At 44.6% G+C, this 72,089-nt stretch overlaps 1 protein-coding gene across 2 annotated transcripts; it reads left to right on the top strand.

Moving 5' to 3' along the window:
• The first annotated feature begins 35,307 nt into the window (after window positions 1–35,307).
• Window positions 35,308–41,752, top strand: LOC123132660 (uncharacterized). Of its 2 annotated transcripts, none has more exons than XM_044552514.1 (3): window positions 35,308–35,532; window positions 36,459–36,513; window positions 38,202–41,752. In XM_044552514.1, the coding sequence occupies exon 3, from the start codon at window positions 38,451–38,453 to the stop codon at window positions 41,379–41,381; it is 2,931 nt and encodes a 976-aa protein (XP_044408449.1). In that variant the 5' UTR covers window positions 35,308–35,532; window positions 36,459–36,513; window positions 38,202–38,450; the 3' UTR covers window positions 41,382–41,752. The 2 variants fall into 2 exon arrangements, with proteins under 2 accessions (XP_044408449.1, XP_044408450.1); XM_044552515.1 differs by having other exon boundaries at window positions 35,346–35,532; window positions 36,459–36,520.
• Window positions 41,753–72,089: the final 30,337 nt, after the last annotated feature.

Genomic DNA, 72,089 nt, shown 5'->3' with positions numbered 1-72,089 from the left:
AGAATTATGTCCTTGATGCACCACTAGGTGACGGACCTATTGCAGGAGCAGATGCAGACGTTATGAACGTTTGGCTAGCTCAATATGATGACTACTTGATAGTTTAAGTGCACCATGCTTAACGGCTTAGAATCGGGACTTCAAAGATGTTTTGAACATCATGGACCATATGAGATGTTCCAGTAATTGAAGTTAATATTTCAAGCAAATACCCGAGTTGAGAGATATGAAGTCTCCAACAAGTTCTATAGCTAAAAGATGGAGGAGAATCGCTCAACTAGTGAGCATGTGCTCAGATTGTTTGGGTACTTCAATTGCTTGAATCAAGTGGGAGTTAATCTTCCAGATAAGATAGTGATTGACATAATTCTCTAGTCACCATCACTAAGTTACTGAACTTCATGATGAACTATAGTATGCAAGGGATGACGAAAACGATTCCTGAGCTCTTCGTGATATTGAAATCGACGAAGGTAGAAATCAAGAAAGAGCATCAAGTGTTGATGATTGACAAGACCACTAGTTTCAAGAAAAGGGCAAAGGGAAGAAGGGGAACTTCAAGAAGAACAGCAAGCAAGTTGCTGCTCAAGTGAAGAAGCCCAAGTCTGGTCCTAAGCCTGAGACTAAGTGCTTCTACTGCAAAGGGACTGGTCACTGGAAGCGGATCTACCCCAAGTGATTGGCGGAAAAGAAGGATGGCAAAGTGAACATAAGTATATTTGATATACATGTTATTGATGTGTACTTTACTAGTGTTTATAGCAACCCCTCAGTATTTGATACTAGTTCAGTTGCTAAGATTAGTAACTCAAAACGGGAGTTGCAGAATAAACAGAGACTAGTTAAGGGTGAAGTGACGATATATGTTGGAAGTGGTTCCAAGATTGATATGATCATCGTCGCACACTCCCTATACTTTCGGGATTAGTGTTGAACCTGAATAAGTGTTATTTGGTGTTGGCGTTGAGCATGAATATGATTTGATCATGTTTATTGTAATACGGTTATTCATTTAAGTAAGAGAATAAATTGTTGTTCTGTTTACATGAATGAAACCTTATATGGTTACACACCCAATGAAAATAGTTCGTTGGATCTCGATCATAGTGATACACATAATCATAATATTGAAACCAAAAAGTTAATAATGATAAGTGCAACTTGTTTGTAGCACTGCCGTTTAGGTCATATTGGTGTAAAGCGCATGAAGAAACTCCATACTGATGGGCTTTTGGAATCACTTGATTATGAATCAGTTGATGCTTGCGAACCATGCCTCATGGGCAAGATGACTAAGACTCTGTTCTTCGGAACTATGGAGCGAGCAATAGATTTGTTGAAAATCATACATACTGATGTATGTGGTCCGATGAATATTGAGGCTCGCGACAGGTATCATTATTTTCTGATCTTCACAGATGATTTGAGCAGATATGAGTATATCTACTTGATGAAACATAAGTCTGAAACATTTGAAAAGTTCAAAGAATTTCAGAGTGAAGTGAAAAACATCGTAACAAGAAAATAAAGTTTCTACGATCTGATCGTAGAGAAGAGTATTTGAGTTACGAGTTTGGCCTTCAGTTAAAAACAATGTGAAATAGTTTCACTACTCATGCCACCTAGAACACCACAATGTAATGGTGTGTCCGAACGTCATAACCGTACTTTATTAGATATGGTGCGATCTATGATGTGTCTTACCGATCTACCACTATCGTTTTGGGGTTATGCATTAGAGACAGCTGCATTCACGTTAAATAGGGCACCATCTAAATCCGTTGAGACGACACCGTGTGAACTATGGTTTGGCAAGAAACCTAAGCTGTCGTTTCTTAAATTTGGGGTTGCGATGCTTATATGAAAAAGTTTCATCCTGATAAGCTCAAACTCAAATCGGAGAAGTGCGTCTTCATAGGATATCCAAAGGAAACTATTGGATACACCTTCTATCACAAATCCGAAATGCAAGACTTTTTGTTGCTAAATTCGGAAACTTTCTGGAGAAGGAGTTTCTCTCGAAAGAAGTGAGTGGGAGGAAAGTAGAACTTGACGAGGTAACTGTACCTGCTCCCTTATTGGAAAGTAGTACATCACAGAAAACTGTTTCTGTGACACCTACACCAGTTAGTGAGGAAGCTAATGATGATGATCATGAAACTTCAGAACAAGATACTACTGAACCTCGTAGATCAACCAGAGTAAGATCCGCGCCAGAGTGGTACGATAATCCTTTTCTGGAAGTCATGCTACTAGATCATGATGAACCTACGAACTATGAAGAAGCGATGGTGAGCCCAGATTTCGCAAAGTGGCTTGAAGCCATGAAATCTGAGATGGGATCCATGTATGAGAACAAAGTTTGGACTTTGGTTGACTTGCCCGATGATCGGCAAGCAATTGAGAATAAATGGATCTTCAAGAGGAAGACGGACGCTGATAGTAGTGTTACTATCTACAAAGCTAGAATTGTCGCAAAAGGTTTTTCGACAAGTTCAAGGTGTTGACTACGATGAGAGCTTCTCACTCGTATCTATGCTTGAGTCTGTCTGAATCATGTTAGTAATTGCCGCATTTTATGAAATCTGGCAAATGGATAAACAAAACTGCATTTCTTAATGGATTTATTAAAGAAGAGTTGTATATGATGCAACAGAAGGTTTTGTCAATCCGAAAGGTACTAACAAAATGTGCAAGCTCCAGTGATCCATCTATGGACTGGTGCAAGAATCTCGGAGTTGGAATATACGCTTTGATGAGTTGATCAAAGCATATAGTTTTATACAGACTTGCGGTGAAGCCTGTATTTACAAGAAAGTGAGTGGGAGCACTACAGCATTTCTGATAAAGTATATGTGAATGACATATTGTTGATCGGAAATAATGTAGAATTATTCTGTAAAGCATAAAGGAGTGTTTGAAAGGAGTTTTTCAAATAAAGACTTCGGTAAAGCTGCTTACATATTGAGTATCAAGATTTATAGAGATAGATCAAGACGCTTGATAAGTTTTTTTCAATGAGTACATACCTTGACAAGATTTTGAAGTAGTTCAAAATGGAACAGTCAAAGAAAGAGTTCTTGCCTGTGTTACAAGGTGTGAAGTTGAGTAAGACTCAAAGCCCGACCACGGCAGAAAATAGAAAGAGAATGAAAGTCATTCCCTATGCCTCAGTCATAGGTTCTATAAAGTATGCCATGCTGTATACCAGATCTATTGTATGCCCTACCACTGAGTTTGGCAAGGAAGTACAATAGTGATCTAGGAGTAGATCACTGGACAGCGGTCAAAATTATCCTTAGTGAAATAAGGATATGTTTCTCGATTATGGAAGTGGAAAAAGGTTCGTCGTAAAGGGTTACGCCGATGCAAATTTGACACTAATCTAGATGAATCTAAGTCTCGGTCTAGATACATACTGAAAGTGGGAGCAATTAGCTAGAGTAGCTCCATGCAGAGCATTGTTGACATAGAAATTTGCAAAATACATGTGGATCTGAATGTGGCAGACCCGTTGACTAAGATTCTCTCACAAGCAAAACATGATCACACCTTAGTACTCCTTGGGTGTTAATTACATAGCGATGTGAACTAGATTACTGAATCTAGTAAACCCTTTGGGTGTTGGTCACATAGCGATGTGAACTATGGGTGTTAATCACATGATGATGTGAACTATCGATGTTAATCACATGGTGATGTGATCTAGATTATTGACTCTAGTGCAAGTGGGAGACTGAAGGAACTATGCCATAGAGGCAATAATAAAGTTATTATTTATTTCCTTATTTCATGATAAATGTTTATTATTCATGCTAGAATTGTATTAACCGGAAACATAATACATGTGTGAATACATAGACAAACAAAGTGTCACTAGTATGCCTCTACTTGACTAGCTCGTTAATCAAAGATGGTTATGTTTCCTAACCATGAACAATGAGTTGTTATTTGATTAACGAGGTCACATCATTAGTAGAATGATCTGATTGACATGACCCATTCCATTAGCTTAGCACCTGATCGTTTAGTATGTTGCTATTCCTTTCTTCATGACTTATACATGTTCCTATGACTATGAGATTATGCAACTCCCGTTTACCGGAGGAACACTTTGGGTACTACCAAACGTCACAACGTAACTGGGTGATTATAAAGGAGTACTACAGGTGTCTCCAATGGTCAATGTTGGGTTGGCGTATTTCGAGATTAGGATTTGTCACTTCGATTGTCGGAGAGGTATCTCTGGGCCCTCTCGGTAATACACATCACATAAGCCTTGCAAGCATTACAACTAATATGTTAGTTGTGAGATTATGTATTACGGAACGAGTAAAGAGACTTGCCGGTAACGAGATTGAACTAGGTATTGGATACCGACGATCGAATCTCGGGCAAGTAACATACCGATGACAAAGGGAACAACGTATGTTGTTATGCGGTCTGACCGATAAAGATCTTCGTAGAATATGTAGGAGCCAATATGGGCATCCAGGTCCCGCTATTGGTTATTGACCAGAGACGTGTCTCGGTCATGTCTACATTGTTCTCGAACCCGTAGGGTCCGCACGCTTAAGGTTACGATGACAGTTATATTATGAGTTTATGCATTTTGATGTACCGAAGGTTGTTCGGAGTCCCGGATGTGATCACGGACATGACGAGGAGTCTCGAAATGGTCGAGACGTAAAGATTGATATATTGGAAGCCTATATTTGGATATCGGAAGTGTTCCAGGTGAAATCGGGATTTTACCGGAATACCGAGAGGGTTACCGGAACCCCCCGGGAGCTATTTGGGCCATAGTGGGCCTTAGTGGAAAAGAGAAGGGGCTGGCCTAGATGGGCTGCGCGCCCCCCCCTTCCCCTAGTCCTATTAGGACTAGGAGAGGTGGCCGGCCCCCTCCTCCTCTTTTCCCCTCCGAGGAATCCTAGTTGGACTAGGATTGGAGGAGGAATCCTACTCCCAGAGGGAGTAGGACTCTCCTGCGCCTCCCTCTTTGGCCGGCCAGCCTCCCCTCCTCTCCTCCTTTATATACGGAGGCAGGGGCACCTCTAAACAGACAAGTTGACACAAGTTGATCCACGTGATCAATTCCTTAGCCGTGTGCGGTGCCCCCTGCCACCATATTCCTCGATAATACTGTAGCGGAGTTTAGGCGAAGCCCTGCTGCTGTAGTTCATCAAGATCGTCACCACGCCGTCGTGCTGACGGAACTCTTCCCCGACACTTTGCTGGATCGGAGTCCGGGGATCGTCATCGGGCTGAACGTGTGCTCGAACTCGGAGGTGCCGTAGTTTCGGTGCTTGATCGGTTGGATCGTGAAGACGTACGACTACTTCCTCTATGTCGTGTCATTGCTTCCGCAGTCGGTCTGCGTAGGGTACGTAGACAACACTCTCCTCTCGTTGCTATGCATCACATGATCCTGTGTGCGCGTAGGAAAATTTTTGAAATTACTACGAAACCCAACACCCTCTTCCTTCCCCTTTCCCCCTCCGTAAGAAAGGAAGGGGGGATGAATAGGACTTGGAGTCCTATTCGGTTTCCCCCCATGGCGCGCCCCCTAGGGCCGGCCACCTCCTCCCCTCCTCCTTTATATACGGGGGCAGGGGCACCCCAAGGCACAACGTTGTTCTCTTAGCCGTGTGCGGTGCCCCCCTCCATAGTTTACTCCTCCGGTCATAGCGTCGTAGTGCTTAGGCGAAGCCCTGCGCGTATCACATCACCATCACCGTCACCATGCCGTCATGCTGACGAAACCCTCCCTCGACCCTCTGCTAGATCAAGAGTTTGAGGGACGTCATCGAGTTGAACGTGTGCTGAACTCGGAGGTGTCGTACGTTCGGTCTTGATCGGTTGGATCGCGAAGAAGTTCGACTACATCAACCGCGTTAACCTAACACTTTCGCATTCGGTCTACGAGGGTACGTGGACACACTCTTCCCCTCTCGTTGCTATGCATCTCCTAGATAGATCTTGTGTGATCGTAGGAATTTTTTTGAAATTGCATGCTACGCTCCCCAACATATCTAGCATGGAAAGTGTTGGGAGCTCTAAGTCGTTTTCGTTGGTGGGAAAAGTATGCCTCTCAAAATGTTTTTATCTCTCAACTTTCGCTTTGAGATCTGGCACCTCTACAAATCCCTACTTCCCTCTGTGAAGGGTCTTTCTTTTACTTTATGCAATTTTTATTTTTATTTTGAGTCTCCATCTTCTCTTATAAAGCACTCACTATGGGGCACTATGATCGTACTTGAGCATTGGGTGTAGCTAATATGCGAGTGTGTTTCATGAATGGATCAATGATTAATATGAGATGACATGTTAGGCAGCATTCCACATCAAAAATTCTATTTTTTGTCATTTACCTACTCAAGGACGAGCATGAATTAAGCTTGGGGAAGCTGATACGTCTCCAACGTATCTATAATTTTTGGTTGTTCCATGTTGTTATATTATCATTCTTGGATGTTTTACAATCATTTTACAGTAATTTTATATCATTTTTTGGTACTAACCTATTGACATAGTGCCAAGTGCCAGTTGTTGTTTTCTGCATGTTTTTTACATCACGGGAAATCAATACCAAACGGAGTCCAAACGCAACGAAACTTTTTGTGGATTTTTTTGGACCAGAAGACATCTAGTGGGCCAGAGAAGCGCCTGGGGGTGCACTAAGGGGAGCACAACCCACCAGGGCGTGCCTGGAGGCCCAAGCGCGGCCTGGTGGGTTGTGGCCACCACGGATGCCCCCCTGAACCGACTCTTTGCTCTATAAATACCCGGATATTCCAGAAACCCTAGGGGAGTCAACGAAAATCAATTCCAGCCACCGCAGAGTCCAGAACCACCATATCCAATCTAGACACCATCACGGAGGGATGCATCATGTCCATTGGTGCCTCTCCAATGATGCGTGAGTAGTCTCTTGTAGACCTTCGGGTCCGTAGTTAGTAGCTAGATGGCTTCCTCTCTCTCTCGTTTGATTCTCAATACAATGGTCTCTTGGAGATCCATATGATGTAATTCTTTTTGTTGTGTGTTTGTTGGGATCGGATGAACTTTGAGTTTATGATCAGATCTATCTTTTTATCCATGAAAGTTATTTGAGTCTTCTTTGATCTCATATATGCATGATTGCTTATAGCCACATATTTCTTCTCCAATATTTGGGTTTTGTTTGGCCAACTTGATCTATTTATCTTGCAATGGGAAGAGGTGCTTTGTGATGGGTTCGATCTTACAGTGCTTGATCCCAGTGAGAGAAGGGGAACCGACACGTATGTATCGCTGCCATTAAGGATAACAAGATAGGGTCTATTTATACATAAATAGATCTTGTCTACATCATGTCATCATTCTTATTGCATTACTCCATTTCTCCATGAACTTAATACACTAGATGCATGCTGGATAGCGGTCAATGTGTGGAGTAATAGTAGTAGATGCAGGCAGGAGTCGGTCTACTAATCTTGGACATGATGCCTATATGATGATCATTGCCTGGATATCGTCATGATTATTTGAAGTTCTATCAATTGCCCAACAGTAATTTGTTTACCAACTGTTTGCTATTTTTCTCAAGAGAAGCCACTAGTGAAACCTATGCCCCCAGATCTCTTCTTTAATATATTTGCCTTTGCGATCTATTTTACTTTGCTTTTATTTTCATATCTATTAAACCAAAAATACAAAAATACCTTGCTGCACTTTATTTTATTTTGCGTTCGATCTATCCGTTACTACAACTCTCTCATGTCCGTTTGCCAATTTCTGGCGCCGCTACCGAAAAGGGATTGACAACCCCTTTAACACGTTGGGTTGCGAGTATTTGTTATTGTGCACGGATGTTATTTACGTAGTGTTGCTTGGTTCTCCTACTGCTTTGATAACCTTGGTCTCATCACTGAGGGAAATACCTACCGTCGCTGTGCTGCACCATCCCTTCCTCTTTGGGGAAATACCGATGTTGTCTAGCAGACATCAATAGTCGATTGCAATCTGGGTTTGTGTTCATTCTGAACAGAGGAGCAGTGAGCTGGAGGAGCTCCAAGCAAGATATGGTAGCTGATTTTTCAACAGAGACCGAGTACATTGCGGCTTCTGAAGCTGCAAAGAAGGTGTTTGGGTGAAGAATTTCATTTCTGATCTTGGTGTGGTTGAGGGCGCGTCCAAGCCATTAGACCTCTATTGTGATAATAGTGGTGCCATTGCGCAAGTCAAGGAACCACAGAACCATCATAAAACCCAACACATACTCAGGCATTTCAACCTTATTCATGACATTGTTGAAAGAGGTGATGTAAACATATGCAAGGTACACATGGATGCAAATGTTGCTGATCCATTGACGAAGCCTCTCCCACAGCCGAAGCATGAGGCGCACATGAGCTTCATGGGCATATGATGCCTAAATGATTGACTCTAGTGCAAGTGGAAGACTATTGGAGATATGCCCTAGAGGCAATCATGTGATGATGATATTCCCATATTTCCATATGTTACTCATATACACGCATTCAAGTAGGAGGGATGTCACCTCGGATTGAATGGTACATGCACGAGCTCTAGTCATGGGTCCACTTGGTGCTTGGTGAGACAATGGTAGGTCCAGGGGGTGACCTTGGGATGCTCCACATCAGGAGGTTGCGTGTGGTGGCGGTCGAGTAAAATCAATGTGAATGGGTGTATATGAAGAAGGTGTTTCCTCCAACCAACCAATACAAGTTCGATCTACTCCCCCCCATCAAGACATGTTGGCCAAACCACAACGGCCAGACCCATTAGACATAAACGAACACGGGACAAGCCACACATGATGATGAAAACAAACGCCCAATCCAGCCACAACGCAGCCTCACTCTTTTTTAAGGGAAATGTCGCCGCTTTTATTTAACTAAGTGTAGCTCGGAATGTCATCCGAAATTACATCCAAAATGCAGTCTGGGGAACCCCCAAACAAACCTTACACAATTCATCTCCTACCCCTACTTTCGCTAATTTATGCGTGGCAACATTAGCGGTGCGTCTCACCCACGTCACTTTGAAGTCATTCTTCAACGCCATCATCTGTTTTATTTCCTGAATCCATGGCCCAACTCCCGAATAATTGATGCCCTTCTGGTTGATCATTTGCACCACCGGCAAAAAGTCCAACTCCAAATGGACATTCTGTACATTGATCTCCTCCGCTACCTGTAGAGCTCTTTTGCACGCCAAGATCGCTGTTGCTTCTGGCTCCACAATGTGCGGAAAATAATGGCTCACTCCGGCCAGAAAAGCCCCATTGTGGTCCTGAATTACCGCTCCACCACCCGCCTTATTCCCTCCTTTGTGAACAACACCATCAAAATTGATCTTAACCCATCCATCTTCAGGTGCTTCCCATTTTTGTGGCTGATCCGTCGTTGCTTGCCTCAGCTTTGGTTGATGCAAGTTGCTCCATCCCGCCATATGAGAGCACATAGACTCCATTATTTCATGTGGTTGGTCAATCCTCTTTCCAGCCACAACGCGGCCTCACTCGCAAAGTAGAGGTGATGATGTGGCACACAAGAGGGGCGCCCAGAAAGTGGTTCTTAATGGGTTAAATACTATGATGTCCTATTGGCTCATGTGGGCATAGGAGATCTCTTATTCAAATGGCAAGTGATACGTCTCCAACGTATCTACTTTTCATAACGCCTTTCCTCTTGTTTTCGACTCTAATTTACATGATTTGAATGAAACTAACCCCAGACTGGCGATGTTTTCAGCAGAACTACCATGGTGTTATTTTTGTGTAGAAATAAAAGTTTTCAGAATGGAACGAAACTTTGTGAGGAATTTTTATATCAATAATAAGAATTTCTGGAGCCAAAACCTGCCGGAGAGGGGCACCTGGGTGGGCACAACCCACCAGGGCGTGCCCCCTCTCCTGGTGCGCCCAGGTGGGTTGTCCCCACATGGTGGCCCCGCTGACCCTAAAACCAACACTATAAAATCATATTTTGAGAGAAAAAAATCAGGGAGAAAGAATTATCACGATCCACGAGACGGAGCCGCCGCCAAGTCCTGTTCTTCCTCGGGAGGGCAAACCTGGAGTCCGTTTGGGGCTCCGGAGAGGGGGGTCTTTGTTCTTCGTCATCACCAACCCTTCTCCATCGCCAATTCCATGATCCTCCCCACGGGGAGTGAGTAATTCCTTCGTAAGCTCGCTGGTCGGTGAGGAGTTGGATGAGATTCATCATGTAATCGAGTTAGTTTTGTTAGGGCTTGATCCCTAGTATCCACGATGTTGTTAGATTGATGCTGCTATGACTTTGCCATGCTTAATACTTTCACTTTAGGATCGGGTGCCATGATTTCAGATCTGAACCGTTTATGTTATCACCATTATATCCATGTTCTAGATCCGATCTTGCAAGTTATAGTCACCTACTACGTGTTATGATCCGATAACCCCGGAGTGACAATAACCGGGACTTCTTCCGTTGATTACCGTAGTTTGAGGAGTTCATGTATTCACGATGTGTTAATGCTTTATTCTGGTTCTCTATTAAAAGGAGGCTTTAATATCCCTTAGTTTTCAATATGGACCCCGCTGTCACGGGAGGGTAGGACAAAAGATGCCATGCAAGTTTTTTTAATAAAGCACGTATGACTATTTACGGAATACATGCCTACATTATATCGATGAACTGGAGCTAGTGCCGAATAGCCCTAGGTTATAACTGTCACATGATGAATATCATCCAACAAGTCACCGATCCAATGTCTACGAATTTATCTTATATTATTTCTGCTAAGTTACTACTGCTATCATCACTGTTACACTTGCTACAAAATTACTGCTATCACTGTTACTGTTACTATTGCTGTTGTCACTATTATCAAAACTATCAAACTACTTTTCTACTGATCACTTTGCTGCAGATAATTAATCTCCGGGTGTGGTTGAATTGAAAACTCAGCTGCTAATACCTTCAAATATTCTTTTAGCTCCCCTTGTGTTGAATCTATAAATTTGGGTTGAATACTCTACCCTCGAAAACTGTTACGATCCCCTATACTTGTGGGTTATCAGCAATCAATCAATATCGGGTTTACATTCTCCTTTCTATTTTGGCGACACAAGGAAAATCCATGTTCATGGCCGAGATCCAAGATCGTTTCCCCCTATGCTAATTAGGATGGGGGTCACATGCGGAAGTAACTGTTGAGTATCGTGATTATTAGGAAAGCTAGGATAGTGTAGGATATTATTCTACCTTGCCTTGCACTCCAAGATGATCATGTACTCCTGCCCATGAGGCTCAAGCAATACAACAACAACTATTCCATCAATCCTCTCTCTCCCTTCTAACATGGTATCAGAGCTCGGGTTCTAAACCCTAGCCGTCGCCGCTTCTAGACCCGCGCGTCGCCCCCGGGACGGTCGGCCTCCATGACCACCGCCGGGGGCCGCGCCGCCCGTACCTAGGGTTCGTCCGCCGCTCGTGTTGACCGGCTTCCTTATAGTCTTTTTCCCGAGCCCTTGCTCCGAGTTTTTCGCTCTCTCGTCGGTCGTTTTGGTCGGTGTTTTTCTTTTTGGTTTCCCGATCTACACTTGATCGGTTTGCGTCGCCCCTTGCCGCCGTTGACCATCGTGCACCTCTACTCTGAGTCTCCGACACCGGCGCGACTTGCCGGCCTCTTCACCGACCCGGCGGCCTCACGCGACAGACGGCCCCTCACATCCGTCATCCGCGCGTCGGCCCGCTCGTCGATCTACGCTGGCCATCACCGCCCTGTCCCCGAGTTCAGCGCGCCCCTCCGTCGATCGAGCAACAGGCTTCTGCTGTGTCGCCCCGTCAGGCTGCAGCGCCGCCGTCCCATGGTTCTTCCCGTGGCTGCACCAATCCGCGCCACCGCTGCGTCGCCCCTTCGGGCTGTAGTGCCGCGACACGTGATCCCCGTCGCTGCCCTGAGGCCGTTCCCGTGGTTGCACCACCTCACGCGCTGCCGCTGCGTCGCCCCTTCGAGCCGTAGTGCCGCGGCCCGCGGTAAACCGCCGCACCGAGGCCCTCTGCTCCAGGCCATCCCCGAGGCTACACCGACCCTCCCGCTGCCGCTGCGTCGCCCCGTCGGGTCGTAGCGAGTGTGGCACGCGATCCCTGCAACCGCCCTGAGGTCTTCCCCACCGTCGCCTCGACCTGCCCGCCACCATTGTGTCACCCCTTCGGGCCGTAACGCTCGGCCCACGGTCCACCATCGTCCACGCACGTTGACTTCCACATGATATGCGCCGAGCCACCTCCCTTGGCGCGGGAACATCACCGTTCGCGCCGGTCTTCGTCACGCTGTCGGGTTCATTATCGCCTACTTCGAGCACCACCGTCGTGCTCCTTCTCTAGCCGCCGCTGCCTCCTTAGGCCGCCGTCGCTGCTCTTCTTCCGCGGGTCCACGGTGACTACCTCGACACCGGCGACCCTCGACTCGACACCGAGCACAGCGTTCTTCGCATGGCTACCTCGACTACGGCTACACCACCTATGCTCTCAGCTACCTCTACAAACGGCACAAAGGTCTACCGCCTTGCTTGAGAAACCTCGTTGGTTTCCACTCCAGCCATGACTCCACGATGCATCGACCGTTAAGACTATGTGGGGGGGTGTCCGTTGGCTTACCTTCGGATTATTCTCCAGTCTCACCGTCTGCGTCGCTACCGTTGTGACTGCGGGGGGTTGTTGAGTATCATGATTATTAGGAAAGCTAGGATAGCGTAGGATATTATTCTACCTACCTTGTACTCCAAGATGATCATGTACTCCTATATATATACCCATAAGGCTCAAGCAATACAACAACAACTATTCCACCAATCCTCTCTCTCCCTTCTAACAGTAATACTGTTGGAAATATGCCCTAGAGGCAATAATAAATTGGTTATTATTATATTTCCTTGTTCATGATAATCGTTTATTATCCATGCTAGAATTGTATTGATAGGAAACTCAGATACATGTGTGGATACATAGACAACACCATGTCCCTAGTAAGCCTCTAGTTGACTAGCTCGTTGATCAATAGATGGTTACGGTTTCCTGACCATGGACATTGGATGTCATTGATAACGGGATCACATCATTAGGAGAATGATGTGATGGACAAAGACCCAATCCTGAGCCTAGCACAAGATCATGTAGTTCGTATGCTAAAGCTTTTCTAATGTCAAGTATCATTTCCTTAGACCATGAGATTGTGCAACTCCCGGATACCGTAGGAGTGCTTTGGGTGTGCCAAACGTCACAACGTAACTGGGTGGCTATAAAGGTACACTACAGGTATCTCCGAAAGTGTCTGTTGGGTTGGCACGAATCGAGACTGGGATTTGTCACTCCGTGTAAACGGAGAGGTATCTCTGGGCCCACTCGGTAGGACATCATCATAATGTGCACAATGTGATCAAGGAGTTGATCACGGGATGATGTGTTACGGAACGAGTAAAGAGACTTGCCGGTAACGAGATTGAACAAGGTATCGGGATACCGACGATCGAATCTCGGGCAAGTGTCGTACCGATAGACAAAGGGAATTGTATACGGGATTGATTAAGTCCTTGACATCGTGGTTCATCCGATGAGTTCATCGTGGAACATGTGGGAGCCAACATGGGTATCCAGATCCCGCTGTTGGTTATTGACCGGAGAGTCATCTCGGTCATGTTTGCATGTCTCCCGAACCCATAGGGTCTACACACTTAAGGTTCGGTGACGCTAGGGTTATAGAGATATTAGTATGCGGTAACCCGAAAGTTGTTCAGAGTCCCGGATGAGATCCCGGACGTCACGAGGAGTTCCAGAATGGTCAGGAGGTAAAGAATTATACATAGGAAGTGCTATTTCAGCCATCGGGACAAGTTTCGGGGTCACCGGTATTGTACTGGGACCACCGGAAGGGTCCCGGGGGTCCACCAGGTGGGGCCACCTACCCAGGGGGGCCACATGGGCTGTAGGGGGTGCGCCTTGGCCTATATGGGCCAAGGGCACCAGCCCCAAGAGGCCCATGCGCCAAGAGAAGAGGGAAAGGAAGAGTCCTAAAGGGGGAAGGCACCTCCGAGGTGCCTTGGGGAGGAGGGACTCCTCCCCTGGCCGCACCCTTCCTTGGAGGAAGGGGCAAGGCTGCGCCTCCCCCCTCTCCCTTGGCCCTATATATAGTGGGGGGAAGGGAGGGCAGCCCAACCCAAGCCCTGGCGCCTCCCTCTCCCTCCCATGACACATCTCCCTCCTCCCGCAGCGCTTGGCGAAGCCCTGTTGGAATCCCGCTACTTCCACCACCACGCCGTCTTGCTGCTGGATCTCCATCAACCTCTCCTTCCCCCTTGCTGGATCAAGAAGGAGGAGACATCGCTGCTCCGTACGTGTGTTGAACGCGGAGGTGCCGTCCGTTCGGCGCTAGGATCATCGGTGATTTGGATCACGACGAGTACGACTCCATCAACCACGTTCTCTTGAACGCTTCCGCGCGTGATCTACAAGGGTATGTAGATCCACTCCTCCCTCGTTGCTATATGACTCCATAGATAGATCTTGGTGACACGTAGGAAAATTTTGAATTTCTGCTACGTTCCCCAACAGTGGCATCATGAGCTAGGTCTATGCGTAGTTTCTATGCACGAGTAGAACACAAAGTAGTTGCGGGCATTGATTTTGTTCAATATGCTTGCCGTTACTAGTCTTATCTTGATTCGGCGGCATCGTGGGATGAAGCGGCCCGGACCGACCTTACACGTACTCTTACGTGAGATTGGTTCCACCGACTGACATGCACTAGTTGCATAAGGTGGCTAGCGGGTGTCTGTCTCTCCCACTTTAGTCGGATCGGATTCGATGAAAAGGGTCCTTATGAAGGGTAAATAGCAATTGGCATATCACGTTGTGGTTTTTGCGTAGGTAAGAAACGTTCTTGCTAGAAACCCATAGCAGCCACGTAAAACATGCAAACAACAATTAGAGGACGTCTAACTTGTTTTTGCAGGGTATGCTATGTGATGTGATATGGCCAAAAGGATGTGATGAATGATATATGTGATGTATGAGATTGATCATGTTCTTGTAATAGGAATCACGACTTGCATGTCGATGAGTATGACAACCGGCAGGAGCCATAGGAGTTGTCTTAATTTATTTATGACCTGCGTGTCAACATAAACGTCATGTAATTACTTTACTTTATTGCTAACCGTTAGCTGTAGTAGTAGAAGTAATAGTTGGCGAGACAACTTCATGAAGACACGATGATGGAGATCATGATGATGGAGATCATGGTGTCATGCCGGTGACGATGATGATCATGGAGCCCCGAAGATGGAGATCAAAAGGAGCAAAGTGATGATGGCCATATCATGTCACTATTTGATTGCATGTGATGTTTATCATGTTTATACATCTTATTTGCTTAGAACGACGGTAGTAAATAAGATGATCCCTCATTAAAAATTTCAAGAAAGTGTTCCCCCTAACTGTGCACCGTTGCGAAAGTTCGTCGTTTCGAAGCACCACGTGATGATCGGGTGTGATAGATTCTTACGTTCACATACAACGGGTGTAAGACAGATTTACACACGCGAAACACTTAGGTTGACTTGACGAGCCTAGCATGTATAGACATGGCCTCGGAACACAAGAGACCGAAAGGTCGAGCATGAGTCGTATGGTAGATACGATCAACATGAAGATGTTCACCGATGATGACTAGTCCGTCTCACGTGATGATCGGACACGGCCTAGTTGACTCGGATCATGTAATCACTTAGATGACTAGAGGGATGTCTATCTGAGTGGGAGTTCATAAGATGAACTTAATTATCCTGAACATAGTCAAAAGGTTTTCGCAAATTATGTCATAGCTCGCGCTTTAGTTCTACTGTTTAGTTATGTTCCTAGAGAAAATTTAGTTGAAAGTTGATAGTAGCAATTATGCGGACTAGGTCCGTAAACTGAGGATTGTCCTCATTGCTTCATAGAAGGCTTATGTCCTTAATGCACCGCTCAGTGTGCTGAACCTCGAACGTCGTCTGTGGATGTTGCGAACATCTGACATACACATTTTGATAACTACGTGATAGTTCAGTTAAACGGTTTAGAATTAAGGCACCGAAGACGGTTTTGAAACGTCGCGAAACATATGAGATGTTTCGAGGGCTGAAATTGGGATTTCAGGCTCGTGCCCACGTCAAGAGGTATAAGACCTCCGACGATTTTCTTAGCCTACAAACTAAGGAGAAAAGCTCAATTGTTGAGCTTGTGCTCAGATTGTCTGAGTACAACAATCATTTGAATCGAGTGGGAGTTGATCTTCCAGATGAGATAGTGATGTTTCTCCGAAGTCATTACCACCAAGCTGCTAGAGCTTCGTGATGAACTATAATATATCAGGGACATATATGATGATCCTTGAGATATTCGCGATGTTTGACACCACAAAAGTAGAAATCAAGAAGGAGCATCAATTGTTGATGGTTGGTGAAACCACTAGTTTCAAGAAGGGCAAGGGCAAGAAGGGATACTTCATGAAACGGCAAATCAGCTGCTGCTCTAGTGAAGAAACCCAAGGTTGAACCCAAACCCGAGACTAAGTGCTTCTGTAATAAGGGGAACAGCCACTGGAGCAGAATTACCCTAGATACTTGGTAGATGAGAAGGCTGGCAAGGTCGATAGAAGTATATTGGATATACATTGTGTTAATGTGTACTTTACTAGTACTCCTAGTAGCACCAGGGTATTAGATACCGGTTCGGTTGCTAAGTGTTAGTAACTCGAAATAAAAGCTACGGAATAAACGGAGACTAGCTAAAGGTGAGCTGACGATATGTGTTGGAAGTGTTTCCAAGGTTGATATGATCAAGCATCGCACGCTCCCTCTACCATCGAGATTGGTATTAAAACCTAAATAATTGTTATTTGGTGTTTGCGTTGAGCATAGACATGATTGGATTATGTCTATCGCGATACGGTTATTCATTTAAGGAGAATAATGGTTACTCTGTTTATTTGAATAATACCTTCAATGGTCTTACGCCTAAAATGAATGGTTTATTGAATCTCGATCGTAGTGATACACATGTTCATGCCAAAAGATATAGGATAGTAATGATAGTACCACCTACTTGTGGCACTGCCACTTAAGTCATATCGGTATAAAACGCATGAAGAAGCTCCATGTTGATGGATCTTTGGACTCACTCATTTTTGAAAGGATTGAGACATGCGAACCATGTTTTTGGTAGATATGCATGAAGAAACTCTATACAGATGGATCGTTTGGACTCACTTGATTTTGAATCACTTGAGACATGCAAATCATACCACATGGGCAAGATGACTGAAAGCCTCGTTTTTCAGTAAAATGAAACTAGAAAGCAACTTGTTGGAAGTAATACATTTTGATGTGTGCAGTCCAATGAGTGCTGAGGCGTGTAGTGGATATCGTTATGTTCTTACTTCACAGATGATTTGAGTAGATGTTGAGTATATTTACTTGATGAATCACGAGTCTGAATTATTGAAAGGTTCAAGTAATTTCAGGGTGAAGTTGAAAGATCGTCGTGACAAGAGGATAAAATATCTATGATATGATCATAGAGATGAATATCTGAATTACGAGTTTGGCACAGAATTAAGACATTGTGGAAATTGTTTCACAACTAATACAGCCTGGAACACCATAGTGTGATGGTGTGTCCGAACATCATAACTGCACCCTATTGGATATGATGCATACCATGATGTCTCTTATCGAATTACCACGATAGTTTATGGGTTAGGCATTAAAGACAACCACATTCACTTTAAATAGGGCACCACGTAATTCCGATGAGATGACACCGTATGAACTATGGTTTAGAGAAACCTAAGCTGTCATTTCTTAAAAGTTTGGGGCTGCGACGCTTATGTGAAAAAGTTTCAGGCTGATAAGCTCGAACCCAAAGCGGATAAATGCATCTTCATAGGACACCCAAAACAGTTGGGTATACCTCCTGTCTCAGATCCGAAAGCAATAAGGGATTGTTTCTAGAATCGGGTCCTTTCTCGAGGAAAAGTTTCTCTCGAAAGAATTGAGTGGGAGGATGGTGGAGACTTGATGAGGTTATTGAACCGTCTCTTCAACTAGTGTGTGGCAGGGCACAGGAAGTTGTTCCTGTGGCACCTACACCAATTGAAGTGGAAGCTTATGATAGTGATCATGAAACTTCAGATCAAGTCACTACCAAACCTCGTGGGATGACAAGGATGCGTACTACTTCAGAGTGGTACGTAATCCTGTCTTGGAAGTCATGTTGCTAGACAACAATGAACCTACGAGCTATGGAGAAGCGATGGTGGGCCCGGATTCCGATAAATGGCTCGAGGCCATAAATCCGAGAGAGGATCCATGTATGAAAACAAAGTGTAGACTTTGGAAGAACTACTTGATGGTCGTAAGGCTGTTAGGTACATATGGATTTTAAAAGGAAGACGGACAATGATGGTAAGTATCACCATTAAGAAAGCTCGACTTGTCGTTAAGATGTTTTCCGACAAGTTCAAGGAGTTGACTACGATGAGACTTTCTCACTCGTAGCGATGCTAAGAGTCTGTTGGAATTATATTAGCGATTACTGCATTATTTATGAAATCTTGCAGATAGGATGTCAAAACATTGTTTCCTCGACGATTTTCTTGAGGAAAGGTTGTATGTGATACAACCGGAAGGTTTTGTCAATCCTGAAAGATGCTAATAAGTATGCAAAGCTCCAGCAATCCTTCTAGGGACTGGAGTAAGCATCTCGGAGTTGGAATGTATGCTTTGATGAGATGATCAAAGATTTTGGGTTTATACAAAGTTTATGAGAAACTTGTATTTCCAAAGAAGTGAGTGGGAGCACTATAGAATTTCTGATAATATATGTTGTTGACATATTGTTGATCAGAAATGACGTAGAATTTCTGGAAAGCATATAGGGTTATTTGGAAAGTGTTTTTCAATGGAAAGCCTGGATTAAGCTACTTGAACATTGAGCATCAAGATCTATAAGGATAGATCAAAACGCTTAATGGTACTTTCAAATGAGCACATACCTTGACATGATCTTGAAGGTGTTCAAGATGGATCAGTCAAAGAAGGAGTTCTTGCCTGAGTTGTAAGGTATGAAGTTAAGACTTAAAGCTCGACCACGGCAAGAATAGAGAGAAAGGACGAAGGTCGTCCCCTATGCTTAAGACATAGGCTCTACAGTATGCTATGCTGTGTACCGCACCTGAAATGTGCCTTGCCATGAGTCAGTCAAGGGGTACAAGAGTGATCCAAGAATGGATCACAGGACAGCGGTCAAAGTTATCCTTAGTAACTAGTGGACTAAGGAATTTTCTCGATTATGGAGGTGGTAAAAGAGTTCGTCGTAAAGGGTTACGCCGATGCAAACTTTGACACTAATCCAGATTATTCTGAGTAGTAAACTGGATTCGTATAGTAGAACAGTTATTTGGAATAGCTCCAAATGTAGCGTAGTAGTTGCATCTACAAGATGACATAAGAAATTTGCGAAGTACATACGGATCTGAAAGATTCAGACCCGTTGACTATAACATCTCTCACAAGCATAACATGATCAAACCCAGAACTCATCGAGTGTTAATCACATGGTAATGTGAACTAGATTATTGACTCTAGTAAACTCTTTGGGTGTTAGTCACATGGGGATGTGACCTTGAGTGTTAGTCACATAGCGATGTGAACTGGATTATTGACTCTAGTGCAAGTGGGAGACTGTTGGAAATATGCCCTAGAGGCAATAATAAATTGGTTATTATTATATTTCCTTGTTCATGATAATCGTTTATTATCCATGCTAGAATTGTATTGATAGGAAACTCAGATACATGTGTGGATACATAGACAACACCATGTCCCTAGTAAGCCTCTAGTTGACTAGCTCGTTGATCAATAGATGGTTACGGTTTCCTGACCATGGACATTGGATGTCATTGATAACGGGATCACATCATTAGGAGAATGATGTGATGGACAAGACCCAATCCTAAGCCTAGCACAAGATCATGTAGTTCGTATGCTAAAGCTTTTCTAATGTCAAGTATCATTTCCTTAGACCATGAGATTGTGCAACTCCCGGATACCGTAGGAGTGCTTTGGGTGTGCCAAACGTCACAACGTAACTGGGTGGCTATAAAGGTACACTACAGGTATCTCCGAAAGTGTCTGTTGGGTTGGCACGAATCGAGACTGGGATTTGTCACTCCGTGTAAACGGAGAGGTATCTCTGGGCCCACTCGGTAGGACATCATCATAATGTGCACAATGTGATCAAGGAGTTGATCACGGGATGATGTGTTACGGAACGAGTAAAGAGACTTGCCGGTAACGAGATTGAACAAGGTATCGGGATACCGACGATCGAATCTCGGGCAAGTGTCGTACCGATAGACAAAGGGAATTGTATACGGGATTGATTAAGTCCTTGACATCGTGGTTCATCCGATGAGATCATCGTGGAACATGTGGGAGCCAACATGGGTATCCAGATCCCGCTGTTGGTTATTGACCGGAGAGTCATCTCGGTCATGTCTGCATGTCTCCCGAACCCGTAGGGTCTACACACTTAAGGTTCGGTGACGCTAGGGTTATAGAGATATTAGTATGCGGTAACCCGAAAGTTGTTCGGAGTCCCGGATGAGATCCCGGACGTCACGAGGAGTTCCGGAATGGTCCGGAGGTAAAGAATTATATATAGGAAGTGCTATTTCGGCCATCGGGACAAGTTTCGGGGTCACCGGTATTGTACCGGGACCACCGGAAGGGTCCCGGGGGTCCACCGGGTGGGGCCACCTGCCCCGGGGGCCACATGGGCTGTAGGGGGTGCGCCTTGGCCTATATGGGCCAAGGGCACCAGCCCCAAGAGGCCCATGCGCCAAGAGAAGAGGGAAAGGAAGAGTCCTAAAGGGGGAAGGCACCTCCGAGGTGCCTTGGGGAGGAGGGACTCCTCCCCTGGCCGCACCCTTCCTTGGAGGAAGGGCCAAGGCTGCGCCTCCCCCTCTCCCTTGGCCCTATATATAGTGGGGGGAAGGGAGGGCAGCCAACCTAAGCCCTGGCGCCTCCCTCTCCCTCCCATGACACATCTCCCTCCTCCCGCAGCGCTTGGCGAAGCCCTGTTGGAATCCCGCTACTTCCACCACCACGCCGTCGTGCTGCTGGATCTCCATCAACCTCTCCTTCCCCCTTGCTGGATCAAGAAGGAGGAGACGTCGCTGCTCCGTACGTGTGTTGAACACGGAGGTGCCGTCCGTTCGGCGCTAGGATCATCGGTGATTTGGATCACGACGAGTACGACTCCATCAACCCCGTTCTCTTGAACGCTTCTGCGTGCGATCTACAAGGGTATGTAGATCCACTCCTCCCTCGTTGCTAGATGACTCCATAGATAGATCTTGGTGACACGTAGGAAAATTTTGAATTTCTGCTACGTTCCCCAACAAATACATATGTCGTGCCAGAATAATCGGGTCTTAGCTATTTAAGTATGTCGAGGTGGAGTTTTAATTTATTTTTGTGTGCGTGAGATATAATTAGGAATTATTGTGTTGACAACCTAGTGGGTAAGTTAGGAGGGTTGATTATTGCTATATAAAAATCAAGACCGTGCGTCATGCAAAATTTAGGTTATGTTTTATGAAATAGACACGATGCATTTTTTAGGGTTAACGTATCGAGTTTTGGGGCAAGTTATCCAAAAAAACCTAAGTTTTGGAACAAGCTTCGTGTACATTGCATGCGCGGGCGAGAGGTTATTACTACTACAGGGGAGTGTCGTGAAAGATCGGGCGCAACATCAGATCGAACCTTGCCTTGAGACTGGGTCATCATCATGTATGAATCCATTATGTTTACTTCGAGGTAAACAACAAGAACATCTAAAAATTGCACTATGGCATTGTCCAAACACTTGTCGAGAGTGATTTCCGCTATGGATGTCACCAATAGGGGTGGAGGGTACCTGGGCCGTGACCAGATTCAGGGGAGTATGGCAGCGGCAGTCGGCAAGGCCTGGGCAACATCAAGAGCGGGAGGGGGAGACGGTACGTTGTCGGTGTCGATCTCTAGGAGCAGAGGAGGATGACATGATTGAAAACATGACTTTAGATGAGGTTTTGTATAGGACGAGGATGTCAGAGTCCGAGGTGACACACATCCAGGCTCCCCCAAGCTTCCTCGATTTAGGACCGGCCTAGTGGTATTCAAACGTCCAGACCGGTTTAGCCTAATTAGCTAAGCCACGTTGGAGAGGGCTAAAAGTGTCTGGACCTAGAATCCAAACATTCAACAACGATTTGGTGAGTCTCCTAAACGATTTGATGCCCGATCTCTTGTATGGAAGGCAGATTTTTTTTCATTGTTGCAGTTAGGTGAATGCGAGATATGGACGTGGCTCGCGGGCGCACGGGCGCCCGATCGCAGCCCCGAGCGCTCTCCCAGAAAAGGAAGGAGCCGCTCGTGTGCGTGACCAGACAGCCAGAAACGGAAAGTAGCCCGGCGCGCGCGAAAAACCGACCAACCCAAGCCCGCGTGAATCACGGGTGGATCGCACGCGCCCCGATCACACCTGGTACACCCCTGGCCCCCGCTTCCTCGCACCCGTCGTCCCAGGCTTAGGTCCCCCACCCCCTCCCTGCACCCCGCCCACGCTTCCCCTTACGGACGCCTCACGCAACCCCCTCCTCCTTTTCCTTGAAGGACAAGCCCATACACGGGTCCCCTTCTTCCTCCTTGCTCCTGCCTTTCCTCCTCTAAACAAGATCTGCCCCATCTATGGCATCTTGAAGAACAAAGCCAACCAGGAACACCTCCTTCCTCCTCCTTGCTCCAAAAATCAGATCTGGAGAGAAAAAAACAGACCTACCTGCCCCTAAAAAGGTAAGCACCACCTCCACCCGACTCCTCTCTCTTCCCTACTCAACCACCCCTGCCCTTCCCTGCTTGAATATCAACTAGTCCAGTTTTCAGTTTGTTCTTTTGATCTGGTGAAAAAAGCAACTATAGTGGCGACACCAGTACACATCTTGAGCAACTATTATGATACAAAAAAGCAACACCATTACAAAAATAGAGCAACTCTAGTGGGAAAGAAAATGCAGGACCATTGCGTTTTGCAGGTGCATTGCAACACGAAAACATAATTTCTCTATATTGTATGCATTGAAACCTGCTTGGCTTTCTTTCCTATCCTATTGTAAGGTGCTTGGGGTTCATGAGCAACCCTGATCAGGAAAAGTAACCTGACAACTCGAACAATTAACTGAAGCAACTATGTTCATTTTTGAAGCAACTCTGGTAAAAAAGAGTTGTGCAACCATAGCTGTTCAGAAATTCTAGAGTTGCCTCTACCAGATGTGAGAACATGTCAACTCTAGTACTAAAACACATGCAACTTCCCTGTGCATTAAAGCATGAACTATCAAGAACATAAAAACTCAAGTTATAGACAGAGGTAGAAAGTATTAACTTGCATGTGTTAACACACAGCTTTTGCTATATCAGTATGGTTCTCGCTAAAAAGAAGACACAAACGACAAACGCACAAAACAAAGGTCGCGTAAAAATAGATTCGAACAATCCCACACTAAGATACTTTGCTACATTCCATATGGTCTCACTAAAAAAATAAAAAAGACATAAACTACACCAAATGATAGGCCTCCTGCTCCTGGTAAGCTCTCCATCAGATATGCACATTGGTTGTTTCTTTACCATCATCAAAAGTTGTAATCTGCTGCTGAAAAAGGCACAAATGAATCAACACATGTCGTGTAAAAACAAATCTTTGCTGCTGTATATGTGTGTCATACTGGTAGAAACATAACACATATAAGAAAACAAGAAGAAACAGGAAACTTTTGAGGAAAAAGAAGATATGAATTGCCTCTGTTTAACTTTATAGTTGCCCAAACAAGTGTTTATAGTTGCTCCTTTATATTCTACAACTAGTTTGTTCATAAAGGTCATGCATGCTTTTGTGGTGGGCTAACACACAATTTGTTGCAGGTTGATTGTTCATGATGATTGATCTGAATGAACCATCCCTTGACGTAGAGTCCATCAACATTTCAGTCGAGTTGGGCACCCTTCTTGCATGCAGGGGGTGAACAGGAACATCAACAATTGGAGGAGGAGGTTGGTGAGTCTCCTGACCCCAATGTTGGCTCTAACACTACTCATGTCCCGGACAATCGTGTTGCTGCTCCCCCACCTATGGTTGCTCCTGCTAATACTTTAGTTCATGAGGCACATGAGTTGGAAGATGAAGAAGCTGGATCATAGCCACAACAACCTTATGTTGGCATGCGCTTTGACACATTAGAGGATGCGAGGGAACACTACAATCGCTATGCTTTGATGGAGGGCTTTTCAATCAAGTCAAATACGTCTTACAGGTCGGCCTACACAAGTGTGGTGGAAAAATAGCAATTCTGCTGTAACAAGTTCCGCAAACCAGTAGAGAGGGTTGGGATCCCGGATGTTCCCTCGTCGAGCAAAAACACTACATGTCCAAGCTCACCTGAACAAGATGTTGAAGATGATGTCAAGGAACACACTTTCAAGAAGAAGAGGAAACAGGAAACTGTGAAGCAAAAAAATGCCGTGCTAAGATGGTGGTGAAGCTTAAAGATGACAGATGGGAGGTTATCACTTTTATTGCAGATCATAACCATCCACTGATTGAGAAGCCATTGATTTCGAAATACCTCCGTTCTCACCAAGGAATCCTGCCGGAACACAAAAAACTACTGACTGACCTAAATGACTGCAACTTGACAACAGGTACAAACTCACATTGCGTTAAGTCTTTTTACCACAGAACTGTTACTTATTCCTGCACCAAGTACCTTGACGTGAGCAAACTATGTTCTTTTTTTATGCAACTATGTTCATTTTTTGTGCAACTCTGGTAATTAAAAAAATCATGACCCAAAACAGAAACACCTTGGTGTTGCCTATTCCTACCTCCACTACTTGGGGTTGTTTCCTATCCTAGTATAAGTTGCTTAGGATTCATGGGCAACCCTGATCAGGGGGAAAAACTGGCAACTTGAATAGTAAACTGAGGCAACTATGTTCATTTTTCGTGCAACTCTGAAAATAAAATAAAAGACATCACCCATCAAAAAACAAAACTTGGTTGGATACAGGCTTGGTTCTTGTTCTGCTTATGCATAATTGTTACTTTATGTTATCTATAAAAAACATGTTGCTCGCTGCATTGTGGTTAGTTAGTCTTGAAAAAACAAGTTTCTGTTTTTTATGGCAGGAAAAATGATGATGATAATGTCATCATACTACGGCTCGGAGTTGATTGTTCCGTACACAGCTAAAGCCATCCATAACCACTGTTCGAAGCTCAACGCCCCAACTAAAGACATTGATATTGAAGAAACACTAAACTACTTTTGCAAGGTGATGGAAAATGACCCAGGATTTTTCTTTAAATGCAAGACAGATGCGGAAGGCAGGACAGAAAACTTGTTTTGGGTGGATGGTGCGGCACGGAAAGCATACGCGGAGGCTTATCATGATTGCGTGTCATTTGATGCAACTTATCTCACGAACATGTACAATATGTTGTTTGCCCCCTTCATTGGAATCAACAGACATGGGCAGTCAATAATGCTCGGGTGTGGATTTGTCCGGCAGGAACTAGCCTATGACTGGTCGTTTGATGCTTTCCTAGAAGCAATGGATGGTTTGGCTCCGGACAACATCATCACGGACCAAGATGTTGCTATGGCACAATCTATCGAGAGGAAGTTCCCGACAATGATTCACCGTTGCTGCCGTTGGCATATAATGAAGAAAGCACAATGGAAGCTTGGCCCTGTGTTGTCTAGGAACCCGGATTTGGTAAAAGACTTCAATGAATGCATTGACTTCAGTTTCACCCCGGCTGAGTTTGAAAGGAAATGGGCTGCACTTCAATTGAAATATGAAGGTCTTATGCATGGTCACTTTGAGAAACTCTATGAAGATCGGGCTACATGGGTGCCGTGTTACTTCAAATTCAGGTTCTTCCCTTTCCTTCAGTCAAGGCAACGCATCGAAGGGTTCAATGCTATGTTGAAGCGCTATGTGAACCCACACAAGTCAATTCTCAACTTCGTCAAGCAATATGAGAAGATTCAGGTACACATACTCGTGAGGAAGGGCGGGAACGACTACCGGACAGAGCATCTAGAGGCACAAAAATGGTCGTGTTTCCCCATTGAGAGACATGCCTACAAAGCATACACTAGAGACATCTATGTGAAGTTTAGAACTGAGTTTCAGATGATTGGCCAGTACGATGTGCGTCTCGCTGGAATCAACTTCTATTACCTTGAGCCCAATACAGAAGAAGTTCTAGGGTATGGCTTGAGGAAGTACCTAGTCACAGTGAGACCAGAGCCAGCTATCGACGATTGCGAATGTTGCAAGTGGCATAGGGACGACATGCTTTGTTGCCATGTCTTGAAAATCTTCACACACCTTGGCGTTAATGAGATACCTGAACACTACATCAAGCGCCGCTAGACGCAAGATGCAGTGCCAAGTGCACCACCGCCACCTAACGAGGGCCCTCCGCATGACTTGCCCGCTGAGTCAGAGAACCAAGTTCGGCAAGTGACTTTGATAATGGATTTTGCAAAGCTAGCCAAGAAGGCAATGACTAGTGATGAGGCAGCCGCTGCAGTTAGGAGGCACATGAAAGCAGCAGATACTGAGGTTACTAAGCTGAATAAACTAAGGAAGAAGAGGCTAAAGGCAGCCCGAGAAGCGGCTCACGCTAGGGAAGCATCAAACCCTAATGCCCCAAGTACTTCAAACCAACCTCCTGCCCCCTACTCCTATGGACCCACCTCGTTCAGTCACGAAAGGGCGCAGCCGCAACAAGCGCTTCAAATCAGCCCTAGAACTACACCCTAAGAAAAAGAACAAGCGCGACATTTGTGAATCAATCGATCACACTGCTGCGACGTGCCTAGGGAAGCTGATGTGATCGTTACCACATGAAGATAATGACCCCCTGGGCTTGCAAAACTAGCGGAAAGTAAGGAAAAAAAGAGCAAACAGTGTCCTGGTAGATGAAGCAATTGAGGTCTGGTTTCTGAGCAAATGTAGAAGGGAAATCAAGCAACTGCCAGCTTCAAGAAAAAAGCAACGATGAAATCATTTGCATGGACTTGTTTTAATTTGTGTGTTTTCCTAGCTTTAAATTCACAAATTGGAGACTGTGTGGAGGTAGATGCTTGACATTTGTGCTTATATTCCTTACTCGTAAAACATGCAAAATCCTATGGACGCTTGTGATTTATGCAAACATGTTATAGGTGGTTTGGGGCAAACTTTTGTGAGTTTTGTAATGGAACACATTAGTATTCGCATTTGATATTCTCTAATGGAACACATTGATCATGAAAAAAAAATTCCTTGATATTTGTTCACTTGTTGGCCGGTTTGAGGATCTCCTGCCATGGAATCTTGTTCAGGTCACACTTCAGCGTGGAGATGGTCATCTTCTTCCTAATGTTTGGTATGTCGCTTTGTCCGTAGTTCGGGAGCCACGTCCCATTCCACAATAACGCGTTCATCAATGCGAATATGCTACAGTCACCGCTGCAAAAAAATCAAATGTCAAGAAAGCACTTGCAAAAAAGCAAACACTACGTCTTATAACAACAATATGTATGTATGTGGGTTGGTCCTTACGATACAGTCTGCTTTGGTGCATCGATATCCACAAGCGGGAACTTGTCCATTGTCTTTGCTTGTTTTGGATAGTACTTGTCCCACAACACACGAACTGCAGCTACAATAGCCCTTGCAACATCATCCAGCCTCTTGCTTTTCTTTAACATCCTCCATGGGTCAAACACTTCGAACCTTTTGTCCCTCAGATTGATGTTGAGTACCCAGTAGTGGTGTGCACCATCGGCGTTCTCTGGGTCTAAATTTTCAAGCACAAGAATCATAACCTTGAAAAAAAACTATGTCAGCATACCAAAAAAGACATCAACTACTGATATTTTTGGGGCAACTCTATATGTTTGTATGAGCAACATCTCATATGATTTTTAGGCAACTCTATAGAATTTTAGGCAACTTCTGGCATAACTCTCAAAACACTAAAAAAACATCAAAAAACTTCTGACAATGTGTATGAAGCTCCTGCAAAATGGCTTATCAGGCAACTCAGTGGCTTTTTATGAGCAACTTATCATGTGATTTCAAGCAACTCCTATGATTTCCTGACATCAGCTTCTAGAAAAAAAATCTAAGAAAAAACAGAATATAGCCTTTTTATCATGTTTGACAACTAGTAAAACACATGGACCATACCATGTCTTGCTCATCCAAACGGTTTGATTTTTTGAACCTATCATGGAACTCCCTCACATCTAGATCGAGCCTTTGAAGCCAAGTCTGTGGAGAAATGTAGAATCAGATAATAAAGCAACAACTTCAGTGCCAAAAAACAAAAAAAAGGAAAAACTATGGGTTTTTATTTCTCTTGCCGAAAACCTAACAGGCATAATTATTTTCTTGGACCCCACCTGTCTGTTGTACATGATTGCTTCAATCCCTAACTCAAAGACATGTGTCTTCATCCATCCTGCCTCCCTCATTGATTGAGCAAGCTCCTTGATTGTGCAGAAGTAACCACGATAGTTTATGATTTTCGGCCTGTAGAACAAAAAGAAAGGCTCTGCTAAGAAAAATAACAATAGGAGAGATCATTGCATGCAAAAAAGAAAAAAGCAGGAAAAAAGTGGCTACTGGAACAAACACACATGTTGTATCATCACCCTGCGACGTCCTTCTCGTCCCTCCTCCTCCAAGCAACAAAATCAGTGCCTACACTCTGTTTGTCTCTGCATTGCATGTGAAATCCTTCCTCATCTCTACATTCACATATGGTGACCTCTGTGATGGTGGAGCTTTCTGTATCCTCCTCTCGTGCTTCTCAGGAACAGGTTCTTCCAAGCTGCTGGCTGCACCTTTGCTAGATGATTCCCCCTCAGCGGTAGTTTTTGCAACTTCGGTTGGCATGCTGAAACCGGAAGGTGACATGTACCCCGCACTCTGACCTACAACATTTTCACTGCCCCCTCGACAACTTCATCGAAGTCCATATTGCCCCAGTCAATTCCCCACTCAATGTCACCGGTGGCAACTGCGTTTGCAACCTCCTTATCCTCTGTTGCCTTGCCCTCCTCGCCTGTTATTCCTACTGGCTCATCTATCCCAAGATCGAAAGGTGGAGCCGGACAGTAATCATCCCACACAGCGCTCCCAGACTTTGATCTTTGCAGCAATCATGCTTCTTCACCTGAATCACATGCTCCTTTGTTTGCTGGTAGATTGATGGCAGCTGATGTCCGTATTACAGGTATGGTGCCAGCAGAATAACTCCTCGCGAGTGGTGGCGTCGAACCTGGGCTCACAAACTTCTCAAGGAGCTTGTTGATGTCCCTAACATCATCCAATGAGATTTCTTTCCCCTTTGCAGAACATGCTTGCTTGTTGGGGAGTACCGGAGGCTTGTCTGTTGAGTCCTGAGCAGTTACTTGCTCCTGCTCAGGGGTTGCTTCCTCAAGCACAGTAGTTGCCTCCATACTTTGCGTGCGAGGGGCTGCTGATTCCTGTGCAGTTGCTGCCTGCATGCTCACTCTGGTTGCTTGAGTTTTTTGCTGAGTTGCTTCAAAAGTAGCACCAGTTGCTCTGTTTTTAGTCTTTGTTGATTCAGCAGTTGCTCTATTTTCACTCTTTGCTGATTCAGCACTTGCTCTGTTTTCAGTCTTTGCTGATTCAGCAGTTGCTTGTTTTTTCTGTTCAGTTGCTTGCAGAATATGATCAGTTGTTGTGTTTTGCTTCTTTGCTGCTCTTTTCTGGTAAACCTTGCTTTTTGCTAGTGATGTTGCTTTCTGACTTGCTGCTTCATCTGTCGGTCTCTGAGTTGTCGGAGCTTGCTGGTTGGTTGTCGTAGTTGCAGCACTTTGAACAGCCGCATCCTCGCTTCCTTTTGGAGACATAACATAGGCCTTAGCTGTCTTATGGCTCACTTTCTTGACCTTCCTTGTGGCAGCCGCTCCAACTCCTCCTGCAAGCTTTCTTTCCTTCTCTTTTTGGCCAAAACTTGGTAGTTCCAACTCATCTACCATCGTCTCAAGGCACAAATCCATCACGGAGAATTTTTCCTCAGTTGGCATCACAGGCATCGGGAAAAGAGGGATATCATGGGTCTCGGGAATGACCTGTTTCTGTCTGTACTGGGTATCTCCAATCCTCACCACATCTGCAGCTGAAATGACAGGCCCACTCTGAACCTCAAATGGCTCCTTCCGCATGTCCATCTTATGAAGCTGCTCTGAAAAAAAAACCGCGAGCACTTTGGATGCTTCCTTGTGTGCTCTCGACGGACATCGTTTCCTCTGCCTCACTTCTTTCCTTGCCAGTGCGCTTGAGTCTCTCCATGATGGTACTTAGCGGCACCTCGTCATCGCAACTGCCCCCACGCCACCCCAGATTTCGTGCACCTCCCTCATCATCACCACCTCCCTTGCTGGGCTGGTCGGTGCTAGCGTTGCCGCCATTCCCGCCATCATCCTTATCTTCACCCCCTTCTTCCCACCCCCGCCATCTTGCTCCACATCATCATCTTCATCCTCTCTGTCTTCCTCCTCTTTTTCCTCTTCTTCACTCTTTTCATCATTCTATTTCTCCTCCGATTCCCCCTCTTTCTTATCTGGTTCATTCTCTTTATCATTGCCCCCTTCCACATTTCTCTCCTTCTCTTTGTCCTCTTCATCGTCCCGTTCCTCTTCATCCTCCTCCTCCCTGTCCTGCTCTTCATCTTCAACATCATCCTCATCGTCATCTTCCTCATCTCCACCGTCTTCTTCACCAGCAAGGGGCGGCTGTGAGTTGTCAGCGTCCATGTGCTGTGAATCATCATCGTCATATTCTATGGCTGCTGGAGGGTTGCTGTATGATGGAGCATCATCGTCATAGTCATCATCGTCGTCGTCATCGTCATTGCTGTCCCCGTCATTATCCGAACTGTCCTCTTCAGGACTGTCCTCATCTTTCCCTTCATCATCTTCTTCTTCTTCTGAAGATTCAAATTCTTGGTCGTCGGATTCCTCCTCCTCGTCATCGGACGCCAAAAGTGTCTCGTTGCATTGACTGGTACTGCCCCTTGTATTCTTTTGCTTTGCAACCTTCTGCTGTTTTGGACTTCCCGCTGCCTTTTTCTGCCGTGATGATTGACGTATGCTTGCGACCCTAGAAACACTTGTGCCTGCTGGTTCAACCTCCTCCTCTTCCAACTTGCCCACCCCTTGAACAAACCTCCCAATTTGGACTGATATTTCAGAGCACATATCATGGACCAGCATTGACAACCTCCTTTGTTTCTGCAAAAATACAAAAATACAAAACTCGAAAAGATGAGCAGTCTATACAACAACAACGATAAACGAAAAAAGCACTTCGTTTCTTATGAAAAGGGCAAAACCATGGTGACAAAAGAAAATACATTGTTGTTGTAGTTTTGAGGAAGCCTCGCAGCAACAAACTTCTGGATGTGATCCATGCTCCAAAAAACACTATCTTCTGCGCATCTCGAGAACTCGGCTTTGAGCTGTTTGTTGTGAAAAAAATGTACACGATAAACTCAGTTAGCAAAAAAGATCAAACAAAGTTCAAAAAAGAGGAAATGAATGAGCAACTGCCTCCCTAACTTAGGGCAAATACAAGCACTATTGATGGTAACCGTAGTTATGGACATCACAAAAACCTACAGCACCTCCAACAACCCCCCGATAAAAATTGAGCAACTACAGAAACGATAAATTATTGGCAACTGTTGCTTAAAAATACTAATGTAACTGGACATGTATGACTACTTGGAGACAAAATGATGAAGATTACCATGTGAAATTCCATGTAAAAAAACTATCATGAAACTAGCTTCAGAAAAGCAACTAGCTTCCTAAAATTAGGTAACACAATTCCTATAGGTGGGCAACTGCATAAAAAAATCAAGCAACTACAAAAAATTCTGTTCAGACAGTAAAGTGACACTTACTCGTAACTTTCCATATACACCCTTCCTAATCCTGTCCTTCTTAATTACTGCTTTGATCAGACCTTCATTCCATGCTTTGACCCTTGGAAGAACAATTGTCGTCCTCTCATCCACATAATCCTTATGGACTGTCCTAAAGTCCATGTCAAGCGAGTCAAGGTATAGCAGCTGTTTCAAAAAAATAGAGAACACGTGTCAGTTGCAAAAAAAACCTATCCAACTTCAACTTGAAACATATAACGCGAAATGAAAAACGAAAAAACAAGGGGAGAGGCCTAGATCATTTTACCACTAGGTGAAAAAGGCAGCAACATATAGTATTCTTCTTGTCTCCAAAACCCATGAAAGCAAGCCTAAGTTGGTCGACGACAAACTGGCAAACATTTGAATTCACAACCTCACGTGGATTCAGCGCAGCTGAGTATGCGCGCGGTGACACCTTCAAGCTGGTCGTCGGTGCAAGAAAACAGCTATAAACAATAACCAGCCAAGCACTTAAGAACTTGTCGTCCGCAACAGCTCCCATATCATTTATCATTTTGCACCACTCGGTCACTGATGGCGCGGGCCCTGTCGGGATGTCGAACATCTCATTGAACAACCTAACTACGTCTGGCTCCACTTCATATGCAACCTTCCTCTGCCCCCTTGGCAAACCCCAGATTCTTTCTACGCTTGCTGCATCAACTGGGATCTTCCCCCTATCTGGGATAACAAGCTGCGACAACTCTGGATCATAACACTTCGTCACAAACTTCACAAGATCTCCTTTCATTGTTCTTGTCCCGATATCAAGCACATCCCAAAGCTTATATCACCAATGGCATCCTTTTGTGTATCATCGAGGCCACTGTTTAGGAGAAAAATCTTGAAGGTGATGCCCTGTTCCTCGGTGGTGGCCCACTGCTACCAATTTGCATACAAATTTAAAAAATGAGCAACCCACTATATTAAGCTGAGCAACTCACTGTACTAAACTAAGCAACTAGATCTATATTGAACTGCAACTGTTAGTACTAAACTAGGCAACTGCTACACTGCTATTCTGCTGCTTATCAAATGATAGGAGTGCATATACAAAAAGAAAATGCCATGCTGACTTGAGCATTACATATTTCAAGGATGCCTCCCTTCTTTCAAGTTTTTCATAAGAAAAATAGCTCATCCGCAACTTTCTTCGCACGTTTCAGATTTCTCCCTCCTTCATCACGAGGGGCGGAATCAGTGCCCCGTTTCCCTGCCCGACCACCCCGGGCATAATTGGTGGCCCGTTTCCCTGCCCAACCACCCCGTACAGGATCCTGATTCTCCCGCCCGCGCTTGCGTCCAACATTACTCCTTGCTGGTTGAGCTGCCACTTCTTCTCCCTCATTTTCACCATCAGTTCTACCCGCATGCCTTTTGCTTTTTGGAGCCATTATGTACAAGAAAACACAAAAAAAACCATGTTCATGAAAACAGATACAACCAGATACAAAAGCCCTATAACTCAACTGCTCAAATGATACTACTTGCATCTGGAGCTAACATCACTGTCATTTGGAGGTGAACAAAACTCCATTTATTCCCTACCCAGAGATAACTCAACAACTGAATTGCTAGTGCTTGCAAAAGCAATTTGGTATTGAGAACTATGCAACTACTCATTATTTTGTGGCAACTAAAAATAAAGCACATAAAAAACTACTCATCACAAAAAAAGTCACATGTTCATCTTCATCACATTAGCTAAAAGATCAAAAACACTCAGGCTTTGCCGCTTATTCATGAGAGATATCTCATCTCCTATTCATAGTTGCAATGAAGGACCGCAACTCGATGGTGGATATAAGCAACGTCATGTTTCATACAGTAAATTTAAAGAACACTACAAAAAGGACATCAACTTGGTGTTGCAAATCTAGGCAATAACTAAAACTAAAATCAACCAATCACAAAAACCATTTCCCCCCAAAAAACAGTGCATCCCCTGACCCCTCGATGAACTGCCCAAGTCAGATACATCCCCTGACCCGCCTCCTCGCAAATTTGTAGAAAAAAATCTAAGCAACTAGCATCAAATTTATGAACAACTACCCAAGTAAGATGCATCCCCTGACCCTCCCCTCGCAAAAATTTGTAGCAAAAAACTAAGCAACTAGCATCGAATTTATGAGCAACTGCCATCAAAAAAATGAGCAACTGCCCCCGGTAAGATGCATCCCCTTGCCCTGTCCCTCCATCTCACAAATTATAGGAAAAATCTAAGCAACTCCATCGAAATTATGAGCAACTGCGTCTTGAGAAGCAAGCAACATCGAAAACACGAATCCTATGCGCCCGTCACTAGGATTCGGTCGCGTGTATCCCCTTACAGCGACTCAATCCCGCCTACCCCTAGCACAAACCCACCCCTCCCCTCCCCCGCCATAGCAACGCCATGCCCTCCAAAAGCATTCACGACGCGGAGCCTGAGGACGCCATGGACAACCTCGTGCCCGCCCCCTCATCGAAACCCTAACTCCATGGAGCGCAAACAGGGGAGCAGAGCGAGAAAAAGAGGGGAGCAGGGGAGGAGGAAATAGCGGTTTACCTCCGCCTGCAGCCGGCGACTCGCGGCGCTCGTGGACGGCCTCCCGCACCGGCGACTCCACGTCGGATCCACCACTGCAGCACCCCGCCTCGCCGGGCCGTTGCTAGAGGAGAGGAAAGGAAGAGAGAGAGGAGTTCGAATGAAATCTGCGGGGGCTGCGGGTGGTTTCGAACAAGATGAGCGGGGGGTGTGGGCGGGGGGAGCGGTTTCGCCTGGAATAAAGGGGCCGGGCCACCACTCGCCCCACGTTTCGCGCAATCCATAACGGACATCTGGTCGGGACGAATCGCGCGCAGGCACATCGCATCGGACGACTGTAGTCCATGCACTCGCGCCAGCGAGTGAGCGCAGCTGCATGAGTCAGACTTTAGGGCGAGATATTATTTCCTCGAACTTACCCTCGCTGGGTGAATGCCAGATCTTTGGTTAGGTTAGGCGGATGGTAAAGAAAAACAATTTTTATTCATTATGTAATAATTGGAGCCAAAGTCCGAACCCGTCAAAATCTGGCTGTGGGTACGGCCCCATCAGAGAGACCCCACCAGACCTGTGACGGGGCTCGCACCCGATACCGTCCGGATCCATACCTAGTTTGGGCTCCAACCCCTTAACCCCTTGACCTCACGTCCGCTCACAAGCGCGAGTACTCATTTGCTCGGCCGCCGCTGGTGCGAACAGAGAGCCGCCCGCCCCCCTTCGTCAGATTTCGAGCGCAAACCGCAAACCCTCCCCCCACCTTCGCCTCCCCTTCGTCGGCGTCGCCCGCTTCCCTTCGCCGGAGGCTCGCGTCCCGGCCCGCCCCCCGCCGCCTCCTCCGCCGATTAGGTACGCGCCGCCCTCTCTCCCGGCCGTTGAGGCCACGCAATCCCCTTTTCTCGGAACTCCACAAAACCCTAATCAACGCCGGCCAGCGAATGGTTCGCGCGCGGGGCTGCCGCGGGCTGAGCGGCGATGCGGGTGCGCGTGTCCAGTGATGCGTGGCTGAACTTGGGCCGGGGAGCTCGTCGTTTGTTTGAACCCCCGCTTTAGCGTCTTGAGGCGAAAATAGGGCTGGGGTAAAACCGAAGTGTTTTGAGGTCATAATCTTGTCTGAACATGCGCGCGCGCGCAGATGAAGAGATCCTTTCTCTTTCACGGGCAAAAAAGGGGTACTAGGGGATACGAGTAGCTTTCCTGCTTGAAGATTCGAACCATTTCTCCTATTAGTAATTACACATCTTGAGCACACATTGTTTGTAAGACTACCCGTCGACACGAAGAATACAATGTTCTTGTGTTGTTTCATAGTGGCTGTGGGTGCCACACCCTCAAACATGTGTCTTGTGTTGTTGGTTTAATATCTCCATCTCTATAATTATGAAATACGAATCTCATAGGTTTAACGTTCCAAGATCTGTTTAAAATAAACATTGTAAACATAAACACGGAGTATTCACAACGAAGTCACACTTGTGGTGATATTATTCACTGAACAAACTATCAAAAAAATCACGAATACAATGAAATATAGTCGACCCTATGCTTGCCTCCAGGGCGTGTTTTTGACACCTTACCTCCCTAGTCCCTACATAACTGTGGATCCAAAAATAAAAACAATGTATAGCCTGCTATCATATTTGTTTTTTGGCTGATTTATTATGTTTATTGCGTGTGTGTGTTAGAGAGAGGCAAGTAGGGAGGGACATATGAAGTTGATATGTAGAATTACATTTGAAATTTGCATATGATTCTCATTATCATTATTTTCGCAGATAATACCAAGCTTGTCCTTGCTGTGTTTGTTATGATGGTCATCTGTATTCTGTGGTAAGTAGTAAGTACTTTTTCCCGTTCTCTTGCACCTTTAAGAAGCACTACTGTCCAAACAGACATTGAAATTGTTTGTCCTATCCTTATGTACAATACTAGCTTAATTCACAGGAACTTTATTTCCATGCATCCTATTATTTGGCACAACTGGGTAATTTGTCCTACTGCTTTCTAGATGCAACATTAGGCATTCGGCCTTCTACACAGGGGTTTGTTTATAGTTTGCGTGTTTGAATTCTGGAACATATTTTATTATCAATGTCCGAAATGCTGATTTGACTGTAAGGTACTAAGGTTTACTTTTTGCCTAACTGGCTTAATTGGAACTAGAGTTGTACAACATCATAAGACATGCAACCTTTAGTGCACCCTCACGATATCTGATGTGTAATCGTGTACTTGATTTCTGTTATTTGCAATGTTGTGGGTCCATTTACCATGAGATTTACAAATCTCTTGATTAGTGCTAGATATTTGCCTTTGGCTGAAACCAAAGATACTGCAAATGCACTGATATTTTAGTTACATTCTTAGCCTCTAAGAAAGAAATTTAGTTATGCAAAGTTTGTTGTGAATCCTACTTATTTTTCTTTGAATCACCAATTCTATGCAAATTGTACACACTCTACCCTGAAGTTACTGTCGTATCAGGCAAGTGGCCCCATACCTTGATGATAAAATTTCTCAAGTTCCTGTATATTATGAATCAAGGAATTTCCATTCCAATTTTTTGCATTTCTTTAGTATAGTTTATATCCCAGCCGGTTATGTTGTGATAGACCACTTTAGTCTTTTTAATGTAAAATATCTTAATGATTATAGTAAGTATATTCCACCTTGATCCATGGCTAGTGAATTTGAAGTGACATCTCAGAAATTACATCTGTGAGCTTTATTAAATACATTGTGTTGTGCAGAAAATATGTGCTGTTGCTTCAGTCTTGTTCTTATTGTCAATTTTAAAATTTGAAGACATTAACAGACCACAGTTGTGTGCAGATTGATGCACAGTTCTTTCATGCACTAGTTTTGAATCTGTCATTCTTGTTAAAATGCATGTTTGCCATATCCCAGCATTATTTTTCTGTTTCTGTACATAACACATTCGAGACTTCAGATATCAAATTATTTCCTGCTTTTATTCCTTCAGCAAGCTGTATCGAATTAGAATAAAATAATGTACTGAAACTGTCAAAACCCTGTTCTGGTTGTTTGTGGGGCTTAGCTGGAACCAAGGAATAGCCCAATGAATTGTGCTTTCTAAACAGAGAAAGATACCCCCCGCACACACATCCCCCAAAAGTAAAAGAAACAGCTTAACGTAATCCGTAGGACAACTGAGTTGTTACTTGCTCTGGTTGTAGTTGGGGCTTAGCTGGAACCCAGGAAGAGGCTAATGAGTTGTTACTTGCTCTGGTTGTTGTTGCTCGGTTACTTGAGCGCATATTTCTTTAAACCTGAATTGTTTATATTATTGATTTACTATGCGCACATTTCATTTTAGATTGCTAACAGCCTTTCGTGTCAGCACTAATGCTAAACCAATGTCGTCTGAGGCGATTTTATCTCTTGAGCGAGGCAATAAATGCATTTTTTTTGTTCTTCTGTGGCAAAAAACACCTTCTGTTTTTTCTTGCATATGCTTATCAAATTTATTAACCATAATCATTGTTTGTTTCATGCAGGCTGACCAGTTAATTTATTTAGTGTACTGCTCTTTAAGTATATCTCAGCTCCTGAACGTATTTTGTACCTTGAGGTTGGTTATTCTGGATACTACAATTAACTGAAGGCAGTATTGCAATAAGGTGCACCATCCATATTGTTTATTATGAGAAAAAGAATGGAGAGAAAGAAACAGTCTTTCTTGTTACTGGGACTTTCTGCATGAGAGCGGTTAGGAGTTTGGATATTGATTCTTTATACTTGTTATCATGGACTGCAACAAAGAGGAAGCTATTAGAGCAAAAGCTCTGGCTGAAAGAAAATTGCTGGAGAAGGATTTTGTTGGTGCAAAAAAATTGATCATCAAAGCACAACAACTGTTCTCAGAGATTGACAATATTTCACAAATGTTAACTGTCTGTGATGTTCATTGTGCTGCTGGAACGAAGGTTAATGGAGAGCTTGACTGGTATGGGATACTTCAGGTACCTGCTTTCACGAATGATGACACACTAATAAAGAAGCAATACCGTAAGCTTGCGCTTTTGCTGCATCCCGACAAGAACAAGTTTGCAGGTGCAGAGGCAGCATTTAAATTAGTGGGAGAAGCAAACATGACGCTTACAGACAGCTCAAAACGTTCTGCCTATGACATGAAAAGGAGAGTCTCAGTCAGAGTTGGTGCAGCAAGACCATCCCCTTATCAGCAGTCAAGGAGAGCTGCTCCTGTTAGACCTGTGAATCTTCATCAGCCCTCAAATTCTGCAGGGACACAACAAACATTCTGGACCATGTGTTCAAGTTGTGGCATGAGATATCAGTACTACACTGCGATGTTGAAGAAAGCTATCCGTTGTCAGAGTTGTTTGAAGCCTTTTATTGCACATGATATAAATGAGCAAGCTGTTCCTTCTGGGGCAGATCGACAGTATGCTGGGGTAAAAAATGCAGGGGCACCACAGAATTTTGCAGGCCGGCAGACAAATGCCCCAGGTCAACAGGCTTGGAATAATGCCACTCCAGGGGTTCATGCTAATTATGGATCTCATAAGGCAGCTGCAAATACAAACAAAAAGAAGGGGGAAGGTGGTAATAGCGCTAGTGCTGCAGGTGTACCAAATGAGAAAGCAAAATTTGCTCGGACTTCAAAAGGTTCATCAGCTGCAGGATTGAAAAGGGGCAGGAGAGCCGTGTCTGAATCTAGTGATTCGGAGACCACCACTGATAGTGAAGAAGAGATCACTGTAGATGGTGCTGCTGCAAATAATGCAAAGCCGAGTCAACACAGCCGCAGGTCAAGTAGGCAGAAGCAAGAAGTTAAGTATAAGGAAGATAGTGAAGACGAGGATATTGGTGATGATGGTAATGATGACGACGATAATAATGTCAGTTCTTCCAATTTCAAAAGGTTAAGGAAAGGTGGTGTGTTGCATGGTGATGATCAAAGCAGCACACCAAAGTTTGATGAAGACAAAACTGGGCATAATGGTCACACAAATGGTCTTAATCACGAGAAAGAAGAAACATCCAATTCTGTCAGCAGCAATGGTCTAGACCCAAACCTTGATGATGCTTCAGATGAGGAAAAATTTAGCTGCGCAGATCCTGAATTTTTTAACTTTGACGAACTTCGAGATGTAAGTCAGTTTAGACCCAACCAGATCTGGGCTGTCTATGATAGTCATGGCTGCATGCCAAGATTTTATGCTCGAATTACAAAGGTAAAAATGGCCCCAAAGTTTATAGTACACTTTGTTTGGCTGGAATTGGATCCCACAAATGAAGCAGAGCTGGCATGGTCACGCGCAGAACTGCCTGTTGCTTGTGGACATTTTAAGCATGGAACATCAGACACAGCTAAAGAAGCTAATATGTTTTCCCAAACTATTTCCTGTGCGAAAAGCAAGACAAAAAACTCGTATGAGATATATCCTAGGAAAGGTGAAGTTTGGGCCCTGCACAAGGGATGGGACATCGGCTGGAGTTCGGATGCTGATAGCCACACAGATTTTGAGTATGAACTTGTTCAAGTTGTCACGGATTTCACAACCAGCACTAGCATCATTGTCGTGCCACTTGTAAAAATAAAAGGCTTTGTTAGCTTATTTATGCAGTCGAAAGAGGCAACTCCATGTGTGATACCTCAGGATAACACACTAAGATTTTCTCATTGCGTCCCTCATCATCTCATGCGCGGGACTGAAAGAGAAGGCATTCCAGAAGGAGCTATTGAACTTGATCCTGCAGCGCTTCCCCTTAACTTGGAAGAGGCTTTTGCTTCTGTTGTTCTGGAAAGCACAGTAAAAGGCAAGGGGGTTGATACCAAGTATGCTGGTTCATCCAGTGGAATTAATTCTGGCAAGGGGTCTGAGAAGGTCGGGGAGGTGCCACATGCTACATGTATGAATACAGGGCTCTTTACAAGAGCAACAAAGGAAGAGAACAAAGAGCATCATACTCCATCTACTGTAGAAGGTGTGGATGTTAATGAGGAATCTGATGGCATTGTCCAGGATGAATTTGAATGTCCTGACTCAGAATTCTATGAATTTACAGAAATAAGGTCGATTCAGAAGTTCGAACCTGGGCAGATCTGGGCTCTCTATAGTGATATGGACAAGTTCCCCAATTACTATGCCATCATAAAGAAAGTCGATCTCAAGAATAATAAAGTACAAGTGAAATGGCTTGATCTCTGTCCTCGGGGAGAGGAGGAGAAAAGATTGACTGGTAAAGAAGATCGGACTCTTGCGTGTGGAATCTTTAAGGTTTCCTCTGGCAATGATGGTACTACGACTTACACTGGTACAGAGTCATTTTCTCATCCTGTGGTTGCTAGATCAACTGGTAGAAAAAATGAATATGAAATAATCCCTCGCTTCCGTGACATCTGGGCCGTTTACAAGAACTGGAGGGCTGGATGGACTGCAGAAGACTTTAAAAACTGTGAGTATGAATTTGTGGAGATTGTTGGCCAGACTGATTCGTCCATACAAGTTCAGCCTTTAGGAAAGGTGGATGGCTACAGGGCAGTATTTCGAAGAGGGGCAGATGTGAAAACAATAAGCAAGGATGAGTACCCAAAGTTCGCTCACCACGTCCCTTGCTTCCGTCTGACAAATGAAAAAGCAGGCAAGCTTCGAGGCTGTTTCGAGCTCGATCCTTATTCAGTGCCTGAGGTGTTTCTCTACACCAGTTAAATGTGGGATGGCCTTATTTGCGGTGCATCTTTAGGAGCTGAAGTTGTGAGAACCAAGGTTCTGTCGAAGTTGGGCAGTCCACGTCTCTAACATTGTTGCATTGGGCTTTTTGGCTGTTCTGAATACATCCATGAAGGTTTGAACTTGTCAGGCGAATGGTGGCCTTTCGCATCCATCAGCGACAGTTTGCAAGCGGATCAATCTTCCTGCAGCAGCTTTCTATAGCGAGTTAGCAGCTTAGTAGCATTTTGCTGTGTCTAGTCCCAAGTGTCACCCCTCATTCCCTGCTCGTGTAATCGAAATTGTTGGAACCATGTAATTTAACCGCGCTAGGCTAATTTGATGGGATCTCGGTATCTTTGTTGCTGCAACTTTGAATTGAGGTGTAGTCGCAGGTTATGGAAGTTTTGGCTCATCCATGATCCACCCATCACAGGGGGTGATGAAGTGGAGCAGGTGTTATTTTTGTTTCCGTTTCTTCTTTCTTCGATGGTGCTGGTTTCATTCCAGTCTTCAGCGCTGGCACCATGCAAGATGGCATGCAGCATCCCATCACGTTTTGTTCCTCCGTTGGTTGCAGGACTGCATTTTTGGTCCTTGCTTCTACGTGTTGCATGTTTCAGCAGTGGAGATTCTTTTAAGATGGGTTTAGGGCAGTATCAGTTCCAGCCGCTACATTTGCTCTATGTGTTGGGATGCTTTGCTTGAGGTCTAGTGTTCCTTGCGTTTGGTTTGCTTCTCGTGTCCTTTAACCCCCCGTGTTGTTGTTGTTCGTGTTCCATCATGACGAGTTTGAGTTTATCAAAGACTTCTTTGATTCAAAGGATTTTTAAAGTAATTTTGCAGGATTCAATGAACCCTACATTATTTTTTATAAGGATTCCTTGAAAATACATTTCGTATTTTCCTATGTTGGCTGTTTGATTTATAGGATTGAGTCCTACATGATTTTTTCCCCAAAAGATTCCATCAAAATACATTTCATAGAAAATTTTCTATCCTCCCAAACCTCTTGCAAAAAAGAAAAGCAAATCATTTGTTTTTCATGTGGCGCACACTTTGGTGCACTAAAGTCCTGTAGTATTCGAGTGTATTCACTGCTGATTTTTGCGGTCCTGTAAATCAAAGAGGCCGTAAGTGGTGTGAGTGGGCCTTCTTTTTTTCTTCTCTTATTTGCAAACGTCACAAAAAAAGCATATTGTTTTGTAAGCTCACGTGTTCATATGTTATAGCATGTGGCGCATGCTTGATTGTTTCAGTTTTTCTGGCAAGCGCCCTTATGTACGTGGCACGCAGGTGGAGCACACCCGGGGTGGACCAACATTTTCGTACCGGGCGGGCACACACTTGCAATTGCAAGTACCGAGCAGACACCTGCAAAATTGGATATTACATCATAGGTTCATCTCTACAGTACATGGACTGTGTCTATGATTCAAATCCTAAAAAAGAAACATCTTTTTTCTTTTTCTTTATCCAAAATAAACAAACAACTGTTTGCATCTCCTTTCTCTATCATTGATTTCTTGAGGTTCATCTTCTTTTCTTGCATATCCACGAACGTCCTACTTGAGCTCATTTTGTTTGGCACTTGTCTCCTCCTTCATCATGATGTCCTTTTATTTGTTCGGTCATCTTGGCCGATGCCCCTTCTCGTTTCTCCTTCTCCTATCCCCCCTCCCCCTTCGACCTTGGCACACAGGTGGGTCATGCAAGCCCTCCTCCAACTCCAGTGCTTGTTTCACTAACTTTATCTCCTTTGGCATTGACGGTCTTGAGTGAGTTGGTTGTGTTGCGCGACTTGTTTTGCGCATCAACTTCATCCAACATTGGAGCACCGTGAATGGCTTGCCCTTGTTCCTTTCGTACAACACTGCCATGAGGCTAGTCTAGCAAAGCAATACAATCACCTGATTAACACATTGCAACATAAAGCAAAACAATCACATGATCAACACGAAGCATAACTTACTAGCTCGTGGAGTGACATGTCACTTGGCATTTGGTTTTGTACATATGCACCATAAAATATGTTGGCGTACTATTGAATGGCGTACCATCGATGGCTTAGCAAGCTCTCGTTCCGGTCACCGATCTTTTTTGTATTATAGCGATCATAGTGCTTGTTCTCATGAAACCATTCATGACCCTCATCCAAAATGTCAAGCACTTTTGCTCTGCACCTGCAAACATGTCAACACTTATGCCTAACCACACCAAGCTCAACTGTAACCACCTCATGCGAGGTGACCCATACATCAGTCAAATCCAGGTAGGAGTAGGGTATTACCTTCACGACGAGGGCCTAAACCTGGGTAAGCGCTTCGTATGTGATCCCTTCTAGTACTTTCGGTCAAAACAACTGCCTATTACCGCCAGGGTCGCCATCGCCATCCTCCCTTCCCTCCGCCGCCGTGGGAGGATGCTACTGGGCTAAGCCCGGCGGCCGACGACAATGGCGGGGGTTCTCCTCCCTGGCTCACATAGAAGGGGGTGGGGCAGGACCTCCTCGCGCGAGATGGCGAGGCCGTGATCTGATCCATGGCGGCGCAACGACGTGCTCCAGACGGCGGCCTTGGGTGGTGGCGTGGTGGGACGATGGTGGCGGCGTGGAAAGGACGCCGTGGAGGACTTGATTGGGCAGATCGGGCCGGGTGCATGCGGGGGTGGACTCTGGTCATGGCATGGCCAGTGTGCGTGCCTTGCTGCGCAACGACGGATACCTGGGCGGCTGCCCCGGGCGGTGGAGACCAGTGAGGCCAAGGTCGTCCTTGCTGCATGGCATGGTTGTACTCATAGCCAAGGCGGACATGCTCCAGTGGTCCGGTGGCTTCGACCCCGGTTCCCTTTCGGTACAGAGACGGTGAAGAGCGAGCTTGGGATCCTTCCTAACGGCTCTTCCGGCATGGCGCGGTGGGGTGATAGCCCCCTCTCCATGCTCTAGTGGTGGCGCCCTTCGGCAGTGGCCGAAGCTTCAGGGTCCACCATGGTGGTAGGTCGGCTGTGGATGGTCGCCTGATCTAGGCGGCCAAATCTGGGCTTTGAATGTGGTCTGGCAAATGCACAGTTGTCAATTGGAGGCTCGTGCCATAGATCCGGATGAAGATCTTGTCTTCGGAGCTGGTCGGAGCCGGTGGTGGCGACGTAATGGCGCCATTTCCTTCTTAAAGGCATCATCGAGGTGAAGCTCACAACTCCTCCTGCAACCTCCAGGGGAAACCCAAGACCAACCGATTGGATGATGGCAACACTCTTGTTAGTGCCGTTTCCCCATTAGGGGCCTCAGTCTTGGAGGGGTTCATCGGCTAGAGGGACCAATGGACAATAACAGGGGTGGAGCGACTTCGCATCTGATGCGCCGACATCGACGGGGCGTGGTGGCATGGGGCACGGGGTCTCGGTGATGGCCGCGTGTTGATGGACGCGCGTAGGAGGGTGGCGTTGTCTAGCGTCGGCCTCGACGATAGTTGGGCTTGGCAAGGCATATGCAATGATCTCTTCAGAAGATGGGACAGAGAAAGATGGCGGCGGCGGATTCTTGAGTGTGCGCATGGTGCTCTAGGCTCACCAGACAGCCTAGGGTGGCCACCCGATTAGATGGTGTTTGTGTGGATGTGCCAGGGCACTCCATGAAACTTATAGGTGTAGCGATTGTGGTCGCTAGGAAGGTGGACTGATCCATGTATCTACTTTGTCGAACTCTATTGAATAATTAATAAAGATGGCTGTGTGCATCGGTGGATGAAGAGGCCGTGGGTAATCCCCCTTTTCAAAAAAAGAACAACTACCTATTTTTCGTACTGACATCAATTGCATGATCAAGCTTTTTTTGAGGGGAAATAGTATTTATATTAGCTAACAATAGAGATACAATCAGTGTTCATGGCAGCGGCAATTTCCGAGGGGAAAATTGTTGGGGAACGTAGTATGCAATTTCAAATTTTTTCCTATGATCACGCAAGATCTATCTAGGAGATGCATAGCAACGAGAGGGGGAGAGTGTGTCCACGTACCCTCGTAGACCGAAAGTGGAAGTGTTAGGTTAACACGGTTGATGTAGTCGAACGTCTTCATGATCCAACCGATCCAAGTACCAAACGTACGGCACCTCCGTGTTCAGCACACGTTCAGCTTGATGATGTACCTTGAGCTCTCGATCCAATAGAGGGTCGAGGGAGAGTTCCGACAGCACGGCGGCGTGGTGATGGTGATGGTGATGTGATCTGCGCAGGGCTTCGCCTAAGCACTACGAAGCTATGACCGGAGGAGTAAACTATGGAGGGGGCACCGCACACGGCTAAGAGAAATCTTGGTGTCCCTTTGGGGTGCCCCCGCTCCCGTATATAAAGGAGGGGGGAGGAGGTGGCCGGCCAGGGGTGGCGCGCCATGAGGGGTGAAAGGATCGATATGGTTGACTAGAGGGGGGGGGGGGTGAATAGGCAACTAACAATTTTTAGCTTTTCTTTACCAAATTAAACTTTGCATCAAAGTAGGTTGTCTAGATGTGCAACTAGGTGAGCAACCTATATGATGCAACAACAACGAACATACAAGCAAGCAAGAGAAGTAACACTAATAAGCTTGCACAAGTAAAGGTAAGAGATAACTAAGAGTGGACCCGGTGAAGACGAGGATGTGTTACCGAAGTTCCTTCCTTTTGAGGGGAAGTACGTCTCCGTTAGAGCGGCGTGGAGGCACAATGCTCCCCAAGAAGCCACCAGGGCCACCGTATTCTCCTCACGCCCTCACACAATGCGAGATGCCGTGATTCCACTATTGGTGCCCTTGGAGGCGGCGACCGAACCTTTACAAATAAGGTTGGGGCAAACTCCAGAACTCAATCGGAGGCTCCCAACAACACCACGAAGCTTCACCACAATGGACTATGGCTCTGTGGTGACCTCAACCGTCTAGGGTGCTCAAACACCCAAGAGTAACAAGAACCGCTAGGGATTGGTGGTGGAATCAAATTTCTCTTGGTGGAAGTGTAGATCGGGGCCTTCACAACCACTCCCCAGCAAATCAACAAGTATGATTGGCTAGGGAGAGAGATCGGGCAAAAATGGAGCTTGGAGCATTAATGGAGCTTATGGGGGGAAGAGGTAAGTCAACGAGGAAGAAGGGGACCCCCTTTTATACAAAAAGACCCCATCCAATCGTTACCCCCAAAACAGCCCCGCAGAGGGCGGTACTACCGCAGGGGGCAGCGGTACTACCACTGGACGCAGCGGTACTACCGCTCCCCCTTGCGGTACTACCGCCCAGCCTGGGAGGGCTTGAAGATAGAGGAGGGACCGGCCCAGTGCGGTACTGCCGCGGTGGTAGGGCGGCACTACCGCTCTCGAGCAGTACTACCGCACCTACTACCGCTGTAAGTGCCGCTCAACCCGACACGAGAAGCGCCCCCCTCGAGTCGAGGCGGTAGTGGCCCGGTACCGCAGCGGTACTGCCGTTGAGGACCCTCAAGCGTTACTACCGCTGGGCACCGCAGTACTACCGCTAGGGCCAAAGACTGCCCAAACAGCAGGGAAACAAACCTCCAACGACGCGGGAAGGCCCAGAGGGTGTGAAGCGGAAGTGTACGTGATGATTCCACCCTAGCCTTACCAAAGCGGACCCCCTCTTGATAGTACGGTGACTCCTACGAAACTAGTCCACCAACAAGAAACGAAAGAGCTACACCGTCTTGAAAAACACTCCGAGGGGAAAGAAATCGTCTCGAGCCAAAGGATGAATCTCTGAAATGCTCAAAGCACATGGTTGGTCCGCAAATATGTTGTCATCAATCACCAAAACTACATTGAGAGGGATATGCCTTAACAATCTCCACCTTTTTGGTGTATTGATGACAACGAGGGATTTGCACAGGGAAAAACATGAAAGTAAAGATACTTAGAACTACAAAATATAGACGGGCTCCCCCTGAATGTGTGCACCTAGTTAGTAGTGCCTTTGGAATGCAAGACACACACATTAGGATAAACACTCCCCCTATATTTTATAGTCCAACAATTCTAAGCATAGGATACATGAGAGCAGGGTATAAAACATGATAAGCATGCAACTCAAGATACTACAGTACTGGATAGACATAGATAATAAAGGTAAAGATAAGGTAGCATATGTCTAGAACTTAGGTCTCATTGGCACCAAACCAAACCAAGCAAAAGGACGAGAAAACACAAGACACCACAAACCACAAAGACACACTCGCAACACGGCAACAACACAAATCCCTAAACTCTCTCCCCTTTGGTAGCGAGACACCAAAAGGGCAAAGAGCGTTGCTACGGCTCCAAGTGATAGCAAGCTGAGGACCTCGAACATCACATCTGAGCGGGATCATCTGCACCGTCGTCGTTGGTCGGAAACTGCTCGGCGTCTGAATCAGTCTATGGGAAATGCTGCTGAACCCACTCCTCCTCGTTAGTGATCCTCTCCTCAGATCCGCTGTTAACAATGGCACCAACTGGCGCATGATCTCCTTGTGACGTCCGCGGGCCGTCTTCTCAGAGACATGAGACATGTACTGGCCATGAGACTCCATGCAGAAAAGCTTCTTCATCTTGCGCTTAATCCTCTTAGCCGATGAGGGCTCCACATCGGAGGGCTCATAGTCCTCATCCTTGTCGGCCTCAGCATCGTCCTCGGGCTCCATGTCAGCCTCAGAAGGTGGAGCATCAGATCGAGGGGCCTGGGTGCCCCAGTTGTCCTTCTTCCTCAGACGTTTGATATCATGAGAAATCAACTCTCCAGTTTCCAGTGCAGCCCTGGGATAGTGATGTGCCCAGGCCTTCTCAATGAACAGCATGATGAAAGGACCATAGATCGGGCACTTGCGCTCAGAAATGGTGGACAGAATTTCAGACCACATAACATGAGAAATGTCCAGGGTATCTCTAGTGGTTTCTTCCTTCTCATGCTGGCAGAAGAGAAGCATGTCCACAAGATAGGAGTGGACCATATCCAGATTCCAATGCGCGGGAAAAGAGTCTCGCGGAAGACACGGTGAAGGATGTCCAGATAGGTAGACAGCTCATAGGTTACCTTCTTTGTCTTGGGGTTAACCTTCTGAGAGTAATAGGGCCAGAGAGCTTGCTTGTGAGTGGAGGTGACATTGCGGTGAGGACGGAAGCCGACTGGATGCTCAAGCCCGTGATCTTCCACCCCAAGTAACTCCATGAAGGCCTTCCACGTGACAGAGAGCAACTTGCCATTCGTCATCCAAGTCAAAGTCCTTTTTGCATCAGTTCCAAGATGGACAGTGGCATAGAATTGGCATATGATGTCGGCATCAAAGTCCTTGTTGAACTGCATGATTCTGAGAATGTTCAACTGAGTGCACATCTGAAGGGCTTCACCAAAGTACTCAGGGTCCTTTTCCATTGGATCGGTGTCGATGGAATGAACATCAACAAAGTGATTCCTCTTAGCCTTGATCACATCAAAGAAGATGGAGAAGTGAAAGCAGTTCCAGGATGGGCGGTTGACCAAAGTGGGATCTTGGTCTTCCTCATAGGGGTTGCGGCGACCCCTTGCCCAAAGCTCCTTGGCAGTCATCTCAGTCATAGTCTTTCCCTTTGGCTTCCTTGCAGATTTCTTCGTGTGCTGAGGTGGCGGTGGAGCACTTGAGGTTGCGCCTGCTGGCGGCGGTTGAGCACTAGATGAACCACCGGCTGACTTAGAAGTGCGGTAACGCTTTGACATGGCACGACCGGGGTTGACACGGCGGGCCTGCTGAAGGAAATATGCCCTAGAGGCAATAATAAAGTTATTATTTATTTCCTTATATAATGATAAATGTTTATTATTCATGCTAGAATTGTATTAACCAGAAACATAATACATGTGTGAATACATAGACAAACAATATGTCACTAGTAAGCCTCTACTTGACTAGCTCGTTGAATCAAAGATGGTTAAGTTTCCTAGCCATAGACATGAGTTGTCATTTGATTAACGGGGTCACATCATTAGGATAATGATGTGATTGACTTGACCCATTCCGTTAGCTTAGCACTTGATCGTTTAGTTTGTTGCTATTGCTTTCTTCATAACTTATACATGTTCCTATGACTATGAGATTATGCAACTCCCGTTTACCGGAGGAACACTTTGTGTGCTACTAAACGTCACAACGTAACTGGGTGATTATAAAGGTGCTCTACAGGTGTCTCCAAAGGTATTTGTTTGGTTGGCGTATTTCGAGATTAGGATTTGTCACTCCAATTGTCGGAGAGGTATCTCTGGGCCCTCTCGGTAATGTACATCACTTAAAGCCTTGCAAGCATTGCAACTAATGAGTTAGTTGTGGGATGATGTATTACGGAACGAGTAAAGAGACTTGCCGGTAACGAGATTGAACTAGGTATTGAGATACCAACGATCGAATCTCGGGCAAGTAACATACCGATGACAAAGGGAACAACGTATGTTGTTATGCGGTCTGACCGATAATCCAATATGAGCATCCAGGTTCCGCTATTGGTTATTGACCGGAGACATGTCTCGGTCATGTCTACATAGTTCTCGAACCCGTAGGGTCCGCACGCTTAAAGTTTCGGTGACGATTGTATTATGAGTTTCTGTGATTTGATGTACCGAAGGTAGTTCGGAGTCCCGGATGAGATCAGGGACATGGCGAGGAGTCTCGAAATGGTTGAGACGTAAAGATCGATATATTGGACGACTATATTCGGACATCGGAAAGGTTCCAAGTGATTCGGGTATTTTCGGGGGTACCGGGGAGTTACGGGAATACGAGGAAGAAGTAATGGGCCTCATGGGCCAAGTGGTGGAAGAGAGGAGGCAGGGCGCACGCCCCCTAGCCCAAACCGAATTGGACTAGGAGGCCGCCCCCCTTTCCTCCTTTTCCTCCTTCTCAAATAGTGGCATCCGAGCCTAGGTTTTATGCGTTGATGTTGTGCACGAGTAGAACACAAGTGAGTTCTGGGCGATATAAGTCATACTGCTTACCAGCATGTCACACTTTGGTTCGGCGGTATTGTTGGATGAAGTGGCCCGGACCGACATTACGCGTACGCTTACGCGAGACTGGTTTTACCGCCGTGCTATGCACACAGGTGACTAGCGGGTGTCAGTTTCTCCAACTTTAGTTGAACCAAGTGTGGCTACGCCCGGTCCTTGCGAAGGTTAAAACAGCACCAACTTGACAAACTATCGTTGTGGTTTTGATGCGTAGGTAAGATTGGTTCTTGCTTAAGCCCGTAGCAGCCACGTAAAACTTGCAACAACAAAGTAGAGGACGTCTAACTTGTTTTTGCAACCGAGTTATGATATGATATGGTCAAGACATGATGCTAAATTTTATTGTATGAGATGATCATGTTTTGTAACCGAGTTATCGGCAATTGGCAGGAGCCATATGGTTGTCGCTTTATTGTATGCAATGCAATTGCGCTGTAATGCTTTACTTTATCACTAAGCGGTAGCGATAGTCGTGGAAGCACAAGATTGACGAGACGACAACGATGCTACGATGGTGATCAAGGTGTCGCGCCGGTGACGATGGTGATCATGACGGTGCTTCGGAGATGGAGATCACAAGCACAAGATGATGATGGCCATATCATATCACTTATATTGATTGCATGTGATGTTTATCTTTTATGCATCTTATCTTGCTTTGATTGACGGTAGCATTATAAGATGATCTCTCACTAAATTTCAAGATAAAAGTGTTCTCCCTGAGTATGCACCGTTGCCAAAGTTCGTCGTGCCCAGACACCACGTGATGATCGGGTGTGATAAGGTCTACGTCCATCTACAACGGGTGCAAGCCAGTTTTGCACACGCAGAATACTCAAGTTAAACTTGACGAGCCTAGCATATGCAGATATGGCCTCGAAACACTGAGACCGAAAGGTCGAGCGTGAATCATATAGTAGATATGATCAACATATTGATGTTCACCATTGAAAGCTACTCCGTTTCACGTGATGATCGGTTATGGTTTAGTTGATTTGGATCACGTGATCACTTAGAAGATTAGAGGGATGTATTTCTAAGTGGGAGTTCTTAAGTAATATGATTAACTGAACTTAAATTTATCATGAACTTAGTACCTGATAGTATCTTGCTTGTCTATGTTTGATTGTAGATAGATGGCCCGTGCTGTTGTTCCGTTGAATTTTAATGCGTTCCTTGAGAAAGCAAAGTTGAAAGATGATGGTAGCAATTACATAGACTGGGTCCGTAACATGAGGATTATCCTCATTGCTGCACAGAAGAATTACGTCCTGGAAGCATCGCTAGGTGCCAGGCCTGCTGCTGGAGCAACACCAGATGTTATGAATGTCTGGCAGAGCAAAGCTGATGACTACTCGATAGTTCAGTGTGCCATGCTTTACGGCTTAGAATCAGGACTTCAACGACGTTTTGAACGTCATGGAGCATATGAGATGTTCCAGGAGTTGAAGTTAATATTTCAAGCAAATGCCTGGATTGAGAGATATGAAGTCTCCAATAAATTCTATAGCTGCAAGATGGAGGAGAATAGTATACTCAAAATGTCTGGGTATCATAATCACTTGACTCAACTGGGAGTTAATCTTCCTGTTGATAGTGTCATTGACAGAGTTCTTCAATCACTGCCACCAAGCTACAAGAGCTTCGTGATGAACTATAACATGCAAGGGATGGATAAGACAATTCCTGAGCTCTTCGCAATGCTAAAGGCTGCGAAGGTAGAAATCAAGAAGGAGCATCAAGTGTTGATGGTCAACAAGACCGCCAGTTTGAAGAAAAAGGGCAAAGGGAAGAAGAAGGGGAACTTCAAGAAGAACAGTAAGCAAGTTACTGCTCAGGAGAAGAGAGCCAAATCTGGACCTAAGCTTGAAACTGAGTGCTTCTTCTGCAAGCAGACTGGACACTGGAAGCGGAACTGCCCCAAGTATTTGGCGGATAAGAAGGATGGCAAGGTGAACAAAGGTATATGTGATATACATGTTATTGATGTGTACCTTACTAAAGCTCGCAGTAGCACCTGGGTATTTGATACTGGTTCTATTGCTAACATTTGCAACTCGAAACAGGGACTACGGATTAAGCGAACACTGGCAAATGATGAGGTGACGATGTGCGTGGGAAATGGTTCCAAAGTCGATGTGATCGTGGTTGGCACGCTACCTCTACATCTACCTTCGGGATTAGTTTTAGACCTAAATAATTGTTATTTGGTGCCAGCGTTGAGCATGAACATTATATCTGGATCTTGTTTGATGCAAGACGGTTATTCATTTAAATCAGAGAATAATGGTTGTTCTATTTATATGAGTAATATCTTTTATGGTCATGCACCCTTGAAGAGTGGTCTATTTTTGATGAATCTCGATAGTAGTGATACACATATTCATAATGTTGAAACCAAAAGATGCAGAGTTGATAATGATAGTGCAACTTATTTGTGGCACTGCCGTTTAGGTCATATCGGTGTAAAGCGCATGAAGAAACTCCATACTAATGGACTTTTGGAATCAGTTGATTATGAATCACTTGGTACTTGCGAACCGTGCCTCATGGGCAAGATGACCAGAACGCCGTTCTCCAGTACTATGGAGAGAGCAACGGATTTGTTGGAAATCATACATATAGATGTATGTGGTCCGATGAATATTGAGGCTCGTGGCGGATATCGTTATTTTCTCACCTTCACAGATGATTTAAGCAGATATGGGTATATCTACTTAATGAAACATAAGTCTGAAACATTTGAAAAGTTCAAAGAATTTCAGAGTGAAGTTGAAAATCATCGTAACAAGAAAATAAATTTTCTACGATCTGATCGTGGAGGAGAATATTTGAGTTACGAGTTTGGTCTACATTTGAAACAATGCGGAATAGTTTCGCAACTCACGCCACCCGGAACACCACATCGTAATGGTGTGTCCGAACGTCATAATCGTACTTTACTAGATATGGTGCGATCTATGATGTCTCTTACAGATTTACCGCTATCGTTTTGGAGTTATGCTTTAGAGACGGCTGCATTCACGTTAAATAGGGCACCATCGAAATCCGTTGAGACGACGCCTTATGAACTGTGGTTTGGCAAGAAACCAAAGTTGTCATTTCTGAAAGTTTGGGGCTGCGATGCTTATGTGAAAAAGCTTCAACCTGATAAGCTCGAACCCAAATCGGAGAAATGTGTCTTCATAGGATACCCAAAGGAAACTGTTGGGTACGCCTTCTATCACAGATCCAAAGGCAAGACTTTCGTTGCGAAGAATGGATCCTTTCTAGAGAAGGAGTTTCTCTCGAAAGAAGTGAATGGGAGGAAAGTAGAACTTGATGAGGTAACTATACCTGCTCCCTTATTGGAAAGTAGTACATCACAGAAACCGGTTTCTGTGACACCTACAGCAATTAGTGAGGAAGCTAATGATAGTGATCATGAAACTTCAGATCAAGTTACTACCGAACCTCGTAGATCAACCAGAATAAGATCCGCACCAGAGTGGTATGGTAATCCTATTCTGAAAGTCATGCTACTAGATCATGATGAACTTACGAACTATGAAGAAGCGATGGTGAGCCCAGATTCCGCAAAATGGCTAGAAGCCATGAAATCTGAGATGGGATCCATGTATGAGAACAAAGTGTGGACTTTGGTTGACTTGCCCGTTGATCGACAAGCAATTGAGAATAAATGGATTTTCAAGAAGAAGACTGACGCTGACGGTAATGTTACTGTCTACAAAGCTCGACTTGTTGCAAAAGGTTTTCGACAAGTTCAAGGGATTGACTACGATGAGACATTCTCACCCGTAGCGATGCTTAAGTCTGTCCGAATCATGTTAGCAATTACCGCATTTTATGATTATGAAATTTGGCAAATGGATGTTAAAACTGCATTCCTGAATGGATTTCTGGAAGAAGAGTTGTATATGATGCAACCAGAAGGTTTTATCGATCCAAAGGGAGCTAACAAAGTGTGCAAGCTCCAGCTATCCATTTATGGACTGGTGCAAGCCTCTCGGAGTTGGAATAAACGCTTTGATAGTGTGATCAAAGCATTTGGTTTTGTATAGACTTTTGGAGAAGCCTGTATTTACAAGAAAGTGAGTGGGAGCTCTGTAGCATTTCTGATATTATATGTGGATGACATATTATTGATTGGAAATGATATAGAATTTCTGGATAGCATAAAGGGATATTTGAATAAGAGTTTTTCAATGAAAGACCTCGGTGAAGCTGCTTACATATTGGGCATTAAGATCTATAGAGCACATACCTTGACAAAGTTTTGAAGAAGTTCAAAATGGATCAGGCAAAGAAAGGGTTCTTGCCTGTGTTACAAGGTGTGAAGTTGAGTAAGACTCAACGTCCGACCACCGCAGAAGATAGAGAGAAAGTGAAAGATGTTCCCTATGCTTCTGCCATAGGCCCTATCATGTATGCAATGCTGTGTACCAGACCTGATGTGTGCCTTGCTATAAGTCTAGCAGGGAGGTACCAAAGTAATCCTGGAGTGGATCACTGGACAGCGGTCAAGAACATCCTGAAGTACCTGAAAAGGACTAAGGATATGTTTCTCATATATGGAGGTGACAAAGAGCTCATCGTAAATGGTTACGTTGATGCAAGCTTTGACACTGATCCGGACAATTCTAAATCGCAAACCGGATACATGTTTATATTGAATGGTGGAGCTGTCAGTTGGTGCAGTTCTGAACAAAGCGTCGTGGCGGGATCTACATGTGAAGCGGAGTACATAGCTGCTTCGGAAGCATCAAATGAAGGAGTCTGGATGAAGGAGTTCATATCCGATCTAGGTGTCATACCTAGTGCATCGGCTCCAATGAAAATCTTTTGTGACAATACTGGTGCAATTGCCTTGGCGAAGGAATCCAGATTTCACAAGAGAACCAAGCACATCAAGATACGCTTCAATTCCATTCGGGATTTAGTCCAAGTGGGAGACATAGAAATTTGCAAGATACATACGGATCTGAATGTTGCAGACCCGCTGACTAAGCCTCTTCCACGAGCAAAACATGATCAACACCAAGGCTCCATGGGTGTTAGAATCATTACTGTGTAATCTAGATTATTGACTCTAGTGCAAGTGGGAGACTGAAGGAAATATGCCCTAGAAGCAATAATAAAGTTATTATTTATATTTCCTTATATCATGATAAATGTTTATTATTCATGCTAGAATTGTATTAACCGGAAACATAATACATGTGTGAATACATAGACAAACAATATGTCACTAGTATGCCTCTACTTGACTAGCTTGTTGAATCAAAGATGGTTAAGTTTCGTAGCCATAGACATGAGTTGTCATTTGATTAACGGGGTCACATCATTAGGAGAATGATGTGATTGACTTGACCCATTCCGTTAGCTTAGCACTTGATTGTTTAGTTTGTTGCTATTGCTTTCTTCATAACTTATACATGTTCCTATGACTATGAGATTATGCAACTCCCGTTTACCGGAGGAACACTTTGTGTGCTACCAAACATCACAATGTAACTGGGTGATTATAAAGGTGCTCTACAGGTGTCTCCAAAGGTATTTGTTGGGTTGGCATATTTCGAGATTAGGATTTGTCACTCCAATTGTCAGAGAGGTATCTCTGGGCCCTCTCGGTAATGCACATCACTTAAAGCCTTGCAAGCATTGCAACTAATGAGTTAGTTGCGGGATGATGTATTACGGAACGAGTAAAGAGACTTGCCGGTAACGAGATTGAACTAGGTATTGAGATACCGACGATCGAATCTCGGGCAAGTAACATACCGATGATAAAGGGAACAACGTATGTTGTTATGCGGTTTGACCGATAAAGATCTTCATAGAATATGTGGGAGCCAATATGAGCATCCAGGTTCCGCTATTGGTTATTGGCCGGAGACGTGTCTCGGTCATGTCTACATAGTTCTCGAACCCGTAGGGTCCACACGCTTAAAGTTTTGGTGATGATTGTATTATGAGTTTATGTGATTTGATGTACCGAAGGTAGTTTGGAGTCCCGGATGAGATCAGGGACATGACGAGGAGTCTCAAAATGGTCGAGATGTAAAGATCGATATATTGGACGACTATATTCGGACATCGGAAAGGTTCCGAGTGATTCGGGTATTTTCGGGGGTACCAGGGAGTTACTAGAATACGAGGAAGAAGTAATGGGCCTCATGGGCCAAGTGGTGGAAGAGAGGAGGCAGGGCGTGCGGCCCCCTAGCCCAAACCAAATTGGACTAGGGGACCGGCCCCCCTTTCCTCCTTTTCCTCCCTCTCCTTCCTTCTCCTTCTCCTCCTTCCTTTCCTCCTCCTAGTAGGAGTAGGAAAGGGGAGTCCTACTCCTACTAGGAGGAGGACTCCTCCTCCTGGCGCGCCCATAGAGGGCCGGCCGGCCTCCCCCCTTGCTCCTTTATATACAGGGGCAGGGGGCACCTCTAAACACACAAGTTGATCTGTTGATCTCTCCCAGCCGTGTGCGCTGCCCCCTCCACCATATTCCACCTTGGTTATATCGTAGCGGTGCTTAGGCAAAGCCCTGCGTCAGTAGCAACATCATCACTGTCAGCACGCCGTCGTGCTGACGGAACTCTCCCGTGAAGCTCTGCTGGATCGGAGTTCGCAGGACGTCATCGAGCTGAACGTGTGCTGAACTCAGAGGTGCCGTGCGTTCGGTACTTGGATTGGTCGGATCGTGAAGACGTACGACTACATCAACCGCATTGTGCTAACGCTTCCGCTTTCGGTCTACGAGGGTACGTGGACACACTCTCCCCTCTCGTTGCTATGCATCACCATGATCTTGCGTGTGCGTAGGAATTTTTTTGAAATTACTAAGTTCCCAAACACCTGCTGCTCAGGATGATCACCACCTGAAACCAAACACACGAGCAGAAGAAACACACGAAAGAAAAGAGCATAAGCCACCAAAGAACACAACACAGATCAAAGCTTGGTAGGAAAAGATGGAATTAGGCATCTAGCTTGCGCGGTAGTACCGCTCAAAGAGGGCGGTAGTACCGCACCAGATGGGGAACGGTAGTACCGCGACCCATAAGCGACAGTACCGCTTGCGCGGTAGTACTGCTCGAGGAGGGCGGTAGTACCGCGCCAGATGGGGAACGGCGGTTCCCTACTGCCGTTGACAGATCCGGCACTACCGGAGATGCCAAATTCAAAAATGAACCTACCAAACTTAAATCCATAGGGCCTAGAAGCCATCTCCATCCGACTCAAGCCTCGCCTTAGCCAAAAGACGAGAAGAACAATGCCTATTGCCCCTAAAAACTAGATGCAAGATCTAGGCAAAGAGAGAATGGGAACGGGGGCAATACCGGCATCCATGGCTAGAGGACGTGGTGGGGATCGACTCCACCGGAGGAAATGGAGAGGGACGACACAAAAACGGCGGCCGGCCGAGTGCCTCCTGCGGCGAGAGGTCGCGGGAGCGACGAGGAAGACGAGTGGGGGCGAATGGGTATGGGGGAGAAACAACTCCCCCTGCCCTGTCATAACCCCCCATCGTCCGCTCCGCAGCGGTAGTACCGCTGGGGTGGGCGGTAGTACCGCTTGACCCTTGTCAGCGGTAGTACTGCGCACGCAGCGGTAGTACTGATCTGCCACAAAAAGGACTGACCAAAAAGGGCTATGCTCAAGGAAAAGAAAGAAAAAAAACGAGACAAACATGAGAACACACACACACGGAACCGACAAAAGGAACGAAGACACACACCTCTCCAAGAGAGGGCGGTGGCCGAGGCCACCTATGTTTGAGTTCGGAGGTATGGCGCCGCGAAGATTTTAACCTTGGGCCCATGACCAACACTCATCTTTGAAGCACAAGTACCATCAAAAATGGCTAAAGTGAAAGAGTTTTATTAGTTTATGCATTATGGGGGGAGGGAAAGTTCATTGAGAGAACAACACTCCCCCTATGTCCATGCCTACACCTAAACTAGACAACAAGTTGAGTGTGGTGGGGTGTGCAAGGGTTCAAGTCACATTGCTCGAATCAATGATATTTAGCTCATGCCTTAACTCATGAAATCTTGCTTCATCCAAAGGCTTCGTGAAGATATCTGCAAGGTTATCATGAGTGTTGACATAGTTGAGCTCGATCTCCCCTCGCCTAATGTGATCCTGGATGGAGTCATACCCTAATATCAATATGCTTTGTCTTGAAGTGTTGCACCGGGTTGAGAGAGATCTTGATGGCACTTTCATTGTCACACCAAAGAGGCACTTTGTCACAAGTGACACTGTAATCCTTTAAAGTTTTCCTCATCCATAAAAGTTGTGCACAACAACTACCGGCAGCCACATACTCCGCTTCCGTGGACGAGAGAGACACACAACTTTGCTTCTTGGAAGACCAACTTACCAAAGAGCAACCAAGAAATTGGCACCCTCCAGAAGTGGACTTCCTATCCACTTTGTCTCCCGGCCAATCCGAGTCCGAATAACCTACAAGCTTGAAGTTTGCTCCTCTTGGGTACCATAAGACAAAGTTTGGGGTATGAACCAAATATCGAAAGATTCGCTTGACCGCCACAAAGTGACTTTCCTTAGGTGCGGCTTGAAACCATGCACAAATTCCCACACTCAACATGATATCCGGTCTAGATGCACAAAGGTAAAGCAAGGAGCCAATCATGGAGCGATATACCTTTTGATCCACCACTTTACCATTGGGATCAATGTCAAGTTGGCACTTGGTGGGCATGTGAGTGGACGCCGGCTTGACATCACTTAGCTTGAATCTCTTAAGCATGTCTTGAGTGTATTTGGCTTGGTCGATGAAGGTTCCTTCTCTCCTTTGCTTCACTTCGAACCCGAGAAAGAACTTCAACTCTCCCATGGAAGACATCTCGAACTTTGAGGTCATGAGAGCGGCAAATTCCTCATTGAAAGCTTTGTTAGGGGAAGCAAAGATAATATCATCAACATATAATTGGCACACAAACAACTCCCCTTTGACCTTCTTAGTAAAAAGAGTGGGGTCGATTAGCCCAACTTCAAAGCCACGGTCTTGTAACAACTCGGTAAGGTGGTCATACCACGCACGTGGGGCTTGTTTAAGGCCATAGAGTGCCTTATCGAGTTGATACACATGATCGGGAAAGTAGGGATCCTCGAACCCGGGGGGTTTCTTGACATATACCAACTCATTAATAGGACCATTAAGAAAAGCACTCTTCACATCCATTTGTTGTAACTTAAAGTTATGATGAGAAGCATATGCAATCAACATGCGAATGGATTCAAGACGAGCAACGGGAGCAAAGGTTTCACCGTAGTAGATACCCTCGACTTGGGAGTAGCCTTGTGCTACCAAACGAGCCTTGTTGCGAATGATAATCCCATGAGCATCTTGCTTGTTCTTGAATATCCACTTGGTTCCAATGACATTGTGGTTCACCGTTGGCCTTGGCACCAATCTCCACACTTTGTTGCGCTCGAAGTTGTTGAGTTCTTCATGCATAGCATTGAGCCAATCCGGATCTTCGAGCGCCTCATAGACCTTTTGGGGTTCAACACAAGAGACAAACACGTGATGTTCACAATAGTTTGCTAATTGTCTACGAGTGCTTACCCCCTTTCTTAAGCTTCCAAGCACATTTGTCATGAGATGATCCTTGGTGGAGAGCTTGGAAGCAACCTTTGCGGCACGGCGCTCCAATTCCTCCTCGGGGGTGAGACGAGGAGTGGTCACTTGATCATCTTGAGCGTCGTCTTGAGCTTGTTCTTGATCTCGTGGAAGCTCTTGATCTTGAACTTGCTCGGAGGAGGGAGCTTGACCTTGGGCATCACTTGATGTTACAACACCATCTTGAGATTGATCTTGCCCTTGGTCTTGTTCTTGAGGTTGAGGGCCCTCACTTTGTTCTTCGGAAGCGTGTGGGTCTTGGGTTGGTGAAGGTTCCACTTGAGTAGAACATTGTCCTTCTCCTTCGGCCACAAGGGGTTCCTCAATGGGTAGGATATGACCAACACCCATTCTTCTTATGGCTTGGGGAGGAATTTCATCACCTACATGACAAGTAACACTTTGCTCCACTTGGGAGCCGTTATTCTCATCAAACTCCACGTTACACGTTTCCTCAATAAGTCCCGTGGACTTATAGAGAACACGGTGAGCATGAGAGTTTGTAGCATAACCAACAAATATGCCCTCATAAGCTCTAGCCTCAAATTTAGACAAGCGGACACCTTTCTTGAGAATGAAACACTTACACCCGAACACCCGGAAGTACTTGAGGTTGGGCTTGTTACCGGTGAGTATCTCATATGGAGTCTTGTTCAAGCCTTTGCGGAGGTAGAGACGATTAGATGCATGGCACGCAGTGTTGATGGCTTCGGCCCAAAAGTTGTAGGGATACTTGAACTCCGCCATCATGGTCCTTGCCGCATCCATCAACATCCGGTTCTTCCTCTCTACTACACCATTTTGTTGAGGGGTATAAGGTGCGGAATATTGATGCTTGATTCCCTCATCACTCAAAAACTCATCCAAGGTGTAGTTCTTGAACTCGGAGCCGTTGTCACTTCTTATTGTCAAGATCTTTGCATTGTGTTGTCGTTGAGCTTCATTTGCAAAGTCGATGATGGTTTGTTGGGTCTCGCTCTTCCTCTTGAAGAAATATACCCAAGTGTATCTTGAATAGTCATCTATGATACGTCTCCAACGTATCTATAAGTTTTAATTGTTCCATGCTATTATATTATCAACTTTTGATGTTTATGGGCTTTATTATACACTTTTATATTATTTTTGGGACTAACCTATTAACCTAGAGCCCAGTGCCAATTTATGTTTTTCCTTGTTTTAGAGTATTGCAGAAAAGGAAAATCAAACAGAGTCCAATTGACCTGAAACTTCATGGAACTTATTTTTGGAAGGAAAGCAACCCGGGAGACTTGGAGTGCATGTCAGGAAAGAAACAAGGGAGCCACAAGGCAGGGGGGCGCGCCCACCCCCTAGGCGCGCCATCCACCCTCGTGGGCCCCTCGTGGCCCCCCCCTGACGTACTTCTTCGTCCCGTATATACCCATATACCCTAAAACGATCGAGGAGAAGAATAGATCGGGAGTTTCACTGCCAGAAGCCCCCGTAGCCACCGAAAACCAATCTAGACCCATTCCGGCACCCTGCCGAAGGGGGAATCCCTCTCCGGTGGCCATCTTCATCATCCCGGTGCTCTCCATGACGAGGAGGGAGTAGTTCTCCCTCGGGGCTGAGGGTATGTACCAGTAGCTATGTGTTTGATCTCTCTCTCTTGTGTTCTTGAGGTGATACGATCTTGACATATCGCGAGCTTTGCTATTATAGTTGGATCTTATGTTTCTTATCCCCCTCTACTCACTTGTAGTGGATTGAGTTTTCCCTTTGAAGTTATCTTATCGGATTGAGTCTTTAATGATTTGAGAACACTTGATGTATGTCTTGCCGTGCGTATCTGTGGTGACAATGGGATATCACGTGATTCACTTGATGTATGTTTTGGTGACCAACTTGCGGGTTCCGCCCATGAACTTATGCATAGGGGTTGGCACACGTTTTCATCGTGATTCTTTGGTAGAAACTTTGGGGCACTCTTTGAGGTTCTATGTGTTGGTTGAATAGATGAATCTGAGATTGTGTGATGCATATCGTATAATCATACCCACGGATACTTGAGGTGACATTGGAGTATCTAGGTGACATTAGGGTTTTGGTTGATTTGTGTCTTAAGGTGTTATTCTAGTATGAACTCTGGGGCTGTTTGTGACACTTATAGGAATAGCCCAACGGATTGATTCGAAAGAATAACTTTGAGGTGCTTTCGTACCCTACCATAATCTCTTCGTTTGTTCTCCGCTATTAGTGACTTTGGAGTGACTATTTGTTGCATGTTGAGGGATAGTTATGTGATCCAATTATGTTATTATTGTTGAGAGAACTTGCACTAGTGAAAGTATGAACCCTAGGCCTTGTTTCCTATCATTGCAATACCGTTTACGCTCACTTTTATCATTAGTTACCTTGCTGTTTTTATATTTTCAGATTACAAAAACCATTGTCTACTATCCATATACCACTTGTATCACCATCTCTTCGCCGAACTAGTGCACCTATACAATTTACCATTGTATTGGGTGTGTTGGGGACACAAGAGACTCTTTGTTATTTGGTTGCAGGGTTGCTTGAGAGAGACCATCTTCATCCTACGCCTCCTACGGATTGATAAACCTTAGGTCATCCACCTAAGGGAAATTTGCTACTGTCCTACAAACCTCTGCACTTGGAGGCCCAACAACGTCTACAAGAAGAAGGTTGTGCAGTATACATCAAGCTCTTTTCTGGCGCCGTTGCCGGGGAGGTGATTGCTTGAAGGTATATCTTTAGATCTTGCAATCGAGTCTTTTAGTTTCTTGTTTTATCACTAGTTTAGTTTATAAAAGAAAATTACAAAAAATGGAATTAAGTTTGCCTCATACGCTTCATCTTTTTAATATCTTTCGTGAGTATGATGGAAAGGAAAATTGTGCCAAAGTGTTAGAAGAAGAATGCATTAAAATGTTTGGCACTAAATGTTTGAATGATGAGCATGATTGCAATGTTGTTAGTATGAACTCCTTGAATATCCATGGTACTAATGATGATTGCACTAGTTACGATGAAAATGTCTCCTATAAACATGTCAATTTTTGTGGAGTGCATTGGGTTTATAAGTACACACCAAATAGGGAAGATAGATATTGCAAGAGGCATAAGTACTTAGAAACTAAATTGTTGCAAGAAAGGCTAGATGATTGTGCTGAAAATTTAAATTTTCTTGGCCGTACTTGTGGACTTTGTAATGAACAGGGTCATTTAGCTATCCGATGCAAATTGTTTCATGATCTAATCGTGTCCAAAAATTGTGATTACTTGATTTCCCTTGCACATTATAATGAACTTAGTTTGCTTATGGGCTACAAAGAAATGAAACGTATAACTAACTATCTTCCAGAATTTGCCCGTTATAAACTTCTTGGATTTGATCTAGAGGAAATTTATATGTATTGTGCGGTGAATTGTATTGAAAATCCTTATATTGCCAACTACATAAAGAAAATAAAACAAATAGAAGATGAAAAGAATACTAATGAAAGGGAAGAGACTTCCCAATACCCTCCTATTATTTCTTATGATGAATCAGGTAACGAGGAGGAGCCTCCTATTCAACCAATCTCATTAACAAGGAGCTCCAAAAAAGAGGATTGAACCCACACATGGTGTGGTGAAGAAGAAGAAAAGAAAAAGGAAGAGAGGTAAAAAGATATCTCTCCCAAATAATGCTGCTCCTATTACTATTGTGCCTCATGAAAATATAATTGTGGAAGATAATGATACTTCTTATGATCTTGAAAATCCTTTTGGCACTTGCTTGGAAGAATATGATAATTGCTATACTATTGGTGCTATCCATACTATTAATTATGAGAGTGATTATGCTTATGATATGAAAAGGCCCAAGCTTGGGGATGCTATGTTTGACGAAGATGATGTTTTTGAGAATATATTTGCTGCAATTAATGTTTGTCCCAAGCTTGGGGATGCTACGTTTAATGAAGATGATATTTTTAGTCTCCCAAGTTTTGATATGCAAATTTATAATGATGATAGCATGCCTCCTACTTATGATGATTATATTTATGAAAGTGGATTTGGAGAGGTCATGACTTTATTTAGTAATGATTCCACTATCTTGGAAGAGGTTTCAATTGATTATGATGAGAACACAGTTGCTACTTATGATGATTATTGTGATGAAACATATGCTATAAAAAGTAGTTATGATTATATTTATAAAACTTGTCATGATTATGATTACCCCTTTTCTGAACATTACTCTTTTAATGTGGAAACAATTTATAGTATTCAAGTCTCTTATGATACTCCCACTATTCCGAATGATAAGAATTTTGCTTATGTGGAGAGTAGTAAATTTTCTATGCTTGTAGATCATGAAAATAATGCTTTAGGTGCTGGTTATATTGTTGAATTCATTCATGATGCTACTGAAAATTATTACGAGGGAGGAATATATGCTTGCAGGAATTGCAATAATATCAAGTTTCCTCTCTATGTGCTTAAAGTTTTGAAGTTATGCTTGTTTTACCTTCCTATGCCAGTTGATTCTTGTTCCCATAAGTTCTTTGCTCACAAAATCCCTATGCATAGGAAGTGGGTTATAATTAAATGTGCTAGTAATATTCATCAATATGCTCTCTTTATGTTACAATTCTTATCTTTTATGTGAGCATCGTTGAAATCATCATGCCTAGCTAGGGGCGTTAAACGATAGCGCTTGTTGGGAGGCAACCCAACTTTATTTTTGTTTCTTGATTTTTGCTCCTGTTTAGTAATAAATAATTCATCTAGCCTCTGTTTAGATGTGGTTTTATGCTTTTAATTAGTGTTTGTGCCAAGTAGAACCTTTGGGAAGACTTGGGGAAAGTCTTGTTGATCATGCTGTAAAAAACAGAAGCTTTAGCGCTCACGAGAATTGCTGCCATTTTTATTTGGAGAGTGCTATTTAGTTAATTATTTTTGAAGATGATTAATAGATAAATTCCTCACGTCCATAAATTTATTTTAGAATTTTTGGGGTTCCAGAAGTTTGCGTTAGTTACAGATTACTACAGACTGTTCTGTTTTTGACAGATTCTGTTTTTCATGTGTTGTTTACTTATTTTGACGAGTCTATGGCTAGTAAAAGAGTTTATAAACCATAGAGAAGTTGGAATACAGTAGGTCTAACACAAATATAAATAAAGAATGATTTCATTACAGTACCTTGAAGTGGTGTTTTGTTTTCTTTCGCTAACAGAGCTTACGAGTTTTCTATTTAAGTTTTGTGTTGTGAAGTTTTCAAGTTTTGGGTAAAGATTCGATGGATTATGGAATAAGGAGTGGCAAGAGCCTAATCTTGGGGATGACCAAGGCACCCCAAGGTAATATTCAAGGACAACCAAGAGCCTAAGCTTGGGGATGCCCCGGAAGGCATCCCCTCTTTCGTCTTCGTTCATCGGTAACTTTACTTGGAGCTATATTTTTACTTACCACATGATATGTGTTTTGCTTGGAGCGTCATTTTATTTTATTTAGTTTTGATTTCTATTTGAATAAAATACCAAGATCTGAAATTATTAAATGTTAGAGAGTCTTCACATAGTTGCACAATTATTTGACTACTTATTGATCTTCACTTATATCTTTCGGAGTAGTTTGTCATTTGCTCTAGTGCTTCACTTATATATTTTTAGAGCACGGTGGTGGTTTTATTTTATAGAAATTAATGAACTCTCATGCTTCACTTATATTATTTTGAGAGTCTTAAATAGCATGGTAATTTTCTTAAATACTCCTAATATGCTAGGTATTCAAGATTAGTAAATTTTTTTCCTACGAGTGTTTTGAATACTAAGAGAAGTTTGATGCTTGATGATTGTTTTGAGATATGGAAGTAATAATATCAAAGTTGTGCTAGTTGAGTAGTTGTGAATTTGAGAAATGCTTGTGTTGAAGTTTGCATGTCCCGTAGCATGCACGTATGGTAAACGTTATGTAACAAATTTGAAACATGAGGTGTTATTTGATTGTCCTCCTTATGAGTGCCGGTCGGGGACGAGCGATGGTCTTTTCCTACCAATCTATCCTCTAGGAGCATGCGCGTAGTGCCAAGGTTTTTGATGACTTGTAGATTTTTGCAATAAGTATGTGAGTTCTTTATGACTAATGTTGAGTCCATGTATTATACGCACTCTTACCCTTCCATCATTGCTAGCCTGTTCGGTACCGTGCATTGCCCTTTCTCACATTGAGAGTTGGTGCAAACTTCGCCGGTGCATCCAAACCCCGTGATATGATACGCTCTTTCACACATAAACCTCCTTATATCTTCCTCAAAACAGCCACCATACCTACCTATTATGGCATTTCCATAGCCATTCCGAGATTTATTGCCATGCAACTTTCCACCGTTCCGTTTATTATGACATGCATCATCATTGTCATATTGCTTTGCATGATCATGTAGTTGACATCGTATTTGTGGCAAAGCCACCGTTCATATTTTTTCATACATGTCATTCTTGATTCATCGCAATCCCGGTACACCGCCGGAGGCATTCATATAGAGTCATACTTTGTTCTAGTATCGAGTTGTAATCATTGAGTTGTAAATAAATAGAAGTGTGATGATCATCATTTTCTAGAGCATTGTCCCAAGTGAGGAATAAAAAAGGGCCATAAAAAAAGAGAAGCCCCCCCCAAAAAGAAGAGAAAGGCCATAAAAAAAGAGAAGGCCCAAAAAATGAGAGAAAAAGAGAGAAGAATGCTACTATCCTTTGCCACACTTGTGCTTCAAAGTAGCACCATAATCTTCATGATAGAGAGTCTTTTGTTTTGTCACTTTCATATACTAGTGGGAATTTTTCATTATAGAACTTGGCTTGTATATTCCAACAATGGGCCTCCTGAAGTGCCCTAGGTCTTCGTGAGCAAGCAAGTTGGATGCACACCCACTTAGTTTCTTTTGTTGAGCTTTCATACATTTATAGCTCTAGTGCATCCGTTGCATGGCAATCCCTACTCCTTGCATTAACATCAATCGATGGGCATCTCCATAGCTCATTGATTAGCCACGTTGATGTGAGACTTTCTCCTTTTTTATCTTCTCCACATAACCCCCTCATTATATTCTATTCCACCCATAGTGCTATGTCCATGGCTCGCGCTCATATATTGCGTGAAAGTTTATAGATTTGAGATTACTAAAGTATGAAACAATTGCTTGGCTTGTCATCGGGGTTGTGCATGATGAGAGCATTCTTGTGTGACGAAAATGGAGCATGACCAAACTATATGATTTTGTAGGGATGAACTTTCTTTGGCCATGTTATTTTGAGAAGACATGATTGCTTAGTTAGTATGCTTGAAGTATTATTGTTTTCATGTCAATATTAAACTTTTGTCTTGAATCTTATGGATCTGAATATTCTTGCCACAATAAAGAGAATTATATGGATAAATATGTTAGGTAGCATTCCACATCAAAAATTCTGTTTTTATCATTTACCAACTCGAGGACGAGCAGGAATTAAGCTTGGGGATGCTGATACGTCTCCAATGTATCTATATTTTTTTGATTGTTCCATGCTATTATATTATCAACTTTGGATGTTTATGGGCTTTATTATACACTTTTATATTATTTTTGGGACTAACCTATTAACCTAGAGCCCCGTGCCAGTTTCTGTTCTTTCCTTGTTTTAGAGTATCGCAAAAAAGGAAAATCAAACGGAGTCCAATTGACCTGAAACTTCACGAAACTTATTTTTGGAAGGAAAGCAACCCGGGAGACTTGGAGCCCACGTCAAGGAAGCTTCAAGGAGCCACGAGGTAGGGGGCGCGCCCACCCCCTAGGTGCGCCCTCCACCCTCGTGGGCCCCTCGTGGCTCCCCTGACGTACTTCTTCCGCCTATATATCTCCATATACCCTAAAACGATCGGGGAGCACAATAGATCGGGAGTTCCGCCGCCAGAAGCCTCCGTAGCCACCGAAAGCCAATCTAGACCCGTTCTGGCACACTACCGGAGGGGGCAATCCCTCTCCGGTGGCCATCTTCATCATCCCGGTGCTCTCCATGACGAGGAGGGAGTAGTTCTCCCTCGGGGCTGAGGGTATGTACCAGTAGCTATGTGTTTGATCTCTCTCTCTCTCTCGTGTTCTTGAGGTGATACGATCTTGATGTATCGCGAGCTTTGCTATTATAGTTGGATCTTATGTTTCTTCTCCCCCTCTACTCTCTTGTAATGGATTGAGTTTTCCCTTTGAAGTTATCTTATTGGATTGATTCTTTGATGATTTGAGAACACTTGATGTATGTCTCGCCGTGCGTATCTGTGGTGACAATGGGATATCACGTGATTCACTTGATGTATGTTTTGGTGACCAACTTGCGGGTTCCGCCCATAAACTTATGCATAGGGGTTGGCACACGTTTTCATCGTGATTCTCCGGTAGAAACTTTGGGGCACTCTTTGAGGTTCTATGTGTTGGTTGAATAGATGAATCTGAGATTGTGTGATGCATATCATATAATCATACCCACGGATACTTGAGGTGACATTGGAGTATCTAGGTGACATTAGGGTTTTGGTTGATTTGTGTCTTAAGGTGTTATTCTAGTACGAACTCTGGGGCTGTTTGTGACACTTATAGGAATATCCCAACGGATTGATTGGAAAGAATAACTTTGAGGTGCTTTCGTACCCTACCATAATCTCTTCGTTTGTTCTCCGCTATTAGTGACTTTGGAGTGACTCTATGTTGCATGTTGAGGGATAGTTATGTGATCCAATTATGTTATTATTGTTGAGATAACTTGCACTAGTGAAAGTATGAACCCCATGCCTTGTTTCCTATCATTGCAATACCGTTTACGCTCACTTTTATCATTAGTTACCTTGCTGTTTTTATATTTTCAGAGTACAAAAACCATTATCTACTATCCATATACCACTTGTATCACCATCTCTTCGCCGAACTAGTGCACCTATACAATTTACCATTGTATTGGGTGTGTTGGGGACACAAGAGACTCTTTGTTATGTGGTTGCAGGGTTGCTTGAGAGAGACCATCTTCATCCTACGCCTCCTACGGATTGATAAACCTTAGGTCATCCACTTGAGGGAAATTTGCTACTGTCCTACAAACCTCTGCACTTGGAGGCCCAACAACGTCTACAAGAAGAAGGTTGTGTAGTAGACATCAATATAAAATCACCAAGCAATACTTTCTACCCCCAAGACTATCAAGGATGGAGGTCCAAAGAGATCCAGATGAGGAGCTCCAAAGGCCTCTTCGAGTAGATGATAGTCGTGGGAGGGTGAGCCTTCTCATGTAGCTTTCCTTCGATGCAAGCACTGCAAGCACGATCTTTTGGAAAACTAACATTTGTTAGTCCACAGACTGGTCCCCCCTTGAGAAGACTTTGCAAAGATCTCATATTGACGTGGGCGAGACGGCGATGCAATGCATCCCACATCAACTTTAGCCATTAGGCATGTCGCGGTCTTAGTGGGTCGCTCCAAAAAGTTAATCACATAGAGACCATTCTCGCATGCCCAACAAAGGCTACTTTAAGAGTCTTGCTCCACAAGAGGGCACGGTATCATATCAAAGAAAGTGGCAAAGCCCATGAGTGCTAGTTGACGAACGAAAAGTAAATTGTATGCAAGGGACTCAACAAGCATGACCTTCTCGATCGTAAGATCATAAGAAATGACAACTTTGCCGAGTCCTAATACCTTAGAAGATGATGCGTCACCCCACTCGACGTTGGTGGGCATGGATGGAATCTTTTGCACGTCCACCACCAAGTCCTTGCTTCCGGTCATATGATTAGTAGCTCCACTATCGAGCAACCATGGTCCCCCACCGGAAGCAAATACCCACAAGAGATCAATGCTTGGTTTTAGGTACCCATTTTGTAATGGGTCCTTTGATGTTAGTAACAAGGGTCTTAGGAACCCAAATAGACCATTGAATGTACTCATAAGGAGAACCAACAAATTTGGCATAAACATGCCCATCTCTAGCACGACACAACACATAAGAAGGGTTAAAGTTGCTGGCTTTGTTAGGAAGGGAAGCGTTTCCCTTCTTGGCATCATTACCCCTCACGGAGTTCTTCTCCTTCTCCTTAGTAGCTCCCTCTCCCTCCTTCACAAAGGTTTGCTTGAGAGGAGGAGGTCGTTTAGCCTTGTCATTCTTGTTCTTGTTCTTGGACTTGGGCACGTACCCAATCCCTTCCTTGGCCACAACTCCCTTTTGGTTGGTTAAAAGGTCGTTGAGGTTCTTCTCGCCTTGTATGCAAGACACAAGACCTTTCTCAAGTTGCACCTTTAGCTTAGCGTTCTCCTCAACAAGATGCACATGCTCACAACATGGGTTAGTAGCATTTGCATTATCAATTAACATCATACGAGGAAAAATGGCTTTCTCCTTGGTTAGCTTTACTTGAAGTTGATCATGAGACTCTTTGAGGCTAGCATGAGAACCCTTCAAGACCTTGTGAGCCTTGTCAAGTAGATCAAACTCCTCTTTGAGTCTAGCAAGATCAACCCCAAGTTTGGCCTTCTCGGACGATAAACAACGAGAGCATGATCCAAATCTTTCTTTAACTTAGCATGATCAACATTGTTTGACTCCTCAAGAGCCAAACGAAGACCACGCTCTTCCTCAAGAGCATTGGAAAGATCCGAAATCTCATCGGCATAGTCATGACTATGCCCCTCCATCTTGGAGATAGTATCTTCGTGAGCCTCGATCACGTCATTGGCTTCACCAAGTTGTTCCAAGAGAGCAACAAAATGCTTCTTGGTTTTACCCTTGAGTTTACCCATAAATGACTCAAACTCATTTTCCTCCACATTAGGTCCCTCATATTCATCAATGCAATCCGTCAAGGAAGGATTATTAATGATGGTAGCTTTGATGTTAGGGGTTACCTTGTTGGTGGCTTTAGCCATGAGGCACTTGGCGGTGATGTTCTCATTGGGTGAGTCGAAGAGAGATATCCGTGGAGTTTTTGCAATGGCAACGGAGGCCATGGCAACCGACTCACCATCTTCATCATCATCATCATCCTCATGGTACTCTTATTGAACCACCAACGCCTTGTGAGGGGTTTTCTTAGTGAAGTTGCTCTTGTTGGGGAAAGACTTGGCTTTGTCCTTTCGAATGAGCTTGCCACCATTGTCTTCCCTCTTCTCATATGGGCACTCCGCAACAAAATGACTAACATTGCCACAATTGTAACAAGTCCTCACACGTTGCTTGCTCTTCGTGCCACTTGAGTTATTCTTGTTAAAGTTTGGCCTTGAGTTTTTCTTGCTCCAAAATTGCCTTGAAGCAAGTGCCATGTGTTCATGATAGACATACTTTGTATCTTCGGGGTTGCTTTCCTCTTCTTCCTCTTCTTCTTATTCTTCAACACAAACCTTGGCCTTCAATGCAAGGTTGGGCTTCTTTGCCCTTTGAGAACGAAGCACCGCATTGTCGGCGGTCTTGTCCAAGATGTTCATAGCCACAAACTCATCCAACACTTCACTTGAGGTCAAAGTGTGGAAGTACGGCCTTTGATGAATGACGAAGGACATGGCCTTGTGGTACGGCATCATTGCCTTGAGGAATTTGCGCTTGATCCAATTGTCATCCATGTCCTTGCTCCCATGATCTCGGGGTGAGACCGCGAGTTTGGTTACTCTCCGATAAAGCTCACGAGGTTCTTCATCTTCTTTCATTGCAAACTCACCGGCTTCATCTTGCACTACTTCATAGTTGGAGCGTTGAATGCTTGCGCTTCCCCGGTAGAGAGAGACAACACAAAGCCATGCATCTTTGGCCAAGGCGAAGGGCCGAAGATGAGGTAGATCTTCGGGTGGAATTGCATCTTGAATGATGAAGAGAGCATTCTCATTGAATTGATTATCCGCGGCTTCTCGAGGAGTGAAGTTGCTTGGATCATGCAGATGGAAACCTTCTTCAATGATTCTCCAAAGATTAGTGTTCACATGATTTAAATGACGCTTAAAGCGATAGACCCAAGAATCAAAGTCCTCATTTTTCACAATCTTAGGGGGAGGACCGGCATGATTCAAATGAGTGGAAGGAATCGGTCCACCA

This window comes from Triticum aestivum, chromosome 6A, assembly GCF_018294505.1.
Source record: "Triticum aestivum cultivar Chinese Spring chromosome 6A, IWGSC CS RefSeq v2.1, whole genome shotgun sequence".
Lineage (NCBI taxonomy): Eukaryota > Viridiplantae > Streptophyta > Magnoliopsida > Poales > Poaceae > Triticum > Triticum aestivum.
This window is presented reverse-complemented; position numbering and strand designations above follow the sequence as displayed.

Excerpts from the sequence above, each read along its gene's own strand:
- LOC123132660 (XM_044552514.1), top strand. The coding sequence starts at position 38,451 with ATGGACTGCAACAAAGAGGAAGCTATTAGAGCAAAAGCTCTGGCTGAA.